The 72,089-nt window shown below is 35.5% G+C and overlaps 1 pseudogene; it reads right to left on the reverse strand.

The window, feature by feature from the left end:
* Nucleotides 1-27,504: 27,504 nt before the first annotated feature.
* LOC149264896 (pinene synthase, chloroplastic-like) lies at nt 27,505-55,707 on the reverse strand (annotated as a pseudogene).
* Between the last annotated feature and the right edge of the window lie 16,382 nt (nt 55,708-72,089).

Raw genomic sequence — 72,089 nt, forward strand, 5'->3', positions numbered from 1 at the left:
CCTGAGGTAACTTGACATTTTAATTCCCTAGAACCTCATTCTCCCCCATGAAATGGGCATGCATGTGACTCAGACCCTCCATTCACTCTCACAACAAGGCCATGCAAGCAACTAGGGAATTTTTCAGCTAGTTTAGAGCCAAGGATACCAAATTTTGTGCCACTTTTTCAAGGATAAGGCTTAGACCACTGCCTAAAACTTCATGAAACTTCCAAAAATGAAAAATAACATCGAAACATTAATAATAATGAAGAAAACTAATCAGTGAATTGAATCGACCCCTATTAGCTGTTACAGGCATTTCGTCAAACATGTCACAAATATACATTCTACATGTCATAACAACAGATACAAGCATAGGGGTCGCATACTTATCTAAGAATCACTAAGAAGAATTGATGTCTTATCACATTAGCTACATTATCATCTATTAAGTCATATATTCATTGTTCATTCATTTACAAATCAAAACATGATGAGAACCATACATCATCACTGTCATAACATACTCATAACCAACATATAACAACAAAAATAATGGGGATACAAGAACCATATAATCCACATATAAAATAGTACATTTACACATGAAATAACAAGGAGAAGGAACTCTTATTAATAAATGCAAAATCCAACCAGGTTTTGGACTTCCACGAACCACCCGACCATAGATTGGTTGAACCAAATATTTCTTTCAGTCAATCACCCCCATGTCATCTTCCAAGCATGAATCTGGGACTCATAACCGAAACTCGGCTAGGGTTTCCCAAGGCTACACCACCTCACCCTCATTAATAGAACCAAGCTTTACCACAATCCATACCGGATCACTAGGTCCTAAACAAGCATGGTTTCCACCAAATTTCTCCACCTACACCGTGATGAATTTTCCTGTCTCCTAGTCTCTAGGCTTTTCTGCAATCCACAGTGGATCATTAGGCCCTAACTAAGACTATACCCTCTTGTATTTACTTTATATCCTGAAATTCATCAGCTAATGATTCTTAAGCCTAATTAAGGGTACCGACCTCTAGGCCTTAACTTATATCCCGCCACTCACCAATCGAGGATTCCTAGGCCCACTAAGGTAACACAAAATCTAGCTTTATCGCAACCTATAGTCCGGTTCAGGGGTTACTAGGCCAAGGATTTACCGCAATCCACAATCTGATTCAGGGATCACTAGGCCATGTGTTATTTCTTTCAGAGACCACCTCACTCAGTTTCGAATCCATTCGGTAATCCAACTCAACCAAAACACGAGAACCCCATCACACCGTGGCTATTCAGAAATGGAAAGGTTAGGCCAAAAAACACTATCACACCTAAGAAAACCCATGCCAATGATAACAAGAGAACCAAATACACGCATGTATGTACCATGCATGCCAAATCTATCAATGAAATCACACATCCAAATCGATACCTAAAAATAATCCCATTGTAGCTACTTGATCCTGCTCTTCCTTTCTTAATCCTTGCTTCATCTTGCCTTCTTTTCTTTTCTTAATCTAGCGCTGAAGTGCTCCAAGAAAACTTTAAGTATCTAAGAGTGTGAGAGTGGGATAACAGAGAGAGAGCTCCAAAACTGAATTGACAAAATATTAAACTGACACAAGGTTACAAATTGACCCTCAAAATCATTTTTATTAATGAGGCCTATTTTTTCTTTAATTTTCCATTATTTTCCTTCATTTCCTCCTCACATGAAACTTATGAAATTTCATTTTACTTTTATCCTGATTTCCATTTTTTCATAAATAAAATGCCAATTAATATCTCATGCCTTCCCAAAGCCTTTGCCATTTCCTTTTCCAATTTACTTACCCATAATAAACTAAATGGATAGCCACACTAGGATGTGTTGCCCAACATCTAACTTGGAATAAATTTCCCATAACCTTGGTTATTATTTTTCCTTTATTAACTTTTATTACATGGAATTTTCACTAGGTCTATCACAAACACTGATTGAAAAATGAAAGATAAAACTCCAACAACTCCTATTTCTTCTGGTATTTTCATTCTCAAATGTTCTTTTTGGGAAAGAAGGAGAGAATTAAGGGGAGGAGCCTTATGAACTGTCAAAAAGCCATAGAGCCATGTAGTGCAATGTAACAACAAATTTCTAAAACAAAAGTTGAGAAACAATCCACTTTGAGTTTTTCTTCCATCAATTTTCCTTAAGTGAAAGTTAGTGTATTTTTTGGAGTAATTTTGTTGTAGTTAGTGTTTCTATGTGCATAAAATGACATTAGCATTTTGGATTGATTCTTTTTATGAAGAAAATTCATGATTATGAAAATTCAGACTTGTTAAAGCATACACAAAAAAGGTTGACTTCTTCATTATGTTCTAGAAAGTGATATGATACCCTAGAAGCTATCTTTGGAAGCTACAAACAATATTATTTTAGTGATTGGATATGGTATGATGCCCCTACATGCCATATGTAGCCTAGCATGCTCTTCTCATCTCCCTTGGGGTCACACAAGTTGAAGGTTGGACATGGAGGCTAAGTATATATATTTAATTAACCAATATGAGAGGTTGATACCTCCACTAAGTTATGGATATTTTTGAATTTACATAGTAATTAAATATAATAAATGTTCATTTATCTCATTCCCATCTATATATGAAGTCACCTTACTTATAGATAGATATTGTGTGACTTGTAAAAACATTATTTATGGAAACACTGCTCATGATATCCTATTCATCTTTAGGAACTATTTGACATGTTCAATTATTTGTTTTTTCATATAGGTTGAAATAATGGGGTACAATTTGAATTGGAGTATAACTATAAGTAGAAGAAGGGAAAGATGGATTTTCAATGACATAAACAATTGCATTGTTAACGTTTTGTGAATGATTTAGACCCTTCACTAGTAAAATTTGTTCCTTGACCCTCCTTCTACATGAAAATACAATATATAAGTATGTGATGTTCGAATTGTATTCAAAGTTATAGTCAAAGCTTATTCCTTCTTATGGAGAGAATCTTATATTTTTCATACTATTGTTTTTGCTTTAACACTAAATTAATTGACTAGTTCAACATTAAATTGCTAATAATGAGTGAATTGTTGGTGATGAATTTGTGCATAAGTAGTTTGATGTGGTTTTAACTCCTATGGCTATAAGAGCAAGAAATTAAGAGGCATCAATGCCCACACATTACACATCTCAAAAAAAATTGATTTGACATTGTTGATGCTTGGTAATGATCAAGACAAAATTTGGAAATCACTTAATTAAGGTCACAATAAGAGCCTTGTCCATTTGGAATGGTGATTCAGACCAATATGTGGGCCTAGTTTCCACTTAGAGTCTTTGCTCCAAAAGTTGGAGAGATCCTAAAAGAAATTTCTAATAAGTGAGATTCTAAGGGAGATCATGAAAGAAATAATATAAACTAAGGGTTGAAATTCTATCTATTATAAAGTAAATATAACTAAATTATTATCGCTATACTATATTATATCCTAGGATTATTATTAATTATATGCATGAATTTATAAAGATTAACAATTAATCTGAGATTTAGATCTTTAGACTAACAACATAAATGAGCTCTGCTTTAAATTAGATTAAATGAAATAGTTAATTGAATTAAACACAATTCATACATATATCCTTCACTCATTCATTTTGATAATACAATAAAATAACTAGTTAACTGTAATCAATTACTTTAACACAAAGTATTGATAGAATTAAGCAACGCAATTTTCATTTCACTTGAAAATAACAAATGGAATTATAGCGATAGTACCATATTAATTTGGTAGACAAGAAATAGGAAATATGAAGCGGTTCATAATTTGTACTATTCCAATCTAAACCTTGTAGTAGAACAAATAATCTATTTCTTACGAAGAAATTAGAACCCTTAACATAATGTACGAGGCTTCCTTAAATATGCCTCCTAGCTTCAAGAGTCATTTCTTATATTGTTAAAGAATAAAACAAAAAATAGAAAGGAAAAAGATAATTTGTTGCAATCTCTAGTAGTATTTGTAGAAATTAATGTGTAGATTCAATACTGGTAATTAAATTTGCTAGATCACAAGACTTGAAGCTACTCTACTGATATGCGGAAGTTTATTCACCATCTACAAAATGAATCATATACATGCAAAATCAAAAATCACACATGCACAAAGATTTATCTAGGGGAAAGAAACTACTCAAAACCCCTTACTATCTATATTGCATTAATCAAAGAATAGATAAGAAATATAATCCTTGTTCAACCTGAGCACATCTTGTAAGTGTATAGTCTATCCCTCTATATGATTGACTGAACTTGGCCCAACACTTATCCAATTTTGAGCCTTCCCAATCTCCTATTTCCTTGCACTGTTACCTTGGGAAATTGCTCCTATTTTTTAGGAATTTAACACCAAGGAATTGCACAATAGCCTTAGGTCAATCTCTGACTGCATGCACCACCTGTACACATGGGAATATACTATAACTAATAATACACTACCTTGGAATTTCTATCTCAACTAGGTAACTCAAATTCTCTGCATGTAACAATCAATTTGTGTTTATTGATTATTTAAATGCTTGATCACTGAGTATGGTTGAAGTTTCATTTCCACAACTTGAACTCCAATAGTTATTCTACGACTTAGAACTAGTTAAATCGACAATAACTCAAATTAACTTAAATATATTTATACAAATTAGCAATCAATCATGTAGAACTAAACTCAAGTGTATCCAACTCCAATTTACTGAGATAACTAAGTGACAAGAGCCATGCCACCTCAGTTAACTACCTCCCAAGTATTCTCCTGAAATAGAAATTCAAATTTTAATCTAGTTTGGCCAAGGGAAAGTCAAAACTAGATTTTATTGCTTCATTTTCAACACTCCCTCTCAGCAAGAAAGGGATTATCAACCACCCCTATCCTGCATCTGTGGAACTCGAATTTTCCTCTTGGAAAATCATGTTAGATAATTATATATTACAGAGCAATAAAACAGATAAAATATTGCATAAATATAAATAAAGGAAACACATAAAACAAGAGAGACACAGATATGCGTGGTTCACCCAATTTGGGCTACATCCATAGAGAAACAACCAGTCCTTCCTTTTATATTATCTAGCAAAATGAAGAGATACAACCTACAGCAGATCTGATGTTATTGTGTCTTCGCTCTCACACAATATCCTCTCTCTTTCTCGCTCATAATAGAGATCTACATATAAGCAATACAATTTTCTCATATATAGTGAGGGTTTGCCTTCTAAGGAAAAAAACCCTAAATTAAACATAACTTCTACCGTCAGATCTCTGCCTAGCGAACGGCCCAAATTGACTACGAAATTACAACATTTTACAAGGAAAATTTACATCTATTTTAGCTTCGGGGACATTGCCCCCGATCCCCTGCTAGGGGGGGCTCCAAATAATCATCGTTGCCCCCTCGTGAACCCCCTTGGCAGCATACATTTTATGGGAGGCATTGCCGCCACATTACAAACTGGGGTCCAATGTGGTGATACCTATAAATAAAGAAGATAATCAGGCTCCACACCCAACAAATCTTTTGTTAAAATATCTGTATCTTATTCCTTTGTCGGAACGTACTGCAACAACATAATATGCCTTTGCACACAATCTCATAGATCATGATATTGGATGTTGATATGCATGGATCAATTGTGAAATATAGGATTCTTAGAGAGTTTGATATAACTCTGATTATCACAGTAAATCACAGTAGGATCCATCATTTGAGAAAATAACCCAACAAGAATCTTTCTCATCTAGATTTCCTCACATGTTGCTTGACTTGTAGGCATGTACTTTGCTTCTACTGAGTTGAGTGCCACAAAATTATTCTTCCTATTGTATCAAGAAACCACTGCTGACCCAACAATGAAAAATCCTCCTGATGTGCTCTTCCTTTCTGATGGTCTCCCTGGCCAATCTACATCTATGAAGCCTTGCATCTTCACTCCCTCTGTCTATCTCTACCAAAGACCAAACTAAGTAGTGCCTCTAAGTTATCTCAACACATGTTTTCTTGGATTCCAATATAGTTTGGTTGGATTAACCATTGCTTGACTCATCTATTTAACTGCATAACACATGTATGTCCATGTGTTCACCAAATAAATAATTGAACCACAAGCCTCTTCTAAATGGTAGCCTCCACTACTTTACCTAAAGTAGCATCCTCTTTCCTCCAGTTTCCTACTAGAGGAGTCTCCATGGGTTTGCACCTATCCATCTAGAACCTCTAAAGTATCTTGTTAGCATACTTACCTTGAGAGATAAACAATTCCCCATCTGATCTGAAAATGGGGCACTAAAGGCTTCTTGTCAAGCTTACAAGAAACTCTTTGACTTCCAAAGCTTAAATATTTCCCAGATCTTATGATTAACCAATTGCAGAATTAATAATGCTTGAAATAGGTGTATGTTGGTGTTTGTTTTTAACTATTAATGTGCTTTAAGTTCACTTTCTTATGCTGATATAAAATAGATATAACAGTAAATAAAACAACAAATAAGCAAACACATAAGACACCAATATAATATGGAGTTCACCCAAAACTCTTGGGCTACATCTCCTTGAGCTCTAGTTAATTCAACTAGGCTCTCTGGGATTATGGCATAAGTTATTTTACAAGCTCCACGCTCAACTCCATTGGATTACATAGAAACAATGGGCTTAGAACACCATCTTACCCCACTAGCTGTCCATACTTCTACAGACAAATCTAGGCTTCTCTAGACTAAATTCCTTTAATCAACACTTTGAGAGATCTTTCTATAGCTTGCACCAACTCCCTCAGAATTCTCTCACTATATCTAGAATGCCTTCTTCTATCTTCAGCACACTTCGGACACCAGAAATAACTGGATCATTGGATCTCTTTGCTATTCTGCAGCTTCACTACAACATCATGGCTCTTGGAAGTCTGCTTTGAGCTATGTGGCTCTGAGGCTCTGCCTCCAACCTCGGGTGGCTATGCCTCTGTCAAGCACTCTGGCTCTATGGCTCTAGTGCTCTCGCTCTCGGCTCTGGATCTGGCTCTTGGATCTGGCTCTGGCTCTCATGAGCTTCTCTCAGCCTCTGCATGCATCAATGGTTCACTCGACCTCCAAGCACCCCTTAGCAACCTTCCAAAGACATTCAAAGCTCTTTGTGCTGCCTCTCAATCGTGCTCTCTGGCTTTTGTGAGGCATTCTTTGACTCTGCAGCTTCCACAATCATTCCTCTGTCAATTGTGATCATGATGAATCATTCCCTTTCCCGGATCTACCTCTTCATGCTTCAAAATGCATCCCTATTATAGAAACGCCCACCTTCAGTGTGGCACAAGGGATGATGGCTGTTTCCAAATGGAAATGAACTGGCAGGCATAAGAAACTCGATCATTTTGGCCTTTCTGTACATAAGTCTTGAAAATACAATATAACGAAAAATACACAGGCAAATGCATGAAAACACGTTCATTAGCCATGAGCTGGAACTCAAAATGCATTCAATCACATCTATATCCCTCTTGGGTTTGTCCTGTCATCACAAATGCGATCACACAGGCGGGAGGTCAAAAAACTCAAATACAAAGGAATACATTGAAAATCTGCATAACCCGGATTTCAAATTTTATGCAATCACATATATAATCCTTATCGGGTCCAGCTTTAATCGACATATCGCAATTGCATGTCGCATAGGTGCATTGGCTCTTTGTATTGGGGATTCGCTGATCGCCAATATCGGTGTATCGCTATCGACCCCATCGCTATATCGGCATATCGCAATATCATTATCGCAATGGCCCCGGGGGTCTTCCCTTTGATTATGCTGATCGGCCGATTGCAATCGCAATCGCTCATTGCAATCACTAATCACACATCGCATGGCACTTAGTTCTATCTCCTCTGATCACCTATTTCCAACGCCGATCATCGCATATCGCAATTGGCTCCTCGCAGGGTCCTGATATAACATGCAGCCTACATCCGATGCGATAAGTTGGAGATCGTCGATCGGGGGTCCATCCGGCCTTGGGTCTATGTCCACCCTTTGCACCTCTTTTGATGCAATTTCCTTAAGGAATGCATGTAAGGCCTTAAGCCCATTTTAATAAGAATTTTCTTCCTTTTTCAAGGGTCAAAGGCAATCTTCTTTCTATGATAACTTCATCATACAAAGTCCATTTTAGCACATTCAAGTTGCAATAGATTCAGAATGAGAAGATCTATGCAGTGGGACTATTTCCAAGAGCATCCTTAGACTTTCAGTTTCCTCTGTGAGGAACACTTTAGACTTAGAAGTCTATCTAAGATCCATTTTGTATCACGCCTTCCCACTAAAGAAGTTTTGGTCTCCAAAAGACTAACATACTGATCTGAACAGTAAATTAGAGTAACAACACCCTCTTCTTTCAACCTCCATACACTTGCCTTGCATAGTGTCTCTGAACCAAATCCTTTAACCACTCTCCTTCCTAGATGTGCTGGTCCTCTTGGGAAGAACTGTTTTCCTCCTTGACTTCATGCAGGACTCCTGCTGAGATGGTCACAGAAGGTAGTTTGAACTTCTTTGCCTTGATCATTGATCCAAGGTGGCTCAAACAAATGTGAAGTTACATTTGCTTCACAAAATTTTTATTTGTACCTATTTGACAAGCTGTCAACAACAACTGTTAACAACAATAGAAATATAGACAACAATTGGATGGCCTAAACTCCTGCTTCAACAAAAGAAACATATTTCACATATTATGAATTACCTCCATGTCTTACATATGCATACAAAGGATGGACTAGATACCAAGCCCACAAAACATGCCTTTAAAACAATTAACCCTCCAAGTCAAGCATGTCTTTACATATTTTATACATGCTTTTTCAAAGATGAAACACTTCATCATTATCTCCATCTTGGAGACCAAATAAACTTTTCTCAAGTCAATATTGCATTACATTCATGCCAAAGCAATCAACCTTTCAAGTTAATCACACATATATGTTTAAATACAAGGAAATCATGAGCATCCCCATGTTCATGCACATCATGCTCATGCATGCATTTCACCTTTCAACTTTCACTTAAGCTCACTATAATTTCGAAGCTGAAATGAATATAATGTTGCAGCAACAAAGTGAGTCTCCTTCTCAACTTTTTCCATTCACCTTCTTGGTAAAATCCTGCAACTTTCATTCCATTAACAAAGAAATGCAAATAGATGCATCAAATCAAAAGACATGCAATCTTTAATTGGATAAGAAATCTAACCATTTCTTACCAATCCATTTCAAAGGTGCTACCTTTGTCTACAAATTAGCATAAAAATGTGAATCATCCTAAAACACATCATTCATGGAAACTTTCTTTCCATTCCTGCCATTTTCTCTTTCCTCCTTCTTCAAGTTTTGTGGAAGCATTGTTGGATTCAAAGTCCAACATTTTGCAGCAAGATGTCCTTGCTTATGGCAGTAAGTGCAACACATGTGCATCCTCTTGACAGTATGATTTTCCTTGTCCAATGGACCTTTGGCTTCTTGCTTCCTTTCCTTCAAAAGTTTCCTATATGTGGCCATTGTCTTCCAACATCCAGAAACATTATGGTTATCCAAACCACAAAAGGAACAAGCAATTATTTTCCCATACTTATATGGAAATTTATCATGCTGAACATAATCAAAAGGAATATGATAAGAACCAGATTTATACCTTTCTCTTTCACCTTTATTGCCTTCTTAAGGAGTTGAACTGAATGAAGAAGTAGCTCCCTTTGGTACGTCATCAACCTCTTCAAGGCTGTCAGAGTTTCCACAACTCTCTAGTTCAAGTGCATGCTTATGAACACCTGCATCCTACAAATGATGTTTCAACCTATTGCATTCTCCACAAATAAAATCTTTACACTTTGGAGGTAGAAGACCTACAATGAAACTCCTTCTTGGAACTATTTCAATGGCCTTCATGGCAGGTTTGGAACTCTCTCCATAAGACTGTCCATAACCAAGACCCAAATACTTAGGCCTTTCCTCAACTATTATTGGCTCAGCAATACCCTGTGCATGTTTGCCCAAGCCTTTTCCTTCATAGCCCATCTTGGACATTAACTTGGAACCTATGCCTCTAGTATGTTTTTCAAAAGAACCAATATAAGCATTCTTAGAATAATTTGAAGACAAACAGGAATTATTTACCTCTTCTTCAAGTTGATACTTGACCAAGGCTTCCTTGGCAATGAAGAGTTGTGTATCCAACTCTTACATCCTTTTCATGTTCATATTTGCAATATGAAGTTGCCTCTCCATTTCCTGCAATTTGTCAGAAAGCAACTGCTTCTCTTCCTCCACAGAATTCAACTGCTCTCTAAGTATGTTACTATTCCTTCCATCCTCATACATTTCTCTCATCATATCCATCATGGTGGGCAAGTATTGCTTCATGTCTTCATCAAAGACTCTTGTGAAGAATGAAAATTTTGAGGACTCACTTGTAGAAGTCATCATTATGCCAATGAACAAAAGAACTTCAAAAAAGATTAACAAAGAGCTTATTCAAGCAACTTTTTGCAACAAACCTCTTGTGCTTCAAGGATTGCTTTGAGGTCCTTGGGGATAAGAAGAATGCGTTCAACCCTTCTTCCTTCTTGTCCTCTCCTAGACTGAGCTATCAATAGCCTTCCCTTCACCTCTGCAAACTCAAACAATAGTCAGTCTACAAAAAAGCATACAGTCAACCTCTGACTGCCTAAACACCTTTCAAACAAGCAATCTTTGCTCTGGCAATCAAGCATTCTGATCCGATACCACTTGTTCTAGTATAAACAGCTTTGATACCACCTTCTTGAAGGTGGGGTTAATCAATCTCAGGCTTTGATACTACCTAATCTAAAAATGGGGCACTAAAGGCTTCTTGTCAATCTTACAAGAACCTCCCCCACTTCCAAAGCTTAAATATCTCCTAGTTTTTATGATTCACCAATTGTAGAATTAATAATGCTTGAAATAGGTGTATGTTGGTGTTTGTTTTTAACTGTTAATGTGCTTTAAGTTCACTTGCTTATGCTGATATAAAATACATATAATAGTAAATAGAACAACAAATAAGAAAACACATAAGACACCAATATAATATGGAGTTCACCCAAAACTCTTGGGCTATGTCTCCTTGAGCTCTAGTCAATTCAACTAGGCTCTTTGGGATTATGGCTTAAGTTCTTTTACAAGATCCACACTCAACTCCATTGGATTACATAGAAACAATGGGCTTAGAACACCATCTTACCCCGTTGGCTGTCCATACATTTGCAGATAGATCTAGGCTTCTCTGGACTAGATTCCTTCAATCAGCGCTCTGAGAAATCTCGCTCTAGCTTGCACCAACTCCCTCAGAATTCTCTCACTGTCTCTGGAATGCCTTCTTCTATCTTCGGCACACTTCAAACACCAGCAACAGCTGGATCATTGGATCTCTTTGTTGTTCTACAGCTTCACCATGACATCATGGTTCTTGGAAGTCTGCTTTGAGCTCTGTGGCTCTGAGGCTCTACCTCCAGCCTCAGGTGGCTATGCGTCTATCAAGCACTCTAGCTCTGCGGCTCTGGTGCTCTCGCTCTCAGTTCTGGCTCTAGCTCTGGCTCTCACAAGCTTCTCTCGGCCTCTGTTTACATCAATGGTTTGCTCGAACTCCAAACACCCCTTAGCAACCTTCCAGCGACCTTCAGAACTCTTTGTGCTGCCTCTCAATCATGCTCTCTAGCCTTTCTGAGGCATTCTTTGACTTCGCAACTTCCACAATAGTTCCTCTGTTAATTGTGATCATGAGCAATCATTCCTTTTCCCGGCACAAGGGATGATGGTTGTTTCAAAATGGAAATGAACCGGCAAGCACAGGAAACTCAGTCATTTTTGCCTTTCTGTACAAAAGTCCCAAAAATGAAATATAATGGAAAATACATAGGAAAATGCATGAAAACACGTTAATTAGCCATGATCCAGAACTCAAAATGCATTCAATTGCACATCTATATCCCTCTCGAGTCCATCCTGTGATCGCAAATCATGATCGGACACGTGGGAGGTCAAAAAACCCAAATACAAAGGAATACATTGAAAATCCACATAACCCAGATTTCAAATTTTATGCAATCTCATTTATAATCCTTATCGAGTCCAGCTTTAATCTACATATCACAATTGCATGTCACGTAGGTGCATTGGCTCTTTGTATCGAGGATTCGCTAGTCGCCGATATCGGTGTATCTCTATCGGCCCCATCGCTATATCGACATATTGCAATATCACTGCTGCAACGGCCCCAGCGGTCTTCCCTTTGACTATTCCGATCATCGATCTGCCGATCGGCCGATCGTAATCACAATCGTTCATTGCAATCGCTAATTCCACATCGCATGGCCCTTAGCGCTATCTCTTTTGATCGCCGATTGTCGACGCCGATCATCGCATATCGCAATCGGCTCTGCCCAAGGTCCCGATATAACATGTAGCCTACCTCCAATGCGATAAGTCGGAGATCATTGATTGGGGGTCCGTTTGGCCTTGGGTCTATGTCTGCCCTTTGCACCTCTTCCAATGCGATTTCCTTAAGGAATGCATGTAAGGCCTTAAGCCCATTTTAATAATAATTTTCCTCCTTTTTCAAAGGACAAAGGCAATCTTCTTTCTCTGATAACTTCATCATCCAAAGTCCATTTTATCCCATTCAAGTTGCAATAGATTCAGAATGAGAAGATATATGCAATGGGACTATTTCCAAGAGCATCCTTCGACTTTCATTTTCCTCTGTGAGGAACACTTTAGACTTAGAAGTCTATCCAAGATCCATTTTGGATCACCATCACCTTACCATACTTCTAATCCAAGGAAGTAATGCATGAGGCCCTTGTCCTTCATCTTGAACTCTCTTGAAAGGTCCTCCTTTCAAAATCTGATCAGTTTCTCATCACTAGTAAGGACCAATTCATCAACATATAAAAAAATAATCAATAATTTACCTTCAACCACAATGTGATAATGGTTTTCATCTACTTTAATTTTCGTGAAGCCCAAACCAGGGAGATAACTATCTAACTGTGTACCAAGCACAAGGTTCTTGCTTGATTCCATACAACGTTCACTTGAGTTTGCACACATGAAACTCTATGTCAAACGTATCAACCACCTCTAGTCACTCAATATACACCTCCTCCTCAACAACTCCATTAAGGAATGATGTCTTCACATCAACCTAGTGGATATTCCACCCCATCTACACTCGCAATGTTAGAATTGACCTAATGGATGAGTACCTTGCTACTGGAGCAAAGGTCACCTCATAGTCAATTTCCTCAACCTAAGAGAACCCCTTAGCCACAAATCTGGCCTTGTGTTTCTCTATGCTTCTGCTTGCTGCATTCAAGCCAACTAAAACCAACCACTAATTTTTGTTATGGTTTTGGGACCACTTCTCAAACGTTGTTTCTACCAATGGAATCATATTCCTCTACCATAGCATCAACAAATGCTGGTTTCACTACATATTCCTTGAATGAGGATGGCTTAGTCTCTACAATCTCACTCATCAAAGCCATGTAGCTAGTGTACCAATCCTGTGATCTCTTCTACCTACGTTGCAATGTGGGTGCTCCCACATTATCTCTAGCATCCTGCAATAGTCTATTAACTTACCTAGTTTGCTTCCTTCCTTCTCTAGATGTCTCTGCTTGAGTGGATGTCTCCACTCTCTCCTCCTTTGCTTTTGGCTACTCCATAGCTTCCTGAGGTTCTTCCTTTGGAGCGAAAATCTCTTGATCAGGTTGCAACTAAATTTACCTCTAAAGAGAACACCTCATTTCCTTCTCCTCATCAAATTTCACATCCCTTCTAACCGCTATCATCCTATGCTATGGAAAGTACACAAGATAGTTGTGAGGTGTTTCTGTGTACCCTACAAATATGCCCAACTCTGCTTTCGACTCTAGATTTTTCCTTGCTTCCTTGGAAACATGGTAGTAAATTGATGATTCAATGATCCTGAAGTGTGACACATCTAGCTTCTTCTCTAAAAAAGATTCCTCTAGCGTAATCGTGCCAAGAATCCTGAGAGGAATCTTGTTATGTAATTAGACTATTGTGTTGCATGCTTCAACCCACAAGTGCAAAGGTAGGCTTTGGTCATGCAACATCGTCTGTGTTGCTCCCACAATACTTTTGTTCTTCCTCTTAGTCACCCCATACTATTGTCGGTTATGTGGTGTTGTCAACTCCTGTCAAATGCCTTCCTTTTCACATAAATTTTTAAACTCATTTGACACTTACTCACCTCCATTATTTCTCCTAAGAGTGATCACCTTATTGTCATTTATTTCTCAATGAATGCTTTAAATTCAAAAAATTTGGAGATTGTATGGTCTTTCTTCTGCATGAAGTAAATCCAACACTTCGATGAGAAATCATCTACAAATATAACATAATACCTGTGCTTAGCAGTGGAGGCTATTGAGAAAGGTCCACAAAAATCAGAGTGGATCCTTTTAAGGACTGCATTTTCCCTGTTGTCCCAGTCCTTAAAGGTAGATTTTGTGTACTTCACTAATGTACACCCTTTGCATCTATCCTGTTGCTCTAGTTCTCCTTTTGAAAGGCCTATAGAAATATGTTGCATGATCCTCAAAGTGCGATGTTGCAAATGGCCAAGTCTTCTATGCCATAATTCTACGGCATCTTGACTTTGCACCTTCTCTTCTTTTGTGCTCAATGATGCATAGTCTTCCACATCTAATTTGTAGAGGTTCTTCACTCAAACCCTGATCTGTTTCATTTGTACCGTGGCGATGTGTATCAGGAAATCCTTCCCTTTGCTGAATATCATATCATAGCCATGGTATTCCAGCACAACTATGGAAACTATATTCTTCTTTAGACTTGATACAAACATCACAAGGTTGAGCCTGAGAGGGGAGCCATACTCCCTCTAAAAAGTAATTGTACCAATACATGTCATGATATACCTTCCATCATGTCCCATATTGATGTGCATTTGGAGATCCTTCTCCTCCAAGTCACTGAAAAATTATTTGTCCCCATTATGTGGAATGAGGCACCACTATCTAAATACCAAACACTACCTAGGATTGTGCTTTCCATGCATGAAATGAGAGTAAAATCAAGCTTAAACTGTTAATTCAATCGTTCACCTGATTCTCCTCCCACGGTCTTCTTGCTTTCCTTATTATGTGGACTCTTCGTTGCATAGTGCCTGAATTCATCACAATGAAAGCAGTTGATTTTGGACAAGTCCCTCTTCTTACCCCCTTGACTCGAATCTTCTTTGGATTGGGATTTCTTCCCTTTCCATTTCTTTTCCTTTCCATCCAAGGAACATTTGTCCTCATCCTCACCCTTGGATGAGATCCTGTCTCTAGTGCTCTACCTTATCTCCCACTGTACCAAATTAGACCAAAAGTGATCCCAATTTGTTAGCTTCTCCCTCATGTTCACCGAATCTTGGTAGTTGTGCCAACTCTTGCGAAGGCCTGGAAGGGCTCGGCTCACCAAATCATTCTCTTCTATAGTAACACCAACTTGAACAAGTTCATCATGACACTATGTGAACCTGTTCAGGTATTGTGGAATGGTATTTTTCCTCTTAATCTTAATATTTCAAAGCTTGTCCTTGAGTTCCAATTTCCTATGGTCACTACTATTCTGGAACAAATCTATCAACACTTTCCACATTACATATTGAGTCTCTTTCGCGTGGATATTATAGACAATATGTTCTCATACATGGAAACTTTAGGGGTGAATTTTCACCCTTGGATGAAATTAAGGGGTTTTATATTTTTATTGGGTGATTTCTTTTTATGATAGTACATTGTTACAAATTTCCTCAAATTTATTTTATAAAAAAATAAGGTATGGAGGTTAGCCCACCTTATTTTAAGGGAGAGGGTAAAAAAAGTAAATTTAGCCCTTCAAATTAGGAGCTAAAACCTTCCATTCGGCCTAATTTGCAAGAATAGGTATTTATGAAGTTATTTCACCCACCCCATTCAGTGTAGAAAAAAATTTCTTTCATTCACCCATATTTCATGGTATTGGGATTAATTTGGAGAAAATGACAAAAAATTTTGGGCACAAATAGTCACAAAAGAATAATTCATCTTTATTTAAAAATTCAAAAGTATTATTTTCATGTCTATTTAAAGATTGAATAATGTTCTTGCCATCTTGCAAGTTTGCATTTGTTTAGTCATAATCATATCTAATGCACGAGTTTTGTTTGCAAATTTTTATAATTTGAATTAAGAAGTCAATATTGAGTGCAGTGGTACAGGGTTGTTCGCAAAGTAGTGAAAGCATACAGTGGTACAAGTAAGTATGTGCCTTTATTCTACGTTGCAATTCCTCTTGCGTGCTCAACCTTTTCCTCTCTTTTTTTTCCATTTTTAGGAACCATAATGATTTTTGTCTAGAAAAGTGATAGGTTTTTGTAATAAGATAAGTATCATTGATTATCTCTGTCCATTAAAGAACCTCAAAACCTCCTTATCTTTTCCCTTCGATAATGGATTTTTGGTATATATAATTATTAATTTTATGATATATACTTGTCATTTTCAAATATTATTTAGATAATAGATTTTTTGAATTTTCAATCCCATTCAAATAATTGAAGTTTGATTCTCATTTTTTGAGCTTCCACCCATCGTTAAGTCAACATGTATGAAAAAATTAAAAATTTCCATTTCCAAAAAGTAATCCCTTATGTTCCAAAACCAATACAACCCAAATTCCATCGCTTATTTTGTTAGTTACCATTTATCTTCAATGTACACTCTCCAAATTAAGTTTCTAGGAAGAAATGACAATTTAGTTGTTGTTATTTGAATACCAAGGTGCTAACAGTTTCAATAACTCTAAAAATCACAGTTTGATGAAATTGTTTAAATTTGATCAATTTCATTTATACCTGGGAATTGATAAAGTAATTGTTGTTATTCTTGGAATATTAAGGATATAGTAGTTGTTGTTATTCTTGAAATAATAGGGTGTTGGTCATTTCAAAAATTTAGCTAGAACAAAATTGAATGGATGTCTGAAGACATCTTATTAAAAAAGGCGATGTATTATCAAAACAAGGATTGTCATCCAAATTTTCAAGATTGAAATGAAAAATGTTATACTAAAATGAGAATTGAAGAAAATGAATGATCAATTTGAAACTATTTACTTCAAATAAATTTCATTAGCGAGATGAATATGGAGGAGATATTTTGAGTGATTTTATATGCATAGATGCAATGCAATGTTTGTTTACTGGGTGCGCATAAACATGAATGCTCGTTGACATCCTATTTATATATATGGTAGCCATGAACAAGAGAGAGGTTTAACGTTTTGAAGACATTCAAAAAAATGAAGACATTAAAAAATTACACATGATGTGTGTGTGTGTGTGTGTGTGTGTGTGTATATATATATTAATTATAAATCTATTAGGTTTCTAGAGGGATTAAATCTATTATGTGCAGTTTTTTAGTCATTTTTTTCACTCGAAATTTTAAAGGCATTGAACCCATTTTATACATTGAAAAATATAATTTAAACAGTGAAAAAAACACATGGAGTGACACACACACACACACACAAAAGCACACACACACACACGCACACACACACATATATATATATATATGAGGTTTCAAGAGGGATAGAGCAATTTTTTTGGTCAAAATTTTCATTGAAAATAAAAAATGTGGGCTAGAAAAAGAAATTAATATACATGTCATACTCTTACTCTCAACCATAAATAAATTATTTTCATGTCCAAATGAACTATCAAATCATGTACCAATTTTATAGAGAAATAAACTAAAAGTATAATTCTTATACTTTCTAAAAATATTTCAGTAGTAACTTTTTAAAAATATTTGAGTATATGACTCAAAGAATTTTTTTTTTAAATATGCATGTCGAATAATCTATTTCATTCTCAACTTCTCGCATATGTATATGGAGATAGGGTAAATGACTTATTATTTTAATGTTGATCATAATAAAGTATTTCAATGTTGTAATATGAGTAATTAAAAATAAAAATGTTCAAGGAGATATGTAATTAATTTAATTCTTAATATCGAATTAAAATGCAACATTTCAAAATATATAATTAATAATAAAATATTCAATGTGACTCATAAATAAAATATTTTAATATGGAGGTTTAATTAATATTGAAATGTATTCAAAAATATATTAATAGGAGAAAAATAATTTTAATGTGGACAATATATTCCACAGATAAAATATTTCAATAAAAATATTTAAATGTGTATATATTATATATGATTAAAAAAACTGTATATAAATTATACAAAACAATTGAAAAAAATAAATTTTTATGGCTAAAACATTTCAAGTAGTCTCATTGTGGCCCTTTTTTAGGAATATGTTTTGGTCAATTTTGTTTGAAACCAAGTAAACATGTCTTAGAATGGCAAGTTTAAGCTATGTAGTTTACATAATCCAAGTTCTCAAGTAATTTTTGAAGACATTGAACCCATTTTTTACATTCAAAATTATAATTTAAACAATGAAAAAGTACATGTTGTGTGTGTGTCCATGTATATATATATATATATATATATATATATATATATATATATATATATATATATATATATATATATATATATATTAAGTTCCTAGATGGATTAAATATGTCGTGTACAAATTTTTTAGTCAAAATTTTCACTTTAAAAGCAGTTTTTCTTTGAGCTAAACATCTTGGAGCTACAAGATTCTCTTGCTCCCCTGAAAAAATCCTAGATAATCTATATCCCAGATTGGAATCCAATCTAAACCAATACAAACATTTACCTCTCCACTAATTTGATCATTTTTGCACATACTTGTTGTTAGTGCCAAGTACTGCAATTAAGTTTCTAGTTAAAGAGTTGATCCTCATATCCCACGGATGAAAACATACATGTAAACAAAAAGAACACCGTGATCACTCTATATAAGAATTTGAGGCATTGTACATATGGATTTTTATCTAAAATGGTCAAGAAGCACTTCGAGAAAGAAAAATCTTCATGGAAAACCTAGTTTTCAAAACCCTAGGTTATAGAGGAACTATGTCTTTTAGAATTTTCCCTTAAACAATTATATTTTATTTCTAAATTTTTTTTAAATTAATTTTAATTAAAAAAATATTGGAAACAATCTATATTTGGTTTACCTCTAGTTGTTGCATAACAAGTGAGTTCTTATTTTAATAAAAAAAATATTACAACATAAATGAGTATGATTAAGTGGATGAGCCATAATATCTACCTCTAGTTTCATGCATAACATTAGCAAAGAAAGAATATGTTCCATCCACACTTCGTTAGTCCCTAATCGTATCCTATAACTATAATATTGATTCACATAGCATGTTTCTCACGAGCTATAACACTATGGATGTTTACTCACACACTCACATCCAAAAATAAACTGAGATAATGATACTTAGTAAAAATGTTGTAGCAACATATAAATTCTATTTACAAGAATTACATTGGCACATATAAAATTGATTTCCCATTATGAAAAAATAGTAAACTTTTAGAAATATTCAACATTCAAATTGTAAAATACTCTAGCAAAATGCATTGTAGTAATCAAATGCATAAACAAACTAAAGGAAAAGCTTATCTATTTTAAAGTTGAAGGCCAACATTAACTTAGGTATAGAAATGTTCCACCCAACAATACACTCTATTGCACTTATTCATTTTATAATAGGCCACCTCAATTGAGGCTATGATACCACTAAGGAGAATTGGAACATCTTTATGCAAATAATTATATCACAGGACAAAAAATTACCAATCTGATTGTCTCACCACTAATTTTTTTTCTTGGAACAACACAACTATTTTGGTGACACATTTCTTTCCTTACATAGCACAAGGAGAATACCTTCCCTATATACTCAATACTCCCTCAAAGTCTCTGATCTCTCCCTCTATGTGTGCATAGAGGGTTAAGATACTATCCATTAATTCCAACAACAATTACTTAGTTCTTGACCTTTTTCAAGTTTTAAAGGTTTTGTTGCTTGGTCGTTCAACCCACACTATGGTTTCCACCTTATCTTTTATCCATGACTTCTTCATCACATAGCTTGATATCTTTCATGGATCCATTTCCAGCACAATTTTTGAATCTCTATATGTTCTCCCACTCTAGAATTTTCTTCTTTTCCAGGGAAATAGATTCTAACCATTTGAATATCTTCCATATCTATTTCCACAATCTATACATACTTTTGTAGTCCTCATAACATGAATTCAAAATGGACTCTATCATTCTTTGATCACCCTCCTAGTAGGAATAAATACCTCTAAAACTACTTTCATCGATGCTAGCATCAACCAAGAGAGAATGAATTTACCTCTACCTCTATTTATTTCTCTCTTATAACCTACTTCTCTTCCATTTTATTTTTCGTCTCTATTGTGTCTAGCCCCATGAATCTCTTTTCAATGTTATTAGCATGAGTTCATAATGGCCACACATGATTCATGTGAATATGAAATGGCGTCCACCATTCACCTTAGAACCAAAATTAATAATGTCATTTAGGTGAGCACCATATTATATTATGTTGTTTGTCTTAATCCAATAATGAATTATTCCTTCTTCCCTACAACTATTCACACACATGCCTCTAAGACTACATGAATCATTGCCTTTCTACAATCAATTTCATACATCCAATCATGAGTTTGTTCCCTCCCCATCAACCACATGTGTGGGGGGTATAATGATGAACGAATGAATAAAAAAAGCACCCCATCCCCAACACCCCACGAGACCTCATTTCCCCCCTTATTGTGGTGACATGGATTTTTTCGAATAAAATGTGAGAAAATCTCATGGGGGCTTCACTCAATGAACCTCCGACATAGCACGTGCGTTCATGGCATACTAAACAATACCCTTAATTTGACTACATATTGCCAAATACCTTTAAAAATCACATTATTTCACCCCCTACCAATACAAACCCAATACAACTTACTAATTTAAAAAACCCCTACTTTCACTAGATATTGTAGGTATCCATTTTTTCATTAACATTTTTTATTCCCCTTTATATTTTTCATTAACTTTCAGCTCCATTTTTTATACCTGCCAATTTAAAAATCCTTTACCCCCTATTATATGCTCAATATATTATTTCATTTTTTACTCAATATACATCCCCCAATATGAATGCACGTGGTTTGTTATTGCTCCCCTAGTGAAGCCCCTATGGAAAATCTAGGTTTTACCACTCTCATAATTCCCGTGATGAAGGTACTTATTACCTTGATTTCGCAATTGTGGAAGGTGTACATGTCCACAACCACAACATGCAATCAATGATTGATAGTTAAGGTTTTTATATATTTAGTAAGGTACATGGTGATGAAGGAAACAAAGTAAAGTTTGGAAAAATGGAAAATTAAGAATTATTCAGCTTGTAGAACCCCCTAGTACCCTCTCACCTTTCCCATCTCCTGCTAACATAACCCCTTTTCTATGTGCTCCTATTTGAGGTACCTCTATTATTTTATTAAATTCAAGAAATATAATTATTACATTATTCAAGGTACCATGCAATTTCTTCCTCATGGTGTAAATAAAACATGGTAATTAAATCAAACATTTAGCCATAATTAAGTATAGTTAATCAATGGGATTACATACTAGGACATTCTATCATATCCCCCTTAGAATAACACAATCATTAATCTTCTCTTCTCATTAGACACACTTATTTTCCTCATTCTTCTATTGTATTTGTAGTGCCATCCACAGGGGGATTAACTCAATGAACCTCTGACATAGCATGTGCGTTCATGGCATACTAAACAATACCCTTAATTTGACTACATATTGGAAAATACCTCTGAAAATAACATGATTTAACTCCCTACCAATATGAACCCAATACACCTTCCCAATTTATAAAACCCTTACATTCACTAGATATTGTAGGTATCGATTTTTCATTAATGTTTTTTATAACCATTTATATTTTTTCATTAACTTTGAGCTCCATTTTTTATACCTGCTAATATAAAAATTGTTAACCCCTTATTATATGCTCAATATATTATGCCACTTTTTCGTCAATATATATCCCCCAATATGAATGCACGTCATAAGGTATTTCTCCCCTAGTGAGGCCCTCATGGTGCCATCCTATTCACTATCTTGGTATACCACTAGACTTCCACATTCCAACATATGCCTACGTTAGTAATCAAGTAAGCATACATATTATAGCAATTATCAAGAAACACTTATCTTATACACACTATTTCTCAATTCCATGATGTAAGCATCTATTCAAATATATGTATATATTTTTTTATAATACTTATCCCTATGGATATGAATCTATCCCATCTAATGGCTTCCATAGGAACGAATTAATTTCATTATCCTTTCTAACTCACCCACAATATTCTAGCCACCATCCCACATGAACTTCTAAGTTTCCTCTTCCTTGATACACTCACCCTCTAGGCTTAGATGTCTCATTATATACTAAACGATCCCTTAGGTGATACATCTTGTCATGGATTTCTCATCTAAGGAGAGCACTAAATTACTACTAGACATCCACTAGTAGAATATGACTTGTGGCAATCACATGGTTACTTTGTCATAACAATTGACTTTCTTTGATGTCTTACATCTTCATTGGCTATCATATATCATGTATCATACACATATAATTACCATAGATATGTTCATAATAATACAACTTATAAATTCCAATTCTAATTCATAAAGAATATCATATTTCATAAGTATGGGATTCCTTCTCAGAGTGTTTGCCTCTTCTATGTTGTAGCACCTAATCTTTCTAACAAAATCACACTCATTTGCATATTTGAGACCTTTATACCTACAACCTAAAATTTCTAATCAACTAAATAAAAGTGGGTATCTATGAATATAATCCTTTCTTTCAATATTTACTACCATCCATGAGGTGTTCTTAGAAAAATATTAACAAACTAACAATTCAATCATTTTTAGTTGTTAATCATACTCAATGAAATGGAACTATGATTCAATATACATGTGTTACTTAACACAGCTACCATTACAATATGAAACAATATATTTATTCCAATAAACCATTGTGCCAATACTCATGATCACATCTACTCAATCCATTCTTGTCACTTGATTTCAAAATACTACATTTCTATATCATGTATTCCACCATCATCGGTTGAAAGGTCTAGTCAACCCTTCAACACATCATCTAGTCACCTCCCATATACATCTTAGGAATACTGCAAGAAACTTCCCTTATCCACTCTATATTACCTTACGAACCCTATCCTCTATAGATGCTCCTCACTATTTGCAAAAAGGTTATAGTCTACAACACCAATATAAGCAAGGAGACAAGTGGACACTTGTGTAGTACTATATCCTTCCATATCAATCAATAATATGGTCTCACATCTTAGTTCTATTGGAATTCACTTTCATGTGTTATGAAAATTAATAATATGAGTATGTTACCCATTCACTCATTAAAAAGTTACTCGGTCATGAGATATTAATTCGTGATTCAATCAAAAAGATTATAACAATCTTTCCATATGAAAAGATTATTCCTTCATCATATGCTGCCTAGGTATCATTATCATACATACATTCCATCATAAACAAATAAATGAATATATAAAGTATGCCTAAATGAATCCTTATTCCAATCATTTCAAGTCATGTATACTAGCATGATTAATTTTCATACTTGGATAGTTTCCTTCAGCATTCTTGATGTTGCTTGATTAGATGATATCTCATGGGAACTCACATGATCCCTTAATCAACCTCTTGAAAATAATCCTATCATATTTATCCTTTTCACAAGGTTTTCTATCATAGGCCACTTCATCATCAACATTTTCAACCATTGTTGATATTTTTTTTGGAATAAACTATGTATCAATATTTGAAATGTCCAACATTTTGAGAAAACACACCACCCATAATCAAGGAAAAACATAGCAATAAAATATGAAGCAAGTTTAGTAATGAAAAGAGAATAAAAATGTAATGGAAAGGAATTAACTTGAAAGAAGAAAATGGGTTCCAAGGATTGGAAAATATCTTTAAATCATATAAAGAATAATGGAGATATTAGGAGAAATTTGAGCCATAAAAGATGAAGAATCCAACAAAGGCAAAGAATTATGAAGATGCAAAAAAGATTAAAATATGGATTAAAATATTATAATATGGATTCAAATAAGAGAGAAAAATCCGAAAAAAAAAAATATTATAATATAAGGGATTATTGAAATAAAATAAGATAAATTTGCTATGATCATGATGGATAAATTTAAAAATAAAAATAAAGAAAAGTGAAAGGAGATGGTGAGATGGGGTTGGAGGAATATTGAAAACAACTAAAGAGAGTGAAAGAAAGTAAAAGAATTATAACCACTAAAGCTTAATGGAATTTAAAGACGGGTGATGGAGAACATAAAGAAACCCAAACTACAAATTATATGTATTTATTATTATGTACTTTAGTGCTTTTCTTCTACTTGTGGAGCTATCATCACCATGTGTATAGTTTTATGGGATAGGAACCGGGAAGCTCTATAGTTGATGATACTCTCTCAAGGAGATTAAAGGATCCTTGGTCTTGTCTTAGGTTTCAAAATAGTGTAGGGATGAGGGTATCCTCTACAATGGAGGGCCTTAGAAGTCATAGAACTTGGGATACTCCTCTAGGTCCATATATATTACTGAGGGATAGGAAAAATATCAGTTAATAACACGTTGTATGTGGAGCACAATGATTAGAGGAATGGGTATGAACAAGGGGGAAAAGAAAATGTATAAAAAAATATGGAAAATATGAGCTTCCTCATATTCTGATCAACCTCACCTTACTAGGGAAAATATAGAGAAAAAGTTATAGAGCATTGGTATCACACCTCAGTCTTGAAAACACAACAACTAATCGTAGATGTAAAGAAAATGTCATGGAAAATTGTAGTAGTCATTTAAATGATGAAAGTTTGGATGATATTAATGATTGGCTATCAAACTTAATCCATAGTAGAAGATGATGTACCAGATCTATAGAATCATTGAGATGTATTAAATGACCAAGGCCATAGTAGCGTAGGCACTAGAAAAAAAAAAACAAAAGACTATTCATGAAGATATCCAACACACTTAGAGGATTTGTTGAAGGTGTTGGAAATATGTGAACTAAGAGTATCTCGTTGACATGAAGTCCCAATCAGACCTTCGTTTGGTGTAGGAGTTCCATCTGGTACAAAGTTCTAGTTGTAAAATCCTTAAAGATTTTCCTTGGCTCTAGCTACCAGAACAAGAGAGTTATGCAATGGTGTCTTCAAAAAGAAAGGGAGGTGTTCCTGGTGATTGTACAATTGGAACTATTTCAAGGTTCCTCTAGTGCAAAGATGGGAGAAAATTGAGCCTCTAAGTGAGAGCTAATAGTACCACACAAGAAGAGACACACATGAACCAGAAGACTCCATCTAACATCTAGTAGAATAGTCCACACTGATGCAATGATCATTATAACCAACAAAGAAGGAAAGATCTGTATAGTATCCCGTGGAATAGTCCACAAGGATGAGACACCAATAACAACCATTACAAAACATTATTGATAAGATAAGCACTAAAATAGCCCAAATAGTTCAACTATATTAGTACATGTCAAAGAAAACATGAAATATAAATGTCCACATAATAGTCTTACAAACACTCATAGTGCATACATGAAGAATGTGTTGGCCTTAAAAGGCTTCTGTTATTAAGTAGAAGTTCCAAGAAACATGCTTACAATCAACATCACTAGCCCCAATAGTGGGACATTAGATCCACTCCTTGCTCCTCAGAGAACTAGCTGATTTCTCTAATGCCTTACGGGAGGAGCCAAGGTGAAAAGTCCCTTAGTCATACAATGAAGGAGTATATATAACCAAGGGGTGATGCTTCCCCTCCTTGTGAATGCTGGATTGAGGGGGTTAAGCTAGGTTTCAGAGTGTGTTGCACACCAACAAAACCCTCAACTAATAGCCTTTTCGACAACGACTTGCAATAAGATTGTAGTCTCACCTGAAGGCGTTATGGGAGGTTTGCAGAACTAGGTTTTTGTAGCCAAAGAGATATCCGCGTAGTGGGATTTTGTATTTACTTCTACCTTTTATTGATCTGATAACTTCACATGCATAAGAACATCACGCAGATGATTATTTTAATCGATTTTCATTAAACCCATAAACTCTAATGAATAATAGTATATCTTACAGTTCTTTGCATAATTAAATGAAAAGCACGCATAACCAGAGACATAACAAGAGACAATAAACACACAAAGAGATGAAAAAGTTCACCAAAAATTTCTTCTTTATTAAAAGGATCTTCAATTACATGCACTTTTTTGACCTGCGCTCTCAGCTGTAGGTGGTCTGTGCACTCAAAAGTAGACTCTTCAAGGTCTCTGCACACTCAGCTATGGAGCCTTCCCCAAAACTACAGACAAAACAAAGCTCAATCGCTTATGATTTTTTATTATGTTCTACATATTCTTCACTAAGGTATTACACATCCTTAGATACATTTCATCTTTACGAAAATCATGGTCCACATACGATGGATCCACAAAACAAGGAATAATACCCGATACCCATTACAAAATAAGGGCTTTGTCCCATACCCAAAGCCCTAAAAGACGCACGATGAATATATCCTCGTGAACTCTACACGATCTGCTCCTTCTCCTATAGGGTATTTTACCCAAAACTTGGACCAAGTTAGGCCATGCCTAACAGGCCCCCAACACTCACCCATGACTCATCCTGATTCATTGAACTTAGATGCCCTTGATCTTTGGTGTGATCACGTTGTACAATGCATTGTAATACTGGACCATTTTTGCCATCAATTTTTGTTCTTGGCGTGCCTCCTTGAGCAAAGCTTATGTAGTAGGGCCAACAACATTTTGTAGTATTTCCACTTCTGCTGTCTTCAATTCCTTCAGCCTCTTGTCCACTACCTATGAGTTGTAGGGCTTCCTCTTACCACAGCTGAGTCCTCTCTTAGAAGATCTGTGCTTTCCTCCGAAGATCATCTATTTGAACATGGATGTTCTTCCCTTCCTAATGTTGGCAAGCCTCTGCAAGACTAGTAAGGTGTTCATAGCTACCAGGATCTCATCAAACCGCTTATTCTTGGCTTGCAGTTCCTCCTCAATTTTTAAGATGTTTGGATCCTCCTGTAGTGAGGTCCGAATCTCCATCGTATCATTCAGCAGTTTTCCACACTCTAACATTGTATTAGATATGCCTTTCAATGCTGCACTGAGGTCCCTTTGTCTCTACTCCTGAACCTCTGGTGGCGTAACTGGTTGCAACATTATTTACAGTTATGATATCTACACTTCATTTTCAGATTTCAGCTTAGCCATAGTACCCTTTACTTCCTTGATCACGAGGGTGAGATTTGCGACCTTTTCTGTTGGTGATTCATCCTCATAGACCCGCACATCCCGAACTATGTTGCAAGTCTCAACAATGGCCCTCTTCAACTGCTCTTGTTTCTTCCTTACTTCCTCTCTATCCTTGGCCAATTGCTCTAGTTCCTTCTTCATCGATGCTTTTCTCAACTCCACCTTTGATTTTAACAATGACATATGTTTCTCTCGTTCCTACAATTCTACAGTGATACCTTGGTGAAATTCATGAAATACATAGAGGGGTAGTGCAACGACATTCATTTGGACATTGCACCATGCTTTGGCTCATTCTTTGTCTGTTGCTACTTCAAACTTCAGTGCCCCAGATGGCACATGTAACATCCTAACTCTGCAATTTGTTTCCAGTTTTTGTTCTAGCTTCAATGGTTGGGTTACCTGCTCTAGTTGCCTCACTTCTTGTGGCAACGCCTTCATCTTTCCGATGCCCTGCTGCATCTAAGCAACATTACTTTACAATGATCATCAATATTGTCCCAGGTTTTTCTCTTAATATCCTGGATATTTTCCGCTATCCCATCGATGTCCCCATTAGTGAGGACAAGTGACAGTGCTCCCTTACCCTTATCTGCTTTCTTCTTCTTTCTTGGCCTCATTTTCACCACAAAGGGTGAATCTTTGGATACCCCGGCATCACTGAGGTGTTCTTCATGTTCCTACCATTTCCTTGTTTCTTTTGTCTCTACAACAACATCCTTCCTACTTTTACCCACACCCTACAAGGTACCCTTCTCTGTTCCAACCACTCCACTTGGTGGAGTTGTTCATTCATCTAGCACAATCCTGCACTACCACGAGGATATCATCTTTTGTTACCAGGTATGGAAATTGATGACATTTCTTCATTGGATCCTCCATCTCTTTCACATACACCCCATGAAAGTTTACTTTGAACTCTGCAATATGACAGTTTTGTTTACAAGCTCGGTCACAGTTTAGGATACTGATTCGCCACCATATGCAGATCCATCGACATCAGCATGAAGAAGAAGTGATTCTATTTTGCGTTGGTCAGCTCCTCCATAAATCATATCAAAGCATACCTCATTTCTTCGCATACATCTACCTCAAAAGTTAGAAATTGAGAAGCTTCTGGTCCCTTCCATGCAATAAGCACAATAAGAATTAGAGGCTAGGCAGAGTGCAAGGTCATGCCTTCTTCTTGTGCTTCTAGGCAATGTGTCAAAAAAATCTTTACATAGATAAGAATCCCAGCTGAACTGGACTCCTTTCCCACAATGCTCAACCAATGACACTAATGTTGTAGGCATCTCATTAGCCCTGCACTTCCTCATGATCTTCCCCACTAAGATATGTGTGATGAAGCACAAAACCTGATCCTCGATAAAGTTTATCTCATATCTGCGGGATTTCTTCACTAATATGAAATTTTCCTTCATCATCTGGGCCATCTCCTTGTCTTTGTTTTCAGCCACAAATTCATTTGCGGGGTCCTTTTCTTGATATGGCAGCTCTATTATTCTCCTGATGAGCATATCATAAATTAGGATTCTCGTCCCTACCCAAATGCAACCATCATGTACCAGTGCAAGGAGCTATTGTACATATATTGTACTGAATGGACTTTGGCCGAAGTGTGGCACATTTAGCATGTTCAAAATCCCCACTCTCTGCTCTCCCATAACCCATTGTTATGGTTCCAATATTGTAACTCTGCTCTCCGGGTAGTATAATTTCTTCAGATACCTACTAGGCTAAAACTCTGGGTATTTGCTTCATTGAAATCCCAGTCTTCCATTTTGAGCTCGGGAATATCCCCAATACTTCTCCTTCAAAAGGCACCTCTTCTCGCAGTAGTGGAATATAGGTAGAAAATTTCCCCTCCTTTGGCTCCCTAACCAACTTTTCACCTAGCTTTCTTCGTGGCATGTACATTGGGAGCATAGAGGGAATCTCCACAACCTTTGTTTCCTTCTGCTGAAACTTGACTTCTTCCTCATTTTCGTGGACCTGCTAAGGTCCCTCTTGCTACACCGATTTCTTTCCTTTCTCCATGGGATTTTTTCCTTTATCCTCTGTGTTCTTCATCTTCACTTCCTTCTACATCTTCTTTCACCATGATGTTCTCAATTGTCCTGCAGAGACCTTAGTTGGTCACTTATTCTTCATCTTCTACGGTTGTGATTATGGTTGTGCCTATGCTTGTGGTTATGCTTGCGGTTGTACATGCACCTTTATTTACAACCATAAGTGCATTGGGGACATGGGTACATTCACCCCTATAGTCTTTCCTGCTTGTGACTCCATGATACCAGCTATTAGAGCCTGGATTTACCTCAGGCTGAAAAGGTAAGGTTCTAGGTCCACATCAAACCATGCTCAACCTGGTAGCTAGCCCTACCAGGTCAGGAGAGGGCTCTCTCCTGGTCGATATCAGCAAATTTTGATCGCTTAAGGATTGAGATGACTGATTTAGTAACTGATCTTAGGCTAGGTATATGTGTGCAAGAGGTTTTTGGAATGAATTGATGATTTTGCTGGCTCAGATGAGAAGGCAGATTTTGGGTGTGGGGAATGAGGCACAGTCCTACAGGGAGCTCAATGGGGCAAGGTAGGCAACTAAATTTGGCACTCTAAGTCAAGTGAGATGAATGGATCAGACAAAGGGGGAGTTGAAGATGGAAAGAGAAACCATGTATCCTCTCCAAACAGTGGAAAACATCAACAACTAAAGCAAACTTCAAGTAGAGCACTGCAATTTCAATGTATTCTACTTACACTCTTGTTTGATTTAGCAGAGAAGACATAAGAGAGAAAATGATATACATAACACATGAAAAAATTCACAAATACATGAGAGAGCACTGTACCAAAACAAAAGCCACAGGGATCCCAAAGAGTACTACAAATCCTGGTCTCAATTCCTTAGCCAAAATATTGATATGAATGTAGAATGAAGTCCTTTCCTTTCTCAAGAGTCCAACCATGCCAATGACTGAAAAAATAAATAATATAGACAAATCATAGCTCATCCTAATCTCTAGAGGTCGGCTGATCCAACTGATTCTAAACTGAGAACTAGAAACTAGGCAACATAACAGCATGCCTCTAGAAACAAGGGAACTAATTCATTCAGTTTCAAACAACCTCTAAACTGATGAATCTACCCCTATAAGTGAAAATCTAACATATTTACATCATGATTCATCAATATTCATCAAATTACATCATCAATTTTCCATTAGGAAAGTAAAAAAGTCAAACTAGGCAAAACAGAGCGAAATATAGAGCAAAACTTGGTTAAACAGGCAATTTTTCCTCTATGCGCCGCACCTGATTCTCTATGCACTGCGCCTGTTTGGACCCACTTTTAAAGGCCTTCCCGATGTCCAAATGAGCTCCAAGTGTTCTTTTTGGAAAGGTATGCCTGTCTACTTTCCAGCTAAAGTGGAATCTTTCAATTTGGCCTTCATTTGCCTTGTCAAAAATCAAATCTCCCAAGACTGCTTCATGTGTGTCCAAATAGGGGCAGTGAGGTCATTTTTTGAGTGTTTTTACCTTTTTGAGGGCTCAAAACCTACGCAAATTTCTTGGCCATAGGTAAGCAAGCATAACTTTTCATGAAAAATCTATAAATTCTGAGTTTTTTGGATTTGGAGCCCCCTAGAAAAAGCGAGCGCCATGTGGCGTGGTGCATAGGGAGGAAAACTCTGTTTTTTGTGCAAAAAATTTCCAAAATGCAAAAAATGCCCCAAATTTCTTGAAATTTGGGCTGGGCCTTCTCTATCAAGAGCTATGTTGGGCCAAGGAAGCCTTGGCCAAAATCTGAAGTCAATCATGCTCCTTTTGCCTCTTTTGCCTTTTTGATGCCTTCCTTAATTTTGCCTTTAAATTCATTATTCGCGCCTTGCGAACTTTATTCCTTGCCATGTAATGAAAAGCCATGTGTCTCAACAATGCCTTCTCCTTCTCAGCCTTGTTCAGTAGTCTCTCTAAGTGAATGTTGGCTCTTTCAAGCCAAGACTCTCGATCAACATTGATCTCTTGCTCCAATGAAGTGAACTCCACCCTCCTCCTTTGGGCAGCTTGGCGATTCTCCTGAATGTTTTGTAACTCCATGATTGCTTGCTGATCTTCAAGCTACTTTTTCCTCTGCTCCAAGTATTTTATGACCCTCTTTTCCCTCTCCTAGTTGAGTGATAAGGCCTTGATGTCCGCCTGCTGCTCCTGGATGATTTCCTTAGGATTTGCACTTTGCGGGCCCATATCTGTGTCATCACCCTCAATGAGAATGAAATCGGTTTCTCGCTCACCTGAAGGCCCCTCATCCTACATTGACCTCTTGCCTTTGTCCTAAACCTATGGTGCTGATGACGGAAGCAAGACCCCTTCCACCCCAGGTGGAGATAATACTCGCTTTGCTACTGCAAACAACTGCCTGGTGCCCTTCTGATAAGTAATAAAAATCAGCATACTAGCAACCTATCTCGTGACCCTCATGCTAATGAGGAGGTCCACTAGTCTCATGCAAAGTCTTTGAAGGTCCCTGAGGAACCGTGAAAAACTCACGAGAGATGAAATCATCCCAAGTGATACCCTATAAGCCAAGCTAATGGATGACCACAATTTTTATGAGAGAAAAATGGTAAATATTGTTGAACTGCTATTGAGGAGTCTTGTGTTTCACTAGGGTGGTCATCCTCTCTGTGTTTTGGCACATGAAGTAAGGGATGTTCATCATCCATACTCGGGTGAAATGCATTAGCAGCCTGATGTGATAAGCATACAAACGGGAGAACCGGCCCTCACAGCTGAAATACTTCATGATCAGTTTCATTAAAGGAGCATTTTCATCTTTGAGGTATCGAAAAGGAAACACCCTCTTGAGCTGCCTCAAAAAGCCAGGTTTGATGTATGGCTCATAATGCTGTCGGTCAATTTTCTGCCTCTTGTTCCATAGCTCTCCAATGTTAGGTATGCCGGTTGCTAATGAAACAGATTCTGGTGTTAATGTGAAAGTGACACCAGCTAGAGTGGCTTGATCACCATGTAAATGTAGTACAAATAAGTGGGCCAACTCATGGTGAAACTGAATGCTAGCAACCTTCTCACAAAACTCATAACATGACTGATGCTGGAAACAAAAGATGGAAAGAGGGTAGGCCTGTAACTCGGAAAGAGTGGTTAGTTCTTCTTTGATATGTCTGCCACCTCTATGAGGCCTCCTAGGTGCATGTCCCTCCGTGGGTGAGTCACTTTGGGTCTCCTCTTCATAATCATATGAAGGATCAGATGCCATAGCTGCTGGTAGACAAATTACCTTGGAGAAATAGGTGTTGATGTGTCAAACTGTGTTGGACTGCCTTTGATGATTGTTTGACCTCTGCCACCAAGGGAAATGGTGAAATGAGGGACTGTAAGGGAAGGGAAAAATAGTGGGGGATTAGGGATTGTTGGGATAGATTTAGTTAGGGAAATATGGGATGTTTTGGGAGTTTATGTATAGGATTAGGGTTTGGGATTTTACAATTAAGATTTTTGGAAAGGGAACTTGGGATAGGGGTTTAATGAATTTAAGGGGGTAGGGGAACTTAGTGAATAATGAAATCAAGGGAGAAATGAGATGAGGGAGTAAACTTGGTGACAAAATAGTGAATTGAAACCCTATCAGCAAGTTTCTTTGATGTAATCTAAAAGGTAGGGTTTGATTGTTTTAAACAAGCACCATGAAACACACACCATCAAACCATCATCAAACTTGGATAGAAAACAGCTTTGAAGACTCTACCTACATGTATCAAGACCGATCGATGCAATTTGGGGCGATTGGAGTGAGTTTGGAAGTTTTTCGGGCTCTTTGGCTGTGTTCGTTGCGCAGCACGCCCAGTGCACCGCGCCCCACCTATGTGTTGCACCCTTGTAAAAATGAACTGGGTGTTGAGGCCCAGTGCACCGCGCTGGCTGTATGCGCCACGCCTCTTGACCAGTGTGTCGCGCCAGTCGATTTTCACCCAAACTCACCCAAACTTGTCACTCACTCACCACAATCATTTTTTTCTTGCTTCTCTTTGCTCTTGGAGTACAAATGAACTTCAAACACTTGGAGGAATGATTTATACATGGAGCTTTTAAATTTATTTTTCCAAAACCCACTTTCTTAATGTTTTGCAAATGACTTTGTCTTCAAAATCTGTTTTTTGCACTTTTTTCACTTCATTTGAGTTTTGTAATAAACTAAATGACCTGAGCTTTGCTTGTTTTGCAGGTGTTGGAGCTTCTGAAGGAAACAAACCAGGGTGCAGATGAAGGAATTTACAATGAGGAAAACAAAATTTTCATGATTTTTGTACAATAAAAGCTAAATACTCTGCTTTTTCTTCAAAACAAAGTTTTGAGGATGATTACATTTTCGAACACTTGATGATGAATTTTATTGATGATGGAACCTCCTCATGGCCTGCTGGTAATTATTGGACACTTTGAAACATTTTTTGACAAAACCCTAATGAAACCCTAGACCTAAATGACAATGAAACCCTAAAGACAACCTTTGTAATATTTAAGATAAAAAGAAGATTGTATATAATTTTTAATGAACAATGATGAACCAGCAGGTAAATGAAATGAGGGAAACTATAGGAAAGCCACTCTCGTCAGATGATCCATGCACCTAATGGTATGCAATTGACTAGGCAGGACACCTAATATGAAATGAAACAAGAGGATTTGATCTCTGATGGAGGGATGAAGATACCGACACTAACACTAGCTAACCTTTTCTTTGTAAATATCCTAACCAACTCTTCGCAGCTCCTCTCAGACATGCAATATATCTTCTACACTTAGGCACAATTTCTCATATCTCTAGGTAACAAACTGTAAAATGTGGCGTGCAATGTGGTTTTTATAATAATATTGAATTCCCATGCTCATGATTGGCTTACATTTGGATCATTTAATGCAGATGAGGGTTAGATATGTCTAGTTGTGCTTCATAAATTCCTTTCTCTTATGCCCCTCAATGGTAACTTCCTTTTAACAGTTCCCTTTTTCCTTCCAATGGTCATAGTTTTTGGCTAGCTTCATCAGATTTTCCCTTTGGCATAGTCACCTCTTCTTCATCGCAACTCCTTCAGACTTTGTCATACTCCTGAGTATTTCGCAGTAATCTTCCTTCGACGAAGTCCCTTCCTACATAGTAGTTTATAGTCCCTTTCCCACTTTCAACTATAGGTGGTACTAAGACTTCCTTCCCTTCATTTTTCAGTGTGAACCTACAGGGACATAGTCGTCCATGTATATCTTTAATCTACTACCGCTTTCTCGTCCTGGAATCATTTTACCATTCAACTTCGTGAGCTGAAAAACACCACCATTTGAAATGTTCTTGACTATATATGGACCCAACCAATGTGTTTTGATTTCCACGGTAAATTCATGAACTTACAGTCATATAATAATACAAGATCCCCTTCCTGAAATATCTTCTTGTTGATATACCTATCATGTCAGGCTTTCTCCCCTGCTTTATGCGCCTGTTGATGGAATCCTACTATGAATCTGTCTTCTTCCAAAGCTAGTATCTATGACATTATTTCCTTCATCATGTCGGGGTATACCATATCTGTGACAACTATAACTCTCAAACTCGGTACAATTTATTGCATAGGTATTACTCCTTGTCCATATACAAACCTGAAATGTGTATGTCCTATTAATTTCTTACATGTAATTCTGTATGCCCACAATACCACTAGAATCCTCAAGTCCTAGTGATCTATGTTTAGGTTGCACACCTTGGTCAATGCATTCTCTATAATATTATTGAAATCTTCCATTTTCCCATCTGCTTGAGGATGATAAGGACTTCTATTTTTATGGTGAACATGATATCTATCGTAAATTGGATGAAACTATTTTTTGCATATCTGATGAAATTTCGACAAACATTTATCGGATATCAATGATTATGTGTCAAAAATAATGACTTATTTCAATAAGGATATCTCATGAAGCAGTGTTCAATACCAAAATACAACATGTTCATGAAATTATTTAATGAAATTACATCAACTACACTAGGAGCCACACTTCATCAATGCACCTACGTAATTTTATCAAAACCCTGATAGACAACCATTAAATTTTAGTGCCTTAGGAAGTAGTTACTACCTATCTCTTCCTCTATAATAAATGAATTCTATGATTTTCCAAATGTAACTTATTTCCTTAACATTTAAAATATGTGCACATGGGTATCCTCTATTATGGCACCAACACCTTCATTTTGATGAAAATTAAGAACCATGCACTAAGTCTTAGTGCAATTGTTGGCTTTCCACATACTCATATTGTCGATCTCTATTTGTTGTCATGGCTTGAATGAGGAGAATGTAGTTTTTATCTTTTGGAGTGCTTGGTATGAAACCTTTATGAACTGTAAGTCTAACAATGGGTTTTTTCTCTCTTTACATTGGTATGAGTTTTAGATTCGATAGTTTGTTGATATTATTCATTCAACAATTATCCTTTATTTATTGGAGGTTATTCAATCATGCCTCAAGGTGGTGGATATGGAGGTATACGAAGTTGGCACAACAATTGAATCCCTTCTAACTCATGGATTTAGTTAGTAGTTGAAATCAAAGGAAATAACACCCACTGAAGGTCCTCCGTTATTCAGCCAAATCCCTTCCTTTCTAGCAAATGCTTGATTTGGAGAAGGTGTTCCCTTACACTACCAAAGATTCTTAATAAAAGTACTCGGAGAATATTTAACCACATGGGAAACATTAGGATATATTACACATATAATCTGGACATTACTTGTTCAATAGACCTTCAAACTCTTCCAAGTCTACAACTAAGAGTATCAAAATTCAATGAAGTCCAACCCATCTCACAAATCCAAATACAATTTGACCAATTCACTTTCCCAAAGAGTAATCACAACCTAGTTTTTCTAGAAAATTCCCCCAATCGAGGTTTTATACATGGAAATGAACTCTCCACCCCCATACAACAATGATATTTTTCTTAATTAAGCTTTTTCTTCATTCATTTTTATTTCATCGATTGGCTTGTCTATTTTGGAATATGGCTTCTATAATTTTAATTTAATTATCAATAATGATTAGGTGGATGGTAAGGATTTAACCTCCCATGAATATGTTCATAAATCAAGGGCAAATAGATTAGGGTGGTTTCTCTTACTTTGATAACTGCTTATGATGTTATTTTACTTAACTTGAAGTACTTGTATTTAATTTCTTCTTTCTATTGATTATTATTGTGTTCTTATCATCAAACAACTACCAAAATATGAATATCAATGAGACAATATGACATAAAATGTAGGCTGTTGGCGAGGGCCAAAACCTCTCCTCTTGAGAGGAAAACCCACAATAATTATTGTCTTCTTACAAAATCTTAAAATGATGATTTCCATGACCTAAGATCATTGTCAAAGATCCCTCCAATACCAAGTCAAATTTCTCCTTTTATGAGTCTTCTCTTCCCTAAGTGAACCCAAGTCAAACTGGCTTCATACCATAATTTTTTTACTTCACTTCAGAGATTCGACTTACTACTTCAGGTCTATACTTTTTGGACCCCATGCACTTTCTGCAACTTCATACATATGATTGTTTTAGGGAATAATAGATACATTGTCTTCTTTGTTGGGATAGATCTTCTCTTCTAAGGTACTCAGCTTTTTTTCTTGATATTTTGCTTCACACTTTGGCTTCTTTTAAGGACTCTCCAATTCGGTTTTCCACAACAAATATGATACCCTAATCTGTGTACCTGTGAGATGTTGTAGCACTAAAACAATCCTTCATTGGCTCGGTTTCTCCTTGTGAGCTCCATTTTCCTGAAGAGAATCCTTACTTATTAGATTTTAACTTCATCTCTTCCTTGATTGATCTTCCTTTTTCTTGTGTGATATGTTTTTTTTAAATGAGGTCAATAGGACACTTATATATACCTTCCAAGGAGATCGAATTGTTATCATGGGACCGACTTGCCTTGTCTTGTAGGCAGATTTTCCCTTTGCTTAGGTTGGCTTCTCTTGGAGGGAAATTGACACATTTTAAGACTCAAATAATTTTTCTTGACATAATACAAGATTCCCAATGGGGTCTTTCATCTCATGAAAATCTTTATTGACTTCTTCAATCTATTACAAACCATATAAACACTCAATGGGTGCTTTACCTATAAATAGAATGATCTTGAGATTGAAACCCATGCTACAAAATAACAATAATAAAATTTATTTTTCTCTTTACATCAAATAAATAAATGATCGATTACAATAGACATTATTAACATCGAACCTAGTTACATACTTTAGAGTAATATGCTAGAATATTCAAAGTAATTACACAAATAAAAGGTTGAAATTTATCTCCAAAGTAGTTGTTCCTTTTTTCTTCCTATTAATTAGAAAACAAATATCATATGAACAAGTGTCATATGAAGTGACTAATGGTTTTTTGGGCATTTGGTATTGATAAGCCATGATATTAGCCCATAGTATCATAACAAAATCTATTTACATATTACGAATATCCATGGTAAAGTGGAGGTAAGTGTTTTGATGTTTATTATAGATTGATGCCTATTAATGTTTATTAGTTATTTAAATACACATATTTTAAAATTCATTACATATTGGTTTCCTTCCATTTTATAATATATTAGTATAACAAATACAAAATTTAACAAAAGAAAAACACAAAAAAACACAAAACTCTAAAGACATGAAAACAAGTTAGGAAGTCTTTTCTTTCTTATTCTTCTCTAGTTTGTTCTCACCCTTGTTTTTCCACTTAGTATTTTTGCCTATTTCCTAAACTGCAAGAACATGGTGTTTTATAGAATTCAGGGCCCCCATGTATTTTGCCTTAGTATATTCATGTATCAAGGAATCAACAAAATAATTCATAGAAGGCATCATCCATTTTTATGCATGGAGAATATAATAGTATGGAAAGAAGAGACAAAGACAAAATATTCAAGTCCTAGATTAGGATGTACTGAGAGGATGATTTGTTCCTCTCTTCTATTAATGCCACAATCTCGTTGAGAGAATTAATCTCATTGTTTTCTAGGTGTCATAGTTAGTTTTGATTCAGTTCATTTAGTTGAGTTTAGTTGAGTTTTAGTTGCGAATTTCTCTAGTTATTAATTGTTGTTTGTTTCCTTGTCTCCTCTATAGTTTATTTAATTATTATTGAATGATGAGAAGATTTGTTTTCTCATTGGTAATTTTGAATCCATTCTCTGTGTATTTCCACCTCTACAATCTCTATCATGGTATCAGAGAGCAAGATTGGATAAGACTCCAAGGAGAAAAACATTTGAAATTCATCTGTGATCACAGAGAAATAGAAAAGGTCAAGAGGAGCTTGAGGACAAGAGTGAAGTGGCACCACAACAGAGAGAGACCAGCCAACTATTTTTTTTAATTACAGAGGAGACCATCATAGACTTGCAAAGAGATAAGATGCGATGAAAATGAAAACTTTCAAAACTAGGATTTTATATGATTAATTTCACTCCTCTATATCAAAAAGTGTGATGGCAAGAGAACACTGAAATACTACAAAGCACTGGAGCATGCAACACATTTTGTAAAAAAAGAGTGGTTTTTGAGGTCTACAACATAAAGTCAGAAGCCAACCACAAAAAAAAACAACAATCCATGTTAATTAACATCACTTAAATTCTTTCTTCTCCATTGTGTCCTTGTAATAGTACATAGTGCATTACATTCATTTACAAGAAAGGTACAAAGAACTAATCTCTTTTTATTGGAAACTCAAACTCACCATGAATTTCCATTGCAGAGTTTTTGTTGAATCCATTTTTCTATATTGTTATTAAAAGGAATTCTTTGAGGACTTATTTTAAAAGAAAAAGGTTGATCCTTGAAAGAAAAGGATGGTTTGTTATGATGCATTAAAACAAACAACTTTTTCATTCAAATTTTTTTTATTTAAGGAATTTGGAAAGGGGTTGCTTTATTTCAAAGAGTTTTTTTTTTGTTAAAAAAATCAAATGATTTTAAAAATAATTTGTAAGGGTGCTTTAGAAGGAGTTTGGTAAAAAAAAAGGGCGTGCATCCAAATTTCAAACTTGGCTTCCTCTAACATGTTTCCAAAAACATTGATTTTTCTTGGCAAAAATTATGGGTTTTGATCCTTACGGATGAATACCTTCCAATAAGCCGAATATTTTTGGGATACATGTTACAATGCCTACATATATCTAGCCCAAGAAGCATTGGAAGCCATGACCAATAATCAGAGGAATGTCGTTGCATAACTCATAAAGAAAGAGAACCAAGCCAAATGTTGGATACAAAATTAGGTTGCTTACTCTATCTTTGACAAGATAACTGACACATCAACAACAAAAGAAGCTTGGGGTATTCTAAAAGTTGTATATCATGGTAATATTATAGTGAAGAATGTTAAATTTCAAACATTATGGGCTCAGTTTGAAATGTAAAGATGAATGATAGGAATAATGTTCATCAGTTCATGACTAGAGTCATGAGCATTGTCAATCAAATCAAACTTATTAGTGAAACCTTTACAAATAAGAAGATAGTTGAAAAATTCCTATGAGGCTTGTCAAATAAATATGACATGGTTGTAACAACCATTCCAAAATCCAAAGATCGTATAACTCTCTCATTAGAACAATTTACTGGATCACTTATGTCACACAAAATAAGACTCAACCTGTGAGAAGATTCCATGGAATACGATTTCAAAGAACAAGTCTCTCTTGGCAGAGGCAGAGTCAGAGGATATAGATGCAGAAACAAGCAAGGTAGAGGCATATCTATGGAACATCATCCTACATCAAAGCAATCGATATCTTTAGAAAACCAATCACAAAGAAGCAAAATATGGAGAAATTCTAATGTTCAATTTTATTAGTGCAAGAAATTTGGGCATTACGAACATGAATACAGAAATAAAAAATCAAATCAATAAAGGTGCAGTGTCTATATCTCCAGTAATGAAGGATAATCCTCTGAAACCATGTTTCTTTCCTTCCATATTTATGAAGATAGCCACAACAAGGACCTTTGGTTATTGGACAATGGCTGTAACAACCATATGATAGGTAACACAAATCTTCTTTCTTGCATTGATGCTTCCATAACATCTAAAATTACCCTTGGAGACCCTTCACATATAAAAGCTAAAGGGAAAAGTATAGTTCGTTTTCTCACTAAAAAAGCTAGTAGAGACATATACGTGATGTTTATTATGTTCCACATATGTAGCATAATCTCATTACTATAGTTCAATTGATAGAACATGGTTATGATGCAATATTACAAGGGACCACATGTTATATCTATGACAAACCTCCCTATAGAATACTAATAACAAAGGTAGAAAAACCCAAGAATAGGATGTTAACCTTGACTCTTAGAAGTCAAAATATGTCACAGTCATTTTCACATAATCTGTTAAGGGTAAATACGTCATAGTTATGGAATTCTTAGTATAGGCATATTCCCTTCAAGAGTCTTATTATTCTTCAAACGAATTATATGGTCATTGGTCTCCCTATTGTGAATGAAAAAATTGTAACTGTGAAATTTGTATGCTAGCAAAGCATAAAAGATATAGCTTTCCCACATATTCCACTAGAATAAAAGAGCCCTTAGAGATAGTCCAGACACATATATGTAGACCACTGCAAACAAAGTCCATTGGTGATATTATTTATTTTCTCATCTTTATTGATGATTATAGAAGAAAAATATGGGTCTATTTTCTCAAAAATAAGTCTGATACTTTCTCAATATTCAAAGAGTTCAAAGAAAAAGTAGAAAAGCAAAGTGGAAAGCATTTAAAGGTAATCAGGTCATAAATATGAGGAGAATATAGTTTTAATTGTTTCAAATATTTTTTTCAACAACAAGGCATCATCATCTAGAACACAACAAGATACACTCCACAAAAGGATGGAGTAGTAGAAAGAAAAAACCAATTGATAATGAATATGGAAAGATGCATGCTTCATCTAAATAAATCGTTTAATGACTATTGGGTTAAATATGTTGCTACTACAATATGTGTTCTCAAAAAATATCCAACAACCAATGTCAAATATGTAGTACCTCATGAATCTTTGGATGGTAAGAAGCTCAATCTATCTCACTTTCGATTTCCATCTATGAATCCTCAGAAAACTAGAAGCATTAGGGAAATATATGAGCAAGAGCATGACTTTAATTAGTATAATATGATTTCCTTTATTTCCTATCAACCAATCCATTTTGAAGAGGTAGTAAAAGAGAAACATTGGGTTCATACAATGAATCAGGAAATCACAACCATAAAGAAGAACGAGACTTAGGAGCTAGTTGATCTCCCAAAAGAAAAAACCAACATTGGTGTCAAATGGGTCTACAATACCAAACTAAATGAAAAAGGTGAAATCGAGAGACATAATGCAAGGCTAGTTGCCGAAGGATTCTCACAATAGTTTTGTGTCGACTATGGTGAAACCTTTGCTCTAGTAGTAAGGTTAGACAGATTCAGAACTATTATGGCCACTACAACTCAACATAAATGGCAAGTTTTTCAACTTGATGTAAAATATGGTTTCTTAATTGCCATATTGTAGGAAGAGGTTTAAGTGGATCATCTCCATAGCATTTAAGTTCCAATATAGGAGCATAAGGTGTATAAGTTGAGGAAAACTTCATATGGCTTGAAACAAGATTCCCGGTCTTGGTACAGTCGAATTGACTCCTACCTCATAAAAAGTGGAATTTATAGAAGAAACCATGAGGCAACTCTTTATACAAAAAATCATCAAGGTAAAATTTTCATTGTTTTCCTTTATGTTGATGATATTATTTATATAGGTAATATGCTGTTAGAATAATTCAAATATGCCATGGAAATAATGTTTGATATGAGTTATCTAGGGCTCATGAAGTATTTCTTAGGAATTGAAATTCAACAATCTGCTACTCATATTTTTGTTTGTCAACAAAAGTATGCCACTGACATCCTCCAGAAGTTCATAATGATCAACTGCAAATGAGTGACACTCCAACTTCTCTAGTCACTAAACTAAGAAAACAAGATGAAGGACCGTCAACTGATTGTACATTATATAAAATTATAGTTGGTAGTCTCTTATATCTCACTCCAACTAGACTTGACATCACGTTTGCAACTAGATATGCTTCCAAATATATGGAATCACCCAATAATTCCCATTGGAAGGTTGCAAAATGAACCTTAAGATATCTTTTAGGGACACTAGATTATGTCTTGTTATACACACATTATAAAGATTTCTCTTTTTCAGGATACACAGATAGTGAGTATGCAGGAAACTTATATTATAGGAAAAACAACTCAGTGTATCATTTTCATTTGGAGACAAATCTGATCTCATGGGCCTTTGGAAAATAAACCATTATTTCAATATCTTCTACATAGGTAGAGTATGTAGTTGCAACTTGAACAACTTTTCATGCAGTATGGCTGAGAAGGTTATTAAAGGATCTTTCAAATGTTCAAAGGGATCCAACTCCTATTTTCTGTAATAACAACTCGACCATTTCATTATCCAAAAATCATGTCTTTCTCAAAAAGAGTAAGCATATTGACACACACTTTCATTTCATTTGCAATCTTGTCAATGATGGGGATATATTTCTTGATTTTTGTGGATCATGAGATCAACTTGCATATATTTTTACAAAACCATTGGAAAAAAATATATCTGAATCTCAAAGAGAGAACTTGGGTATTCTAAGGGCAAATAATTGTAATAATTGAGATTAGGAGGGGGTGTTGAGAGCATTACTCTTACCACCAGCTAGGTGTCATAGTTAGTTTTGATTCAATTTGTTCGAAAATTTTCAGCACTACTGATATGGGGGTAGGGGTGAATCAATAGTGTAATATATATATATATATATATATATATATATATATATATATATATATATATATATATATATATATATATATATATATATATATATATATATATATATGACTTTTACAAATTTAAACATCAATTACTGAATCAAACATATCTTAGCAGCAAATCATTAAACATGTGCATCATATAAGCATAACTGAAAACCATAAGTAACAATATAAACCATAAGAAATGCACACAATCACATCATCACACATAAGACACAAGATTTCTAGTGGAAACCCTTCTGTGAGAAAAAACACCGTTGCAATTGTTGTTTTGCTCTGAATCTATATTAGTCAAGCAATTGGTCTTTTACATAGCTTGCTGACTCCCATTAGCATGGAGACTCGACCTCATATACAATATTCCAACACCCATCATCTAGGAGACTCGATACTACTGATCATCTTGGAAGACTCTGTTCTCTACAGATCTATAGACTACCATCCCTTGAAGGCACCACGATCAATGATCCTTGCTGAACTCTGATTGGACTATCCAACTATCATTGGATGAGAAACTATTCCTTTTGTTGAAGCTTCACTATCACTACTCCTCTCTCATGAAGTCATTTCTCCTCTACCACTATGTAGACCTACTTTCATATATTTTCAAACTAGATCCAAGACATTATGCTCAACAAGAAGTAAGCTCTGCATACATGCTCTTACATCAATATCTCATCTTCAAATAAAAATAAAAACAAATGCACAAAAACGTGTTCTCTCTAATAGTAAAATTGTGGCCACAATAAATTTGATACCAACAAATATCAAAACCTCACATTAGAAAGTAATTTCTGCATACTACAATTAGTAACATACAACACTAAGGCTATGCACCAAATGTAATAGTATCTCCTTCAAAAACAAGTGTGAGAAGATCAACAACATATACTCCAATAGCATTCATAAGTCTCCAACCAATCTCTACTACATTAGCATCAAATCCTATATATTCTGCAATCTGCTTCAAATATTGAAATTATTTAGTCATTCACACTCATAGACTTAAGAATATATACTCTACTCAAGTCACAAAGCATAATATATGTCTATGATGCCTTTTCACTCACATACATACATCATCTACTCACCATCAATCATCACATAGCTCCAATATCAAGTATATAAAACCTTTAGAGAGGAATTGAGCTTGGGGCTAGGATGAAAGGTGCACAAATTGGATGATTTCAAATCACTAAGGTCATTGATAGTGCACTAAATGCATTCACATCATGAGAGAACATTTTTAAACCATTTTTGACTTGTTCAAACAATTTTGGAATCCTCTAGGAATTTCCAAGCTAAATTCCTTTTGAACAACGCAAGGAATGCAAATCAAATATAGTCAAATCCCTCATTTGTATGCATGACACTAACTACATTCAACTGAGACCTGTAACCACTCCCATATGCTTCTCTTTCAGCAACTGCAACCTTCCATCCACTTCCATAGGCTTGGCTCTATGCAAATGTGGCTAAGGATCATGGAAAACATCAGTCCTTTAGCTCAGAACCTATTCCATTAGTTAGATCCTCTTTTGTAATATCTGTACTAGCCTCTATACCTATGACATGGCCTCTAACACATATGCAAGTGGATAAAACATGCCTCCCAAGTGTCACTTCCATGTTGACCTAGAAGGCCAATAAGCAAGGTTGGAAAGTGTGACAAAAGGTCTTCCACTCTCCATCAATCATCTCCATCAGTTACAACACCTCTAAAATGACTTGAAAACCTCTGTAGCAACATCATTAAGCCATCACATCACTACTACAAGTCATCCTCATAAGCATAGACATGAAGACCTAGTTGACAACTCAACTAGTGTGCCATGAATGATATCTATCATATGTAGTTTTGTATGATCAAAATGTAGCAACATCCTCTACCTGTAGCAGCACCATACAACTATCTTATAGCATGAAAAAACCAACATGACATGTCTATAAATACACATGCCAACTCCTGCAATACCATCATGCTACCATCAAGCTCCATCAATTCCACCATATGATCAACATCAATGAAAACACATGAAAACAAAAACCAACATTAGTGACATCATATTGTTGACATCAATGCCAATACAATCAACCCAATGTCAACTCAACTAGCAACATCATGACCATGTTGAAATCAATGTTAACACTACAATGCCAACAAACTCCCCTTTGGAATTGATTTCAACCTCAACAACATGTGAGGTTCATCTCGATACACTATCTAAAACTAAAGTTGCTCCCTATCCAACCTAATCCACCCACCATTTGACATCAATGGCAAAGGGTCAACTCCATATGAATAGGAAGCAAGAACTGAAGCATAAGCACTGGAGTAATATATCTCTACATGGCTGAAATATAATCCATATCAAGGTAATCCATGCCTCCATATAAGAAACAAGTAACATATATATCCAACCAACATCTAAACCATAATACCAACCAAAAAGTAGTAACAGCAGGCATAACAACCCCTGGTTAAAAGTTATTGTAATAGAAGTTAATAAAGGTAAAATAAGACCACAGTTAAGGGACACGTATTCGAAGCTAAATATTGTGTAAGACATTCTATTGTGGGTGTGCATTTCGATTATTATGGCTAAAGGAAATTGGCAAAGGAAATGGAAAAGGATTTGGAAAGGTAAAATGGAAATTTTTGCACATTTATTTATGAAAATAAAGGAAATTAAGAGAAAAGGATGGTGAAAGGTCACATGTTGCATGTGAGGAGGAAATTGAATGAAAATGATTAAAAATGAAGAAAATAGAGGCCTCATTGATAAAAAGTCTTCTGAGGATCAGTTGGTAATATTTTGGATCATGCTTTCACTCTCGTCTAGCTTTGGAGCAAGGAAAGGAAAAGGAAGGTCAAGGAAAGCAAGGATCAAGCCAAGAAGAGAAGGATCAAGCAGATTGAATAGGAATACTTGTAGGTAACATATTGCATGTGTGATTTCCTAGCTATTTTTGACAAGCATGGCTTTGAATGATGGTATATGGTTCCCTTGCTACTGGAGGCATGGTTTTGGCGGGTTATGACTGTGGTTTTCATACTAGCTGTTGTGGATTTTTCTTGCACCTGCAGCACGAGTGATTTATGGGACCTATAAATCCTCCTAGAGATAGCCTCTGGGTTGATTGTAGACCAGTGCCTAGGACATCTTAGATAGAGGAGTGAATAGAAGACTATGAGTGAGGTTTCTGTTGAAATCCAATTGTCACATAGTTAAAAAGGTTATAAAGGGGCTTGGTTCAATCGGCCTTCATTAAGGTAGACTCAAGCCAACACATGGATCCAAATGTGAGGGATATATTGGGGAAATATCAATAAGAAATGTCTTCTTCTGGTGGCCAACACACAATAATGAGACAACTTAATACTGAAGTTGTGGAGATGGTGGAGAGGAGGATAGGAAGGAGGGAAATAGTTGCGTAGGGTTGTAGACAAACATTATCCTCAACAACAATGTTCCAATAGAAATATGGAAGAGGAAGGAGGTGAAACGGTAGAAACAATGGTGTGCTAATTAAGGTTTCATGCAAAATATCAAATGGGTATCATTAGCACCAAACGGCATGAGAAAATATGGGCTCACACAGGTACTGTAGGTTAATCCAATAACACAACTAAATATGCAATTATTATAGGTATTGTATGCTATTGAATAACACAAGTAAATCTAGAATATAACACAAGTATTGTTCTCTATTTAGCAGCCTAGATAAACCCATGAATTAGGGAGAAACCAACAGCTTCATTACACTATTTCAGAGAAGGGAAAATACAAGTGAAATGATATTTACCAAGAGGACACATGCTTCACATTTTATCTTCTTGGAATCACTCGGGAGTTTCATTAATCCAATATGAGTCCAACAACCAGTCCAATTATGTTTATAAAATAATTGCATAGATCCTAGCTATGATAATTAAGAATTTGTTATCTAATATAATATTTCAAAAATTATCTGGAATCATTGAATGTAGATAAATAAATAATTCATTCAATGTGACACAAGGGGACCTATACAACCTAAAATCAGAGAAGCCAAGTGGAATTGTTGTGAATCTTGAATTATCTAAGGCATATGATAAGGTGTGCTAGTTGTATCTAACATTGCTTTTAATTCACATTGGATTCACCTTAAATTTAGTGAATTGGATTATGGCAGATGTTACATGTGTTTCCCTTTTAGTTTCAATCCATAGGATTGATTCTCTACCCTTTAATCCTAGTAGTACCCTTTGACACAACTGCCCATTTTCCTGATATGTCCTTTTTATCATGGAAAATGGATTGAGCTGAAAAACCTAAGATGTGAGAAGAAATGGAAGGCTGAAAAGGATTAAGGTAGTAGAAAAGTTATGATAATTTGATGAATAATGTTCAAAGGAATACAAAGTGTAGCGTAGATTTTTATTTGCACAAAACTAGGCCTAATCTTGCATGTCACCATAATGCTCCATGCCAGATTCATGATGAATCAATATTATTCATATAAGAGAAAGGGTGAGAGAAAATTGAGCCTACACATAATGATGATAGGATAAATATTCACAATATCATTCTTCTCACAATGTGGCTATTTGATATTAATTATCATTAATTGTTCTCAACACCAAGTCTTGGAATATTGCAAAATATGCTTCAAAAGTAGAAAAAATGTTGGAAAGTTATATATATAGGATAACAAGAATTTCAAATGAAACTAACATTGAAGATATTTCTTTGTGTGCATACAAAATGTTCATTGTACAAACACTTGTGGACTATGATATTGGAGCCCAAGAAACTTTCCACATGTTGTTTAAGTTACCTCATATATTTTGTAGTTACAAATGTTTCCATGAATGTTGGAAGAAAACTATTCAAGAAATGATTAATGGATACTTAATAATCTTCATTTCGACATATTTTTTTTTCAAATATATAAAACTTGACCTAATTTGATGGAACATTTGTTTATGATGGAAGCATCAAGTTCCTGAAAATTTTATGCCAAATATAAGAAAGAGCAACGGAAACATAAAGATTTCCATGCCATTGTTTGAGTATGGCCATGGTTTTATCCTATTCCCAATGAGGGTTCATAAGCATTTTATACTTTTTGTTGGACTAAGTTTCTTTTGTACAAACCATTTTGTAAAATTCCAATATATAGAGGCCTCTCAAGTGAAACAACAACTAGAAATTAGAGAATTTTAGATATCATCCATGGTATGTTGATTGAACCCCTTTTTCACATGAAAATTCTAATAAAGATGATGATTCCCTTGAACAATAAGTTAACGTTGAAGAAAATTTTTGGAATATTGGGTGTTATCTTGAATTCATTTGTGATTTTCATTCTGTGGATGTGAATGTGCATTTCTAGGCATGAGATTATGGAATTCAATCCACCTTGTGTTAAATGCACTTAAACTAAAAAGAAAATTTGGAAAACCAAACTGGGTAATCATGTCATTTGGTTTAGTGGGAAAGTTTTTCCAAGAGGCCTTTGTACCTCCAAGGGAATAACCAAAATGCATTGCATTAGCTTCTTAGCCAAGTTATTGTGGGGTAAATATCGAGTTGTTGATGCGAGTCTTGAATTATTATGGGTGCATTGTCATGAATATTTCTATGTACAAAGAACAAATGCGTTTCTTGGCTATAATTATGCATAATCTTGTTCAATAAGAAATATCGAAAGTGAGGATGGCTTATCTTAGTAGATGCAAACAATATTCATACATTTCAATGTTACAAATATGTGGATATAACTAATAAATATCAACAATGGGGAATAATGTGGGAAATTTCATGCTTAGTAATCCATTTGTATTATATTTAATGATTGGATATGAAATGATATTTGTATATTACCAAGACTAATTAGGTGTAGAATTTGTAATTTCAATAAATGGTTTTATAATTGTTTCCACCTCCCTTCATTCATTATGTAGTTATGCAGCAAAGGATGAAGGATGAGAGTGTAAATGATTAGGGGCCAACTCTTAAATGCTTGAATCATATGGATCTACTTCATTAATATCACAATCATTAATTTAAGTTTGGTAGACACAACACACAGTCTTTATAAGAGAGTGACAACTGAATCCATGTTAATTTCAACATCTCAATGATACTTATCGATTTGAATTTTGTAAAAAAATGCATCCATCACACATTCTCTGGACATAACATTTGTAATATTTAGAGTGGGAATCACATATCGTCACAATTATAAGGTCAAGTTGTTTCAAGTATGTTGTTGTAAATTTGTTCAGAGGGCCAAAATTTGTCGGAATTTGACATTTTTATTTTCAAAAATTTTTATAGGAGGAGTGTTTGAATCATATTTTTCATGGTGGATATGGATTCAACACCATTAAAAACTCAAATTTTGAAGCTTGATAGCAGTAACCCAGATTTACAAAAAATTCTGCCGAATTTTATTAAAATCATACTAGAATTTCCATAATTAATTTAATGCCCCATTAAACTAGGGATTAATAATAAAGAAAACTATGATAATAGATTTCAATAATTACACCATGCAAGTGATAAATTATTTTATAAACACATGATAAATGTTTGTTGGGTTTATAATATCAACCCCTTGGGCTTATTATTCCCTTAGGTTTATAATATCAATCATGGTCAACCATTCTCAACCATGGTCAATCATGGGGTTTTAGTATTAATCCTTTAGGTTCATAATATCAATCCCTTGAGTTTATTATTAAGTTGGTTTAAAACATTAATTCCTAAGATTTACTAATTGTTTGGGTTTTTAATATTAGTTTGTTGATTCTTTGGGTATATTGATTCCTTGGGTTTATTAATCATTTGTTTTTATAATATTAATGTCTTGGGTTTGTAATATTAATAATGCCTTGGGTTTATTGATCTCTTGTATTTATAATATTAATAATCCCTTGGTTTTATAAAACCCCAATATTAAGGGTTAAATATTGGTCCAACTATTTATGATTATGTCAATATCACAATAGATTAATCTAATATGGAAACCAACCATGGTTAACCATGTTTATTTTAGGGTTTATAATAGTCATGTTACAATTTATATACCTTGGGTTTATAATGTTTATCCCTTAGGTTTATTATTTCCTTGGGTTTACAATATCAATCCCTTGGGTTTATTGATCTAAAGGTTCATATTCCTAGGGTTTAATATTATTCAACAATGGTCAACCATAATCAACCATGTTCAACCATGGTCAACCATTGTCCAACATCACATTGTGAAAATGATTGTCTCAATATGAAAATCAATCATGCTCAACCATGTTTATTTTAGTATTTTTAATATTTATCTTAAGACTTTTATACCTTGGGTTTATAATATTAGTCCCTCGGGTTTAATATTATTCCCTAGGATTCATAATCCCTTGGGGTTTTACTATTAATCCCTTGGATTTATTATTCCTTTGGATTTATGTGTATATCAATCACATTGATAAATATGGTTGTATATATAGTTCATATACACTTATGGACATATATCAATCACATTGGGAAATATAATTATGCTAATTTTATAAACATGTAATAAAAATTACTCTATACTTTACTATAAAAATTAACACACTTTTTACTTTACTGTAAATATATAGTATCAGATATAAACCCCTAACACGTGATAAAGGTTTGTCGTACTTTGTCATCAGAAATAGCAAGCACTTTACTATATTTAGACTATCAAATATAAACCCCTTATCTGCCATTATTTATTTTTTAAACACATGATGAAACTTTGTCGTGATAAATGTTTGTTTGTACTTTGCCATCAGAAATAAGAAGCTCTTTACATATTACTAACCCCAATGTGCCATGGGAATTAACACGCTCTTTAGTATATTTATAATATGTTCCATCATTTTTTTAACATGTAATAAAGGATTGTTGTACTTCACCATCGGAAATAGAACACGCTCTTTACCATCAGGCTGGATAAGAACTTTGAATATTTGGTCCTTTACCTCATTATCATAAAGGGATATGCCATCTTTGTATTTGAAGAGGAAGTGCATGCCTCATGCAGAATTGAAAGTAAACCTTTTGCAGCACAGCGGCACACTGTCATGCTTTAGAAATTCACGATTCAGTTGGCTACAGAAAGATCGAGGATGCCTTTCATATGGTTTAAACATATTTTGATAAAAACAAAGTTTATTAGCTAAATGGTTCTTCGGGGGAGATCCCTCGAGAGTACTCAAGCACTACACACTTTACACAATATTTCATTAAGGAGAACAACTTAGTACGTATAAGCTTTCACACAATGAAGGTGGTTTCAACTACTCCCTAGGATCTGAAATCTAAAATTAGAGTCTCAATCCTATCATCATCATTCCAATAATCTAAGTTTAGTTTTTTCCATTAATTCCAACACTCTAGCTTAATGGTGATCTAGTCTCAGCTAGACTCAATTAAAAAATGAAACAATCTTGGTAACAGAGGTTTTCATTTTTGTCTTCTTACAATAGAGCCCATACTTGTTCATCTTGAGTCGATGCTTCATATTTGTTTTCCTCGCCATGAGGTAGTGATATGTCTTCACCTCATTTCTTGATGGAAAGCTTGAATTCTTATTCTCGCCCTTCTCAAGATTATGATAGGCTGGATAGGAGAATTTTCTCTGTTACTATTTCTGGTGTCAACCATCTGAAAGTCAGCTATGATGTCTTCATCATTCATTGATGTAACCTCTGCACACACATAAATATTAATGAGATCATCAGAATTTAAATTTAAATTTTCTCCAGCTTTGTCTTCCTCGTTTTTATCTTCATGTCGCTCGTCTAATTGATCTTCAACATTTTTTTCCTCTTCACACCCTTCTTGAAGATCAGCTCGTGAATCTTGAGATTGTGCGTCTTGATTCTTATGGTCATCAACAGGGCCACATTTTTCTGAAATTTCTTCTGACTCGAACATACTACCCATGCTAATTCCAAATGCCAACATGAGAAAATCATCATCATTAGAATCAAAAATATCTAAAAATATAGACATTTTGTTAAATTTTAGCTTATCTCGCTTTGAGATTCTTTTTCGACTCCACAGGGTGCTCGAGCTCCAACAAACCCATTACCACCGAGGCGGGAAACTTGTTTCTTTGGTAGCTTTTCAACTGTAGAACCTTGTAGACTGTCTCTAGCGATGAGCAACTAAATGACCTCTCACACGCTGGAAACGCTATCAATATCTAATTCTAATGTATGTAAATAGCAATAACACATATTTATGAAAATAGGTTCAAATCAACAAAAAATTTTGCATTTTCTGTCACATATAATAATTTAAAAAAAAATTTACCAAATTGGTTTTTAGATTTCCACAACCTGCACCTTCTAGATTACTCAAAACAATAAAATTGTCAAGACAAATACGCTAGCAACAATACCTAATCATTGCTATCCAAATGCTCCCCCTGTATCAAATAATAATTCCTTCAAATAATTCATATAGCAATGTCCTTGCACATTACCTGTTATTTAAAATTTCATTTACTCAACAAAATCAGTGTAAATGACGTGGCACCATCTTGAAACTTGCTTCGCAAGAAACATCAGACACACTGAATATAGATGTGATAAATCAGGGGGTGATGAAAGACGTTTACGTTACGACCGTGACACTAGACTCCACCACTAGCATCCATTCTGGAATAAATGACTACTGCAAACCAAAATTTACTTAAAAAATAAACAAGCGTGTCCTTCACTCTCGAAGATTGTCTCGCTCAGAAACTGTGGGATGCTCACACATTTTACATTCCATTCTACTGGATCCAGCTATCATCCGCCCCTCTGTACCTCCGTCCCGTGAAATTTTTCAATGCCCACAATGGATACAAAATTTATGGAATTATTCCATCTATAAATTCCATTAACCTATCTATAAATTCCATTAACCTGAAGCCCTTTTCATCCACACCCATAGTCTTCTTAAATCTCTCATTTTAATTTCAATGATGAAGCTTGTGATCGCGCTGATGTTATTAGTGGCAGCTGTAGTATTTGTCTCTGTTCCTCCACTCGGAGCAAATGAAGCGACAGTTTTATGGCCAAAGGGCCATGTTTTTTCCAACACATCGCCCTTACAGCAACGGGAAGCCATGGAAGGAACCTTCAGAGTTGCAGTGGACAGTGAGGGCAAGACAATTGCAGGCAGAAATTACGCAGTCTATTTTTTCAGCTCAACCCTCCAATCCCAGGGACTATTTCGCTTCAGTGGCGCTCTCCACTCTGCTTACAGGACCAACAACCCTAAAGCTCTGATACCATGATAAAAATAGAGTTTATTAGCTAAAAGGCTCTCCAGGTGAGATACTTGGAGAGTGCCCAAGCACTACACACAATACACAATATCTCAATCAGGAGAACAACCTAGTACATATAAGGTTTTCACACAATCAGAGTGGTTTCAACCACTCCCTAGATAGTAGGATCTAAAATCTACGATTAGAGTCTCAATCCTATCCTCATCATAACAGTGATCTAAATTTAACCTTCTCCATTAATTCCAACATATGGAATTTCCATAGGAGAATAGTGATCAAAATCAGACTTATGCCAATGCTAAGAGAGTACAACACACAAACTAAATAAGAAATTTGCAGACCATGCGCAAATTTTGAAAAATTAAGTGTTTACAGCTTACCTTCTCCGAAGGCTTTGATCGACGTCAACTATAGCGTGTCTTGTTAAAGCGTGGGTTAGATACTGTGTTGTGAATATCTTTGCCTCCTCCATCACTTTTTCTCTGGGAAACGAAATGTTTGAAGCTCAGAATAATGACAACATGCTTCTCACTCGTTTATCACCTCTTGCTTCTTCATCACTGGAATTGCAGAAGAATTGCTCATTTTCATCTGTGTTCTCTAAAACATCTGTCCGTGATGGTATCCATCGACTCTGGGGAGTACTTTGCAGATTTGATTTCCTAGTTCTCCAGCCTAAAGCCAAGCTCAGTGGTTATCCTCTCATATTTGAGAGACCTTGGTTAACCACCGTCGAGACCTTGGTTAACCACTGTCGATGCTTACATCAGTAGCAAGGCTAGAAATATGACTATCAAAAATGGACATCTGTCCACGAAGTTGGTTTTGTAAGATTTACCTTTTTGGCTAGCAGAGGAGGAAGATAAAGTATCAAAGCAGGAAGATAAAGTATCAAATATTTTATTAAACTCATCTCATATTAGCGCACTTATTCAAGTGTCAAACGACATAGAGGGTATATTTTAATCTATCTGACCCAAAGGGACGTTATATTGATGCATTCTGAGGGCCCGAAATCCCAAAGCTGTAGAGTTGAGATCTCTTCATCCTAGCCCGACGCCCTTTTCGTTCCGACATGTAGTCATCATCAAGGAATGAGGTTTAAATGATCAACCAATGAGTAGCTATCGTCTAGAAGTTCACGCAATGCCTGAATCCTATAAATTAATGGCAAATCAAATTCATGTATGACTGTAAAATTGCTTAACCTGTAAACGTAATCCATGGCTACTTTTATTTCAGGATGAAAATGTCGATCAATTCCGAGACATTCGAAAGTATCAACAATCTGAAGACGTTTGATTAAATCATCATCACTATCACTGAAGCTATCATTCATGGCGCTCAAAAATAGTTGTTTGATATCTTCAACAAGCGTTTCTGCTCGTTCACGATATGCGGATGCCTGATCCCGGCACATTTCAATCAGTTGCAAAGTTATCTTCCACGCAGAGGTTTATGAATGATGGATTTTAACTTGTGAAATTGCAGTGTTTAAACCGATTAATTTTAAAGTACGAAGAGAAGGGAATACGTAGAAGAATATAACTATGAGAATAAGATAAATACAGCGTGTTTAGAGAGAATTTACGAGGTCATCGTCCCACACGTTGGAATGATGATTGCCTGTGCGTCTTTGTTGAGCATTGCTAATGCTTGCGGTTATTGGTATGACACATTTCTTTGGCCTTAACATTCCACTACTTGCATTGTTCATGCTTGGGGTTATTGGCGTGACAGATTTCTTTGGCTTTAACATTCGGCCTGTACTTGAAAGTTGTTGAGAGAGAGCCAAATCATCATTCTTGGAGCAAATCAACGATTTGCTGACGCCCCAACTGGAAAGCAACGGCCATTAACACTTGCTTCCTACTGTTAACTATAGCGTTTCGCTATACTTCCTCGCATATTTATAGTATAATTTTCAAAGAAAATTCCAAACCAACCGGGTCTTTGGTTTCCTGCGATTTTGCATAGTTCTGTTTAGGTAAAGGCAATTTCCACGAGGGTCTGAATGAATACAGGGTTAAAGTTAGAATCATGAGAGATGGATCATGGACCACTTTAAACTTGAAATGTAAGTCTTTCTTTCATACATATTTAATTAACAATGATTCTGTTCTTTGTCTTATGTCTTTTATATAATTATTATAAAATAGTTCATTGTCTATCATATGATTAACGATCATTTCATTGATGGTATGTGGTATATTTAACAACAATTCTCTATTTTATGTCTAATATTAGCGAAAAAGAATTAGTAGGCTAACTCGGATTTGAATACTATGCCGTGGGTATACAAGAGAGGCACAGGGGTATTTGACAATAAGATAGGGTAATATGCATGTGAAAAGAATGGAAATTTTGAAAATATTATAGGGTATTGTGCATGTCAAAAAATGGAAATTTGATAATATTATATGGTATTTTGTATAGGAATTTGATAATATTATAGGATATTGTGTATGTGAAAAAGATAGAAATGTGATAATATTATATGATATTGTGTATGTGATGATTATATAGATTGTTTTATATTGTATTATTAGATTGTTTGTTATTTATTTTGATGTTTTTGGAATGGAAGAAGTGGAGGAATCATTTTATTTTTGGGTTTTAGTTTGGTAAATTGGGGTCTAAAATTTTTTGGAAGCTATTTGAAGCATCAAACCACATTTTTTAGGGGTAAAACCTTTTAGCCCAACAACGCACTCCTTAGTGCTATTCTATAGACATACATCTTTCCAATGACACATAAATACCCTCAATCAGACTTTGTATGGAAATGTTATATCACCCAAAAGTTGACCACCTTGTTTTCACCACCATGATTTGAGAAGATGTCATGTAAACCCCCACTATACATGGAAAAGTGGCTCACCATGCAAATATGATGAAGAAGACTCTAAAAGAGTCCATATTGTAACTTAAGTTAAGAGTTGAAGTAGTGAAACTTAACCACTAGTAGGCTATTTCCCTATATTATAACCAAGCCACAAGGAAGAAAAGAGGTTCCATAATATTCAAGTGCATTTTGTTCCATAGGTGAGCAGTGAAAACAAACTCTTTATGTGTATGAAGGGGTTAAAGTTAATGGGCATTTAACTATACTTTCCTTATCTAACCATTAAATATTGACCTTTTAAAAATTTGCAGGTCACTAACGACAATTACCTAAATTTTCAAACCGACAATTTAATGGTTCACACACACACACAGATATATATATATATATATATATATATATATATATGTATGTATATATATATATATATATATATATATATATATATATATATATATATGTATATATATATGTATATGTATGTATGTATGTATGTATGTATGTATATATATATATATATATATATATATATATATATATATATATATATTAATGTGTGTGTGTGTGTGATTTCAAATAAAATTATAGAAAACAAAAGATGTTTGTGATTTTCTTGATTGGAACTCCAAGATAAGTATGACAATATGCAACACCCACAATACTAAGAATTTAAGATGAGACTTCAAGATAAACATAGAATCATCCATATTGGATCTTTGGAATTATTAGAAAAAAATCGGCTATGACTTCAGTCACACCATGTGATCCTACATTGTACACATATAAGCATAAAGCATGCATATTGAAGCGTGAAGCTTAAGAGGTTGAGACTCACATGACATGTACACACCCATGGACCATTGGTATTCTAAATAAAACAGTAACTAAATCTTCTTGTTTATGTAGGTGAAATAGTTATTTTTCGTTTTCTTTTGAGAGTTTTACGAAGTTTCTTTAGCGTTGGCACAATGCTAAAAGATCTAAGTTTTTATAAAATAGGCCTATGTATTAGTTGGATTAGAAAAAGAAATCTATTTTTTTGTTGGATATGGAAATCCCAAATGTGTGGTTACCAAGGTTGTGATGCTTTTGATACATTCACATATGAATCTAAATAAACCTAGGTTTGTGCCTTTTTTCTGTTAGCCTATCTGCTAAAAAGATATACTCTTCTTCCTTGTTAGAAGATTATGAATTTCTTCAACACTGCTATATAAAGGGGGGTTTAAAGACAATATTTGAGACAATTTTTGGGTAAATTGTCTTAACTTGAGACAAAAAAACTTGTGCATTGTCTTAAATATTGTCTTTAAGCGGGTGTCTACATAATTATTGTGTTAAAAAATTCTCTATAAAGACAATATATAACACAAGCATTATTGTCTTTTGGGAGACAATTTCATTTTTGTCTCTCTAGAGACAACACTTGGAATTAGAGACAATATGTATTTAATACTAGCTATTTTCTCTCTAGAGACAATAAATTTTTATTTAAAGACCACTTTTGTCTCTCTATAGACAATATAAAACAATGTATCCAGAAATATCTCACCATTAAAATAAATCGATATAAAAAATATTAATTAAAAATAAACTACAAAATCATTAATTAATTCATGTTAGGGCACAGTGGAATCGAACCACCAACCTCCTACTTGTAAGGCAGGTGCTCTTCCATTGAGCTAGCACACTTTAAAGAATTATGTGAAGAGTTATGGCAATCCTTAAAATTACATATATAGGCATTGATTTTAAAAATAATTGCTTGACACACAATCTATAATCTTTATAAAAACTATAATCATGCAGACCCTATTTTTAACTTACTAAAATAACTCAAGGGAGTTACCTAAATGTCACACCCTGCAGCATGACCCACACAACTTGTGGAGTCCATTCAATGTATTGCTACAATGCCATATTATCAGCACAAGAATGAATCTGAGCACGAAAGGACCAATAATATCAATCATCCACAAAACCTGCTAACAACCTTATTTCCATATTGCCAACATACTATATGCTATAGGTGAATGAAATTTTCCTAATCACCCAAGATATTGATTTAAATTGCCCATCTTACATAATAATTGCAACCTGAATTTCAACCCATTTACAATGAAGTATTTGTACAAAAACAGATCTAACATAGTCCATCTGGACATTGATTTAAAATGCCCATTTCACATAATAATTCAACCCCTTTACCATGCAACATCTATACAAAAACATATCCAAAATAGTCCATGATGCCTTCATGTGTAAAGGGATAAATTTGTACTTCCCTTGGTCCACTATAATCGTTCCAAATCAGGTGAAGTCTTTCCAAGGCGTGAACATTGCAAACTCTCAAGATGTTGGAGAACAAGAGGTTCACTAGATTCCAATAATAAATGCTTGTAAATTCGAAGCTGCAAATTGGCGTTATTCAAGATCACCAATACCAAATGCTGCAACTAAAAGAGATGTTAAGTCCTACATCGACAAGGAAAAAACTTAGTGAGATCATGAAATGAATTGACAATATAAATGTATTGGCAAACAAATCATCTTTAAATTTGCAAATAGACAATACTAACCTTAAGAATCAAGAGGAACACCATGATGAAGACCCTGATCTTTAGGAACCTGGAAATGACCTCAACCATAGACTAAGTCAAGAAGAAACAAGACCAGAAAGAGAAAACCAATTGAAATTGTGAGCATTTACCTCCTTTGACAAATTTTTGAGTTCAAAAACAAGATCCTTTATTGTCTTGCCATTGCCCCTAGTAATTTTAATATGATTTGCTCCAGGTGCAACAACTTGAACATGTTTATGATTCAAATTCTTATTCACAAATCTTAAAAATACGAACAAGCTTTATCTATTAGGTTTTTTTTGAACTAGATCATACCAATTGACAACACAATCACAATATCATCTTCAACAAGGCTATTTTCCCACTCATATACTATCTTGATCCTACTGAAGCATTGAAAATTCTGAAAATAAATAAATAAACAACAGCCAACATAAGGACCTATAAAAATGAAAAAATACTTAAGCAAATGCTAGGGACAAATAAATTACCTTTACACCTTCAGTTATTAAACCTTACACAAGTACAACAGATCTGGTAGTTCAATCACCAGCTGAATCATTTGTCTTTGCTGCATTCTATCTTACCAACTTGGCCAAAATATTTTCAACTAGGTCCTCTAATTCAACGTGTCAAAGCAGGGTGCAACATTGAAATGCATTAACTAGACTGGTAATAACAATTTACCTTGACTCATCAAGATCTGGCACACAAGTCTTTGTTTTCACCTGTTTAAAGCTTGATTCATTACTCTACTATGGCTACTCCATAGACCACGTAGATCACCAAAAGAGAAATATGTTGTCTATGATCTGTGAGAATTTTTCCTCCGAGTTATAAGATAGGAAGACATTTAGGCAAGAAAAACTATTATAGAATATAAAAAATTTACAACCCACATCTACAATTTATGTCCTTAGCCATTGTCACACCATCATTGAAAATATTCGGAGAACCATACTTACTCTCCAAAACAACATTTTTTCCCTTTGGTCCAAACTATTTGAGGAACTAATAGTGAGTTAACAGTCAGTTGATGCATTAATGCACTCAACTAGTGCTACTCTAGTTAACTAAAGATTCCCTCATTAGAAACTCATGCATGTCTATTCTGAGAAAGACCCAATTGAGATTAATGTTCAAGGACAGTGTCCTATGAGTTGCATGTGTTTTATCATGGAGAAAACTCATGCATGCAGTCAGGGATTCATCCTTGAGGATTGCGCAGTTTTGAAGGATTGTTTTTCCACTTGGTAAAAGGTTAATCATCCACAAGGAAAAGCGCAAGGAAATAGGAGCTTGGAGGGCAGAGAGGAAGGCTGGAAAGAAGACAAGATTGCCTTTGAGCATCTGTGAGGATTGTACTGAGAGCTGGCTAGTTGTGAGAGCTAAGGCTTTGTATACTTCCTATGTATTTCCACCATGTATGATAATACAATAGTGTGGGGTTTTTGTCTGAGACTTTCCCCAAAGTATTTTCATGTGTATTGTCCCACTGATTCTTCTTCTTTTGGTTATATTGTTCAGCTCGATCTTTAAGCTTCCACAAATTGATAGTAGAAGTAGGTTATAGTATTCTGCTTTGATTTATATTGCATTATCGAGTTAACTATCACAGATTTTCTACATTTCATGGCCATCAAGGGATCCAAGTTTCCCCTGAGGCCAAGAAATGAGTGAAATTTATCCAGCGAGCCTTACATGTGACTAATCTCCACCATTCACACTATTTTTCTTAGTCTAGCCAAATCTCAAAATACTATACTTGGTTGGAGTTGATGAACCATTTTCAAATTTCACTTTAAACCAACAATTTTGATCAGATAGGTCATACTATTTATTTTTGGATTTTAAGTTTTCCTGACAGAAATACTCCAAAGGTGAGGGTTGCATTGCACAACAGAAATATCCTTGGCCTGACATATCAGGTCCAACGAATATCTATTTTGTGAAAATTGGCCCTTCCCTTATCTCTCTTTGAGACATGCCATTTGGATAAGGTAAACCACAAACCCTGTAGACATCTTAATAAGCTGTCAATCCCACCATTGAATCAAGACTCAGTTTCCCTATTGTGGTGGTTGGACTCACCCTTGTTGTTTCAATATATTTTTCCTTATAAATATTATCTAATGTTACTTGAGTAATCTAGATAAGATTTTCCTATTCTCATTCAAAAGCCAAAATTAGAAAATCTAGTTGAAAATGTTCATGATTTTTATGGTCATTGGAAAGATGAGGGTTGTTAAAGAAGAGTCTAATGGGGAAATCAACACCTGCAATGGATCCCCATTTTATAATAATTTTCTTATAAGTTTCTATTAATATTGGCACTATCCAACATCGTTTCCTTATTATTTTCACTATTATTTTCTGTCATTAATATTGGGCACTGGCCAACACTTTTTCTTTATTATTTTCACTGTTATTTTCTGTCAATTGAGGTAACCATTGATGGTTATATTCATGATTTGATCTCTTTTACCATTTTATAGTGCTCAATTTACAAGTATGAAAGTTGTAACCATTTTTTTCATCTTATATGGCCTACAGTCTCATGTTTAGTTTAATAAAAATCTACTTATCTATCTCTCTATCTCTGACTGCTTAAGAACTACTTCAGAATTTTTTTTGGCATGAATACCTCTGTAGTTTGACAAGAGTTTTTGCTTTGATTATTCAGCTAGTCAGTCCTAGTTCATGGCTTTGCGAGCTGTCACAAGATCGATATGAAGTACAAGAAAAGAAAAGCACAAAAAAGGTTTTTATTGCAAATCAAGCTTATCATCTGGACTTTTTTGTGATTTGTTTCATAGATATTGTGATTTTCTTATTAATTTTTTTACCTACTAAGCTTGAATTCTTCAATATGTGGGTGGATGCAGAGACCAAGGGGTTTGAAGGCCATGGGAAACTTCGATACTGACTCTGACTAGAAATCTATCGTGGCATACACATGTATCAAGCTTTCTGTGAATTCCCTTGGCATTATTTGTAGTTCAGAGAGAGTGAACTACAAAGGGTCTTGGTGAGATTCCATGGCTGGTGTGTTCTGATTACAGGGTTAAAACCTCATTCCTATTTTAACAGTAGTAAATTTGTTATCCGTGACTAGAAATTGAATTCAAGCCTGCAATGTTTCAGGTGCTTCTGATTGGAGGCACCTTCTCCATGTATGCAGGTGAGAAGTACTCCCTGTAAATATGTAGAAATTTGTAGGTGCTATACATAATTCAAATATTTGAATATGTATTTCAAACAAGGACAAACCATTTTACAATAAATTGATTCTTTCTAAGTTTTTCTTCCTACTTATTTTACAAAGAAGGCATTGGGTAATTGCATCATAGCAATAGAGTTCGAGTTGTATTTCATTGACTTGGTAAACAATATCAAATATTATTTTAACTTAGTATTATAAGATTTTAAACTCAGTTTTTTAAAACTCATCCGACATGGACTCAGACAAACTTGGCCAATTTGACTAAGATGGCCATCTAGGATACTAATTCGTCCTTCAAACTAGATTGGGCACTGGTTTGGTATTGAATCAGTTGGTTTGGTGTATAGAGTTTGAACTAATCATAGTGTGATTATTCACAAGACTGATGAGTAGTTAAAACCAACTTAGCTAATGGCCATTTACTGGTAAAAAAAAATAAATATCAATTTTTCTTTGCTCTTGTGGACCTCTTAATGATGGACAAAGCTCAAAATTTTTGTAGCTTAAACATTGGTATGCTAGTATTTTATATATACTTGCCACAATAGCTGATCTAAAATCTCTTATTGATTTGAAGAAAGTGGTTTATGTACTCCAAGAGTTAGACACAAGCTCATTTTTAAAGCGATTTTCCATGCACAACTTTTTTCATGCCCCATATTTCATGCCTTCATGCTTGTGGGGTAGATCCCAAGAGTAATCTAATTAGGATAAAGTTGTGACAACATGTTTCATTGGGTAAAATTTTGAAGAATTTGTTAGATGTGTATGAACTTAATGTTAGTTCGTAATTGAAGAAAGAGACTATGTTCATGCATGATGGATTGTGTTAATGTGGGTTTCAACAACATTAATACATGCAATTACCAATTATCCAAAGTCCCAAAATTCAAATTGAAATAAAATTTCCTTTGCAGATTTGTCATGAAATAATACCATTGCTCAAATTGATCTCCTTTGAAGTTCATGGATAGGATTGATAAAAGGCATGTTTGGCAATTGCAAGGCACAAGTTTGTGTTGGCATAACTATTCAAGTTAAATATTTTGAATGTTCATTGTGACATATTTGTAAAGTTAAGGTGGCATTTTATTCTGGATATAAATTAAATTATATTGATAAGGAAGGAGTGGATCATTTTTTTGTGTTAATGATATTGTTTGGAAAGTAAAGAAGACCATAGAAACTTTCATTAAATGCATGCCTTAAAGGTGAGTTTAAATGATTATTCAACCTCATGTGTAGATAACATAACTATTTATGAATTGGTTATGATTTCATATTATAAAACAAATCATTAAATGGACGCCTCAAAGGCAAGCTTAGATGGTTATTCAACCCGATGTGTAGATAAGATAATTATTTATGAATTGGTTATTATTTCATATTTCATGTGCATGGTATCCATAAATGGAGTTTGTTGATTTAAGGGTAGTATGTACACTTAAGACGAAGTTGGATGTGGGGTAATTTAGATCATTAAATAAGGTGTTTGGTCACTGATGACTCAAGATTCTTCATCCTCTTGTCTAAAATTTTTTTTCCTCCCTCTCCTTTGTAGTATGGCAGTTAAATATTAAGCATGTGATATGATTATTATGATCACTCAAACTATATAACCTTTTGTAACCTCATAATACTACACACAATAATGTACAAACTACTTCCTTCCACATTCTCCCACTCATCCTTTCGGCGTTCCTTTGCACCTCTCAGTACAATTTCTAGTTTTGTTAACAATAACAAGAAAAATTATATCTTATACAATAGAATATGATTGTGTGTGTTTTTATTAGCAAAAAAAAAATTGACCATATTTCTATTCGATTTGAAAAAAAATACACATAGTAGATACTTATAACATTCATAAGGAATTGAGGTCATTATATTCTTGTTGCAAATTTCTATCTCAATATTTAAAATTCCAGCAAAAATATTAAGAAGGCCATAACCCTTTATAAAATGGATTGTAAACATCTAATATTTTAAATATTTATAATTAAATTATACCACGATCAAGGTTTAATTATTTCCAATAAGAAAATGAATTACTCTATTGTCACCTAGAATAGAGTATTCTTGCAAAGGTTTATGTAGATATGACATTCTATTCACTCAATATTGATTATTGCCAAAAATATTTGGAGTTCTACTCTTCACCTAGCCATAGACCTTGTTGTTCCATATATTTCAATAACAAGTCATGCATGAGCCATCAATCCATTACTATGTTGTCTCTTCTTAACCTTGTCCTCAATTACATAAGCAAATGTGATGTCACCTTCTCCTTCTTCTCCTTCCTGATATATAATACATCGATGCTAAGGAACCAAACCCTTATGATCCACCTATCATTATATAATTCTTCCTTTGTCTTAACATTTTCCTTTCACATAAGCCTACATTGTTGTTAGTTTTTTCTCTCTTATTACATAAGTCGTTGTTGTCATCATTTCCTTCATCATCATCATCATCATTTTTTATTTCCTTTCTATTCTACTTTGAAATTTGTTTATATATTATTTTATTATTATTATATTACTTAATATTATGTGGGATCTAAGGCTCCTCTTTTGTTGGTATATAAAGCTCCCTCTCAAGAGAGCACCACATCACTTTCTCCTCATAAAACTTTACATCCCTTCACACAACTGTCATTTTGAGGGATGGAAAGTACACACGGTAGTTGCAGGGAGTTTCTCTATAACCCACAAATACCCCCAATTCTACGGTCAGCTCAAGGTTATTCCTTAATTATTTGGAGACATGGTAGTAAACATAGGCTCCAAAAATCCTGAAGTGTGACACATCTGACTTTCTCCCTGAGAAATCCTCTTCTGGGGTAATCATGCCAAGAATCTGATGAGGACTCTGGTTCTTCAAATAGACTATTGTGTTGCATGCCTCAACCCAAAAATGCAGAGGTAGGCCTTGGTCATACAACATCACCCTCACTTCTCCCACAATTCTTTGATTCTTTCTCTTAGCCACCCCATTTTTCTATGGGTTGTGGGGTGTTGTCAACTCTCACCGAATTCCTTCTTTCATACACACATTTTTAAATTCATTCAACCCGTATTCACTTGCAGTATTGCTCATGAGAAACTTCACCTTCTTGTTGGTTTCTTTCTCAACCAGTGCCTTGAATTCTACGAACTTGGAGAATGTATGATGTTTCTTGTGCGTGAAGAAGATCTAGTACTTCCGTGAGAAGTCATCAATAAACATGAAAAAATATTTGTTTCTAGTAGTGGAAGCTGTCAAGAAAGGTCCACAGACATTAGAGTGGATCCCTTATAGGACTGCATGTGCTTTGTTGTCCTGATCATGGACTGTGGATTCTGTGTGCTTCCCCAAAGTAAATCCTTTGCACGCATCCTGCTACTCAAGTTCTATTTAGGGAGGCTATTGGTTATTTGTTCTATAATATTCAAGGTGCCATGATGCAAATGGCAAAGTATTTTGTGCTAAAGTTCACTGACATCGTAACCCTACACTTTCTTTGCCTTAATTCTGTTGGGTTGTGTTATATTCTTTCCATGACTAGCCCACGTAGTTAACCGGGGGTTAGAGGGGGGGAGGTCACAAGGGGTTTAAGGGGTACCCATAACCCCACTTTATGGGGTCCGGGGCAGCGCCCTGGAAAATTTTGGTTTTGGACCCTATGTTAGGTTGGGCGGACCCACCTATGGTTTTGTGCATGATTTTCACACATGTTTTTTGGACGCGATGGTTTTCGGTCCATGGTTAAAACCTACATTTGGTATCAGAGTTGTTTTGGCTTCAAGGGGACGCCTTTATGGCTGAGGGGTTTCGCTCGGACCTGCGGTAGACCCTGTTCAGTGGGAGATCTGCGAGATCGATTCTGGTGGTGAAAGAAGATGGCGAGTAGTGGAAATATAGAGATCGAGAAATTTAATGGTCAGAGTTTTGAGTTGTGGAAACTTAAGATGGAGGATCTGTTGGTGGATAAAGATCAGTGGATCGCTGTAGATTTGGGTACTAAACCAACCGGAGTGTCTGATGAATAATGGAAGAAGTTGGATCCGAAGGCAAAGAGAACAATATGATTGTGTGTCTCAGATTTAGTATTGTTGAATGTATCAGGGAAAGCTACGGCGAAGGCTTTGTGGGACAAGTTAGGGACTTTGTACCAATCTAAGTCTCTAGTGAATAAACTATTCCTGTGGAAAAAGTTGTATAACCTGAGGATGAAAGATGGAGACTCGGTGACAGAGCATCTAAACGTATTTAATATTGTGGTAAGTCAGTTAGAAACTATTGATATTAAAATTTCATATGAAGATAAGTGCATCAATTTGTTGTGTTCTCTACCAGATTCGTGGGATAGTCTGGTTATTGCAATAGGTAGCAGTGCAACTGCCTTGCAGTTTGATGAAATAGTCTCAGCCTTGCTGATGGGGGAGATGAGACGAAAAAATATGGAGAGCCAGAATGGTGATGCCTTGTCTATACGAGGACAGTCCCAGAATAGAAACAAAAATAAGTCATCGAGTGGGAGATCTAAATCTCCAGGAAAACATGTAAAGGTGGTGTGCTGGAAATGCGGAACGAAGGGCACTACAAAAGGGACTATAAATCTAAAGATCCTGACAAAGGAAAGGGATCTGATGATGCTCCTTCTGCAGAGGCGAAAACCACCTCAGATGAAGGTGGGGATGTGTACTTGCCTTCTTCAAGTACACATGTAGATCATGAGGTATGGTTGATTGACTCAGGTGCATCCTTTCACTTCACTCCCCATAGAGAGTGGTTCTATGAGTATGAGAAATATGATGGTGGTGATGTCTTCTTGGGAGATGACAGGAAGGCTAGAATCGTTGGTCGCGAAAAATTAAAGTTGAAGTTGCAAGGTGGAAGGCTTAGAACGCTTCCAGGTGTTCTACATATTCCTGCATTTACCAGAAATCTGATTTCTATAAGCAAGCTGGATGATGTAGGTGTAAAATAGTGTTCGAGAAGGATACCTACAAAATGGTTCATGGAGCACTAGTATTGATGCAGGGAGTTTGGATTGGAACTCTGTACAAGCTGCAAGGTAGCACTGTTGTTGATGGGTGCAATAGTTTTGTGGTTCCTGAAAGTGGAGCAGAAAATCTAGTGGTCTCTGGAGAGAAGACCATGTTGTGGCATCAAAGGCTTGGACATATTGGAGAGAAAGGCCTTCAAATACTTCATGGTAAAGGTATGGTAGAAGGTATGAGTAATAGCTCTCTGGATTTTGATTTCTATGAAAATTGTGTATATGGGAAGCAAAATCGGGTGAGTTTCCCCTCTGGTAGTAAGAGGGCGAAATAGATATTAGAGCTTGTACAGAGTGATGTGTTTGGACCTGTGAAGGTTCCATCACTGGGTAAGTTTGTGTACTATGTATCATTTATAGATGACTACTCAAGGAATACATGGATATATTTCCTTAAGAAGAAATCTGAAGTCTTTGACAGGTTTAAAGAATTTAAGGCTCTGTTGGAAAACCAGAAAGAGAAGAAGATAAAGGTGCTGAGGACAGATAACGATGGAGAGTTTAGCAGTAAGGAAATTGAAGAATTCTGTAAGAAGTGTGGTATAGCATGGCAGAAGACTACTCCATATACACCTCAGCAAAATGGAGTTGCAGAAAGAATGAACAAGAGGTTGATGGAAAGGGCAAGAAGCATGCTCAGTGGTGCTAGTTTAGGACAGGAATTCTGGGCAGAGGCAGTGGAGACAGCATGTTACCTGGTCAACAAATCACCTTCATCAGTGTTGGAGGATAAAACTCCACAAGAGGTATGGACTAGTAAGAAACCCTCTCTTTCACATCTAAGGGTATTTGGATGTGATGCATATGTACATTTTCCAAAGGAGAAATGAACCAAGTTGGATAGTAAATATGAAAAGTGCATATTTATTGGGTATAAGGATGGTTTAAAGGGTTATAAGCTTTGGAACCCAGTAACAAGGAAGCTTGTGTACAACCAAGATATGGTGTTCAGAGAGGTGAAAGATGTTATTAAACATGAAGTCCAACCAAAGGAACGTAAGAAGATAGAGTTTGAGCTAAAGGAGGAAGAATCAGACTCTACAGCAGAGGAGGAATCAGAAGATGAAGAGCCACAAACTCCGGGTGTGAGAAGATCAATTCGAGAAAGAAGGCAGCCAGAAAGGTATAGTCCATCTACTTTCTATTCAAATTTTGCTTTATCTGTTACTGATGATGATCCCAGAACTATAAAGGAAGCATTGGATTCAGAGGATGGAAAACTCTGGAAAGAGGCCAGGGTTGATGAAATGGCATCTTTGCACAATAATGAGGCTTGGCATCTGGTGGAGTAAGAAATAACTGGTATGCAAGTTAAAGAAGTCTCTGTACGGGTTAAAACAGTCACTAAGGATGTGGTATCAGAAATTTGATACCTTTATATGGGGACTTGGCTTCACCAGAAGCAAAGCAGATCACTGTGTGTATTTTAAATTAATTGGTGACCATGTTATTTATCTGGTCTTGTGTTATGAAACCAGCTCAGGAAAAGATAGAAAAGATAGATCAACGCCTTAGAATTCAGCCTCTTCGAGGGGGCAACCTCCTTTACATTACATAAATGAACAATTCTTTGATGATTCAAATGACAAAACCTCCTTTCTATATATAGGAGTCTAAGGAGTCACAATATAATCCAACCGACCTAACAATAATAATATAAAGCCACAAAAATAACAATAGAGGGATTCTATGGGGCACATAAATAACAATATGGGGGTAATAGGGGAACAACAATATAAATAAGGGGTATAACTATAATAGTAATGGGGTAATCACTAGTATTATAGGGACCCAACATGCCCCTCTCCTTCAAAAAAGTGTTGTCCTCAACGCTTGAGTAATTCTGGATACTTCTGCCTAAAATTCTCATCCTCCCATGTGGAATCTTCAGCGGATAAGTTCTTCCACTTGATAAGATATTCTGAAATTGATCGACTTCGTAGCTGTCGAGTTCTTGTTTCTGTGACTTCTTCCGGTTCCAATATAATTTTTCCTTCCTCGTCAAGTTCTAGCAATATTGTTTGAATTGGGAGATTGTCGCCTATAACCTTCTTTAAACATGAAACATGGAAAACTGGGTGCAATCGAGAAGCTGCAGGAAGCTCCAATTTGTATGTCATAGTACCAATCTTTTGCGACACCTTGTATGGACCATAATACTTTGGTGATAGTTTATTATCCTTCTTAGCTTGCTTTAGGGACATTTGCTTATATGGTTGTAGCCGTAGGAATACCCAATCACCTACATCAAAACTTCTTTCACTGCGATGTTGATCTGCCTGTTGTTTCATTCTATTTTGTGCCAACACGAGGTTATCCTTTAAGAGTTGGAGGACTTGTTGTTGATGTTCGATGTGATGTTCCATTGCCTGAACCTTAGAATTTTCTCTTAAATATGATGTGATGGATGGTTGTTGATACCCATAAAGTGCCATAAATGGGGTCATTTTTGTTGCTGTATGGAAGGAAGTGTTATACCACCATTCAGCCAGAGGCAACCATTTGACCCATTGTGTCTATTTATCAGATACAAAGCAACGAAGATATCCTTCCAAACATTTGTTTACTATCTCAGTTTGCCCATCAGATTGAGGATGATAAGATGAGCTATGAGCTAACTGAGTACCAAGACAAGAAAATAATTCTGTCCAAAAATTTCCAGTGAAAATGGGATCTCTGTCACTTACAATAATCTTTGGGTTTCCATGTAGCTTTTTAATTGTTTCCATAAATGCAGTAGAAAATGTACTGGCTTTAAATGGGTGTGATAATGCACAAAAGTGTGCATACTTTGTAAGTCTGTCAACTACCACCATGATGACACTCTTTCCCTCAGACTTGGGTAAACCTGTGATAAAATCCATTGAAACCTCCTCCCAACATTGGCTTGGAATGGATAAAGGTTGTAATAGACCCGGTGTCTTAATTGTTTAAACTTTATTTTGTTGGCAAACCAAACATTCCGCCACAAAATTTTGAATATCTAATTTAAGGCCATCCCAAAAAAATTCCTTCTTAACCCTGTGGTAAGTTTTTAAAAATCCTGAGTGCCCCCCTAAGGGAGAAGTGTGCGATTCCATAAGAATCTTTTGTTTTACCTGGGGAATTCTTACAGAGGTATAAGCGATCTTTGTACCATAACGAATCATTTTGCCAGCTAAATGTATCAGAAGTACTGGAATCTTGTTGTAGCTTTCGAATAAGTGCCCACACTTCTTCGTTATTCTTCCATTCCTCTCTTGCTTCGTTTATCCAATCTGGTTGGATAATAGAAATGGCACACAAAATTTCTTCCACATCCTCATCCTTTCTTGAGAGTGCATCTTCCACCACATTTTGCTTCCCTTTTTTGTAGATGATTTCAAAGTCATAACCCAACATCTTTGTGACCCACTTTTGTTGCTCTTCAGAGGATAATCTTTGTTCTAAAAAGTATTTAAGGCTATCATGATCCGTTTTTACCTTGAAGTGTCTTCCCATTAGGTAGGGTCGCCATTTCTTAAGTGCATGGAGTATTGCCAACATTTCCTTCTCATAAATAGCTTTGCTTAAAAACTTTCCCTTGATTGGATGACTTTCAAAAGCAATGGGTCTTTCATCTTGCATTAGAACAGCACCAATTCCATTTCCTGAAGCATCACATTCCACAATAAAGGTTTTTGTGAAGTCCGGTGTAGCTAAGACCGGTGCTTGGCACATTGCCTCTTTAAGATGTTCAAAGGCCTTTGTTGCTTCCGGAGTCCATGAAAATGAATCTTTCTTCAATAATGTTGTTAGAGGTGCTGCTATTCTCCCATAATTCTTAACAAACTTGCGATAATACCCTGTCAACCCAAGAAATCCTCGCAGATGCTTTATGGATGTGGGGATTTTCCATTCCTTAATGGCTTTAATTTTGCTAGGGTCTACCTTAACTCCTTCATGAGATACAATATGACCCAAATATTCCACCTCCTGGACTCCAAAGAAACATTTGGATCTTTTTGCATATAATTGTTTCTCCTCCAATAGTTGTAGCACCCTGTCAACATGTTCAACATGATCCTTCCAAGACTTGCTGTAGATTAGTATATAATCAAAAAATACTAACACAAATTTTCTAAGGAATGGTTTGAAAATTGAATTCATCAAACCTTGAAATGTTGAAGGTGCATTGGTAAGGCCAAAAGGCATGACCAAAAATTCATAATGACCCTCATGAGTCCTAAATGCCGTTTTCAGAATGTCTTCAATCTTCATTCTGATTTGATGATATCCCGAACGAAGATCCAACTTGGTGAAGTAAATTGATCCATGCAATTCATCCAGTAATTCATCAATGACATGAATGGGGAACTTATCTTTAATAGTGAGCTTGTTGAGCTCCCTATAATCCGGACACATGCGCCATGATCCATCCTTCTTGTGTACCAATACTACTGGAGCTAAGAAAGAACTTTGACTCGGTTGAATTATACCAGCCTCTAGCATTTCTGCAACCATACGTTCAATTTCACTTTTTTGGACATAGGGATATCTGTACGGCCTGATGTTTGGAGGAACA

The sequence above is a fragment of the Pinus tabuliformis genome, chromosome 6 (genome assembly GCF_031772625.1).
Source record: "Pinus tabuliformis cultivar Carrire ecotype Pingquan chromosome 6, CPIR1, whole genome shotgun sequence".
In the NCBI taxonomy this organism is placed as follows: Eukaryota; Viridiplantae; Streptophyta; class Pinopsida; order Pinales; family Pinaceae; genus Pinus; species Pinus tabuliformis.